This window comes from Callospermophilus lateralis, chromosome 4 (genome assembly GCF_048772815.1).
Source record: "Callospermophilus lateralis isolate mCalLat2 chromosome 4, mCalLat2.hap1, whole genome shotgun sequence".
Taxonomy (NCBI): Eukaryota; Metazoa; Chordata; class Mammalia; order Rodentia; family Sciuridae; genus Callospermophilus; species Callospermophilus lateralis.
Genome location: NC_135308.1, coordinates 15,548,430 through 15,617,558, shown reverse-complemented (window position 1 = coordinate 15,617,558; position 69,129 = coordinate 15,548,430). Strand labels below are relative to the sequence as shown.

Below are 69,129 nucleotides of genomic sequence, written 5' to 3'. Positions count from 1 at the left end.
CCACCCAGTCCCGTTCTTAACACCACATGGTGGTGATTAAATTTCAACATGAGTTTTGGTGGGGATGTCTGAACCATAGCGACTGGTTTCTTGAAAACCCACAGAACTTCCACTTAAAAATGTGGGTGGCCCAGAGAGCACAACCGTTGATGAGGATCAGTGTGGGAGGCTGTTAGTTACCTACCTCTGTGGGGCTAGGTGTCTTGGGTCTTTCTGCATGAGGCCTTCACCAAGCTTCTGGCCTGGAGATTCATTCTACCACACAAAGGCTCTGGAAAGGAGGACTCAGGGTCCCCAGGATCCTGCTGTTCCTGATGGGAACAGGCATTTTCCCTAGGCAATCACAACCCATTTATATAGGAACTTATTGTCAAACCTTTGCATACTCAAATCAAGTTGCTACGCATGAGAATTAAAGCAGCTCTGATCAGTGAAAACAAATCTCTAAACCAAAAGAACATATTGGAAGCTGATAAAGTCAAAACAAAGAGGTCTTAGTAATCTTGCCATGTCTTCACCCCATCAAAAAGTTCATCTAAGGACGAGGAGGGGTGGTCTCTGTTCTTTCTGCCAGGGTGCAAGCTTTTCCAGGCTACTTCTGATGAATCTCAATTGGTCTAGGAATCAGAGGAAGAAAACCGAGGGTGGAAACTCTCTTAAATGAAAGGCCCCAAAGGACCTAATGATGCTGGGAGCCCACCCACCTGCTGCATGCCTGAAGCCTCCACCAAAGCCTTTGGCCAGCTCCTGAGTCTGCAGTAGACACCGACTGAAGACACCCTTGGCTGCATAACACAGCTTCCCGGTGGCCCCCACAGATTCAGCCACCAGCATTCAGCCCAACCCACAGAGCTGAGCTCAGAAATGCCTCGAGAAAAACAAGTCACCACACCAGAAATGAGGCACAATAGCTTTTTCACTTGGGTTACTACCATATTGCTCCATGCAACCTTTGCAAATGCCAAGTCAAAAGACAGCCAGAGGATGCCATCAGGATGCTATGATTTTCAAGACCAAGTTTGGAAGGCTGGGTTTACATGCCCCAGCAGAGCAAGCCCAATAGGTGGTTTTTCTAGCAGAGTACCCTATGTGTGTCTGCAAGCCAGAGACAGGCCCTGCTAGTCGTCTTTCTAGGAATGATGCGCTCCATGTTTCCAAATTTACTGTTCCTATGCCGTTGTGTCCATGGGCAGGGAGGAAAAGTGACAGGCATCTGGAAATCCATAAGGTTGAACCTGTTAACTTCCAAGCCTGATGAACTTTAGGTACACACCAAACACACAGGTGGGACCTTTTTCACCCTGCTCTATTCCCAACACTGTGGAGTTCCCGAACCTATTTTTCCATCGCCACTCCATATTCTTTGCCACTTAAATAAATAAGCCAAATCTATCCTAAGCTCATCCAGCTTTTTAAAAACACCTTCCATGTCCAAGGCACTGGCCACATGCTGTGTGGGGCTCAGAGATGATTCCTAGGGCAACAGAGAACTCTTCCAATTGCCACTGTCCCCTCCCTGTCACCCCATTTAGTACCCTGGGAGCTCAAATCTCTCCTTGCCTCAATCCCCACCCTCAATTTCCTGGATGACTCCAAGTCAGACTCTTTATTGGAAAAAAAATTTTGAGACATTATCCTTACAGAAAGGATAACATGAAGATTCCCAAACCCCTGCAGTATGATATCTCAATCGGGAAAATAAAAGTTCAGATCGGATCCATGTTGCTGAGCACCAAGGAACTGTGTGCGGGCTGAGGCATCATCTGCAGGAGCATGTGCCAGGGTCATCTGCTGCTTGGCTCCTGGTGGGAGCTTAGCCCCGGCCAAGGCACTGATATACCAGGAAGGGCTTTCTAAGAAAGATGGCAGGCAGCATCTTCTAATGGGAAATACACTGTTTTTTCCACGCCTGGTCTCCCACCCCCTGACTTCCCTCTCCACCAGCCTATAAATGAGAGAGTTCAGCAGGGATTCTGAGATCGGGGCTCTCTGGCGCTGTGCTAAATATCAAGCTAACTGCAGTGAAGGGAGCCTCCACTTCCCAGCGGGGAGGAGCCCAGACGTGGGTGAGCACAGGGAAGAGTCACGGGCACACAGAAACACAGATGCACAAGGCAATCGGGCTGCCAGCGGGCTAGCGCCGCCAGGGAAAGAAACCTTGCTAGAAGTCTCTTCAGGAACGTGTGCAAATTAGAAAACTGGAACTCACTTGCCACATCCGGGCAGCCTGGTGGGGGCTTTCCCATGTGTGATGCCATTGAGCCACCCCAGCCCTGGGAAGGTAGACCCTGTCACCCTCATTTTCCCCAGGAGGAAACTGAGGCTCCAGGGTGATTGCCTTTGCCTGGTGTGGCTACCAACAGGACAGGATTGCTACCCAGGACTGTCTACCTCCTCCTCTTGGGCTTCTGCCAGAAGTCATAGCCCTCCTTAGAGGCACACAAGAGCCCTGGGGTTCATCAGGCCAGGGGGAGACCTTGGCCCACCCAGCAGGATTTCCAGGGTCTGCTTTCTGCAGTTTTCCTTGGTAGCTCACCAGCTCTGCCTGGAATTCACTCCATAATCTCTCCTTTGGTTTCCACAATCCCAAAATAGCTGTCAAAGAGATCTTACAAAAGCACCAACTTAGCCGTATTGGGACATGAATAGAACCCTTAGCCACCGTCATGGGGAATTAGTTCCAGGACCCCTCAAGGATACCAACATCCACGCTTCAAGTCCTTACGTAAAGTGACCAAGTCTTTGCCTATAAACTGTGCACATTCTCCTGAGTCCTTTACATCATCTCTGATTGCTCATAACACCTGACACAATGTCAGTGCTGTGTGAACACTGGTTGCACTGCATGGTTCAGGGAACAATGACAAGAAACAAAAGTTCAGTAAACATTCAGTACAGACACAACCTTCCTTGACCCAACTACACACCACATTCTGCAGTTGGCTGAATTGACAGATGCGGAAGCCACAGGTTCTGAGAGTTGACTATAATCCCCTCTGGCCATGAAGTAAGTCTGAACTCCCTGGGGTGGCCTCGAAGCCTCTGTAGGAAAGAATCCTACCACACGTTGCCAGACCTGCCTCCTGCCTCTGCACTTGCTCTTGAGGGTCATTTGAGGACCTGCCGCACTGCCCTGTCCTTGCACTTGACTCCCCTTTGTGAGACACATGCTCTTCTCTCTACTTCAAGGTCAAATATCTCCTCTGGACAAGTTTCTCTCCCACCCCCTATGCCCCCTGCCACTGAGTTGCTACCAAGAGTGGCTAATGGCAGTAGGAAGGATCTGCTTTTGCTCCCAGACACTTTTAATCCTAACAGAATCCCCCTCCCAAGCCCCTTCTTGAACAATGATCGAGTTTCTAGAAAGACAGGATTCAATTTTGGGTTTTTTTTGGTATGATAACTGATATACCATAAGAGATTAATAAATGATAACAATGACCATACAAACACATGCATGCTTGAATGAACCAGAGGGAAAATGAGAGGGGAGATAGACAGGAGGGAAAGCAGAGAAAGAGCCCAGGGTGGGCATGCCAACTTCGTGGGTCACCTGCTGAATCTACATAGAGGGAGCAGGCAGGCTCTGTTTGGCAGGAAGCTGGCTGGTGGTTTAGCCCTGGGGAGCTGCCTTGGGAGTCCCAGGAGACCTTAGGGAACTGCCAGGAGTACACCACAGACCCACAGTGAGAGGGCTGCTGGACCTTGGGGTGACCTGCAAGGTCCAAACTGAAAGAGAATAGCTAAATGACCAACCGCTTCTCAAGTTTACCTTGAGCCTTTCTGTAGAGGAAGGGTTTTCTATGCTGGGAGAAAAACCCCTTGAAACCCAGAAAGCTGGAAGTTCCCCTGACTAAGGAGTCAACAGTGTGGCGAGGTCTCCTCCTGGTGGATCTGCATGTGATCAGTAAAGGATCTTTCCTAATTCTCTCCCTCTGTCCATTTATTCAATTTTATCTCTCTCTATGTATGTATATATGTATTTTTTTTGTATCTGTATTTGTTTTCTATCACTACTAGCAAATTGCCACAAACTTATTGACTTAGAATAAGTCCATTTTTAACCTTACTCTTCTACAGGTTAAACGTTCAAAATGAGTCTCACTGGGTGGACACCAAGGAGCTGGTAGGGACGTCTCTTCCTGCAGTTTGAGGTCTGGAGAGGCATGTCGTCTCCTTTGTCATCTGCTTGACACCACTCATGACCCATGGCTCATAGCCCCTTCCATCTTCAGAATCTCTCTCTTTTTTTGGTGGGGGGTAGTAGGGCTTGAACTCAGAGGGATTCTACCACCAAACTACATTCTTAGTTCTTTTATTTTTTTGTTTTGAGCCTGGGTCTCACAACGTTACTGAGGGTCTCACTAAATTGCTGAGGCTGGCCTGGTACTTTGGATCCTCCTGCCTCAGCTTTCCAAGTCACTGGAATTCCAGGTGTGCCAAATCTTTCTGACCCTTCTGTTGTCACATCTCCTGACTCTGACCTCAGCCAGGACCAGCCCTCCGTTAAGGATCTATTTGAATTTATTTATTAGGAGTGAAATGGTTTTCTGCTAGTGTTAAAAAAAATGGATACTAAAGTTTTTTTTTATTAGTTGCTCATGACAATACAATGATCTTGACATATCATAGATTTGAATCAAATGGGCTATAAATTTAGAAACTTTAAAAAAAATGGATCTATTGATAAGATTGAACCTCTCCCAGAAATCAAGGATAATTTTCCCATATCAAGACTCTAAATCACATTGACAGAATCTCTTTGGCCATTATACTCACAGGTTCCAGGAATTGGGATATTGTTAAGGCAAAAAAAAAAAAAAAAAAAAAATCCCAAGGATAGGTGTTTTTTCATAATGTGAGGCCTGAGAAGCTGCCTCCAGGTCCTTTGGACCTAGTCAGGTTTCTCCCCAGAGGGTGGAGAGAGAACTTATCTGATTAAGGAAAAGAATGCAACTAAATTTAACCTCCTCCCTCAGAATACCATCAAATCACCAGGGAAGATAATCACTGGGGAAAGAGGTGAAAGTCTCCACATGTAGGACACCTTCCCAGACAGACATTTCCAGGTTTTTATCATAGCACTAGGCAAGTGCCCAACCCTGAGCTATATCCTAGCCCCTCCCCCTCCGCAGACCCCTCATCTATTCTTCTGAGGGGGATTCCAAGAGGTCACCTAAGAGACCTTGTTCAGTGCACTCATCCTTACCCCTCCCGTAACTTTTCCTCATCACCCTCCGGGATGCTCCAAGCCTCTTCCTATCCTAGTCTCTATTCCTCTCTGTAATTTAGGAAGCTATTTGAGCCTCAACCATCTGGACCTTTGGGGAGACTCATACTTTATGTATGATAACTTTCTCTGATTTTTCCTTGTGTGCACACTTTCTTTCATCTGATCCTTGCAGTAATTCTGGGGCAGGCAGGGGAGCTAAGGGTACTGAATCTTAGTGCTTGTAAGAATGGGAAGAAGGCACCCACCCCGAGTCTCCCAGGCAGGAAGCATCCAGATCAAACCTTTAATTTTGAACCCCGGGCGCCTTTTCACTATGCCGTAGTTATCTTAGGAAATGAACATGGCAGAACTAATCATTTATGAGGTTCTTAATACCTACAAAATGTGCCCAGTGCTTTTAATGAATAAGCCCTGTCTCTTACATCTCTAATGATCTCCTATGCCCCAGAACTGAACACCATTTCAAGTCTGATCAACAGTGAAAAATGAAGTTTTATAATGGAACAAAAATGCTGTGAAGCAATTTAATCAAGTGTAAGATAACATTCCGTGTAGGATTTATAGGACATAATTATAGCTCATAAATAGAGCTATTCAATGAAGCATGCATTTGAATGTAGAATTTCCTCAAAGCCAGTCCTCATAAGGTAAACTCTCCTGGTGCCTGGCTCCCGTGGGACACAGGACCTTGAGGAGCCTCTCAGGCCTCACAGTATGTCAAAGTACCTATCCTTGCCGCCCCGAACCCTTTCAGTTATGATATTTGCAATGCTTCTTTTGTTTTTGAAGAGGGAAACTGAAGCCAAAATCTGGTGCCATAATGAACTCGACAGGTTCTTCTGTGGTGCACGCCTGTAATCCCAGGCAGGAGGATGGCAAGTTCAAAGCCAGCCTCAGCAATTTAGTGAGGCCCTAAGCAACTGAGCGAGATCCTGTCTCAATTAAATTAATTAATTAATTAAAAGGTCTGGGAATGGGGGATGTGGATCAATGGTTAGTGCCTCTGAGTTCAATCTTAAGTACCAAAAAAAAAAAAAAAAAGGTTTCATCTGACGCGTGTAAACCCTAAGGATTTTCCCCAACCAAAACTCCTTGTCTCCCTCTGGTTGCTAAGAGCTAATCTGAGGAGCCACATGAAAAATGTCAATATTCAAAAGATTCAAAAAAACAAAGAGATAAACAGGCTCTCCAGTCTCAGATCTGTGAAACATTTCATGGGACCACCCAAGTAATTTTGACCAAGTTTAGTTGCTCAGAATTTCTCCACACACATCCTAAAAAGAGATGAAAGCAGAATACACAGGATCCTAAAATGGTAGGATTGGTAAGGACCAACCTCCCAACTTCATAGATGAGGACACCAAAACCCAGACTAGGAAATGACAGGTAGTGAGCAGTACCAGAGGAACTTCCACTCCAAGTTCCAATCAATCAAGATCGTCCAAGCTCAGGCACCATGGAAAGTTAGGAAGAGGGTGAGAGAATGACCCACCAACCCAAAAGCACCCTTCAGGAGCCCCAGGGGTGGCTTGGGGAGGTCCCACGCATACTCTGAATTGGAAGGATAAATTCAGTAATGTGCATGAGCAGCAGGTAAGTGACGGACTCTGGGGTATTTTCTGCACGCCAACAGTTCTCTCATTCTCCAACACCAACTTGGTGTTCACAACACATACAACTCAATTTTACCCTCACACCCAGAGTTGGTGCAGACCCCACAGATTAAGGGCTCAGTCCATGAGACTATCCCCACTTCGGAGGCCAATCACAAGTCCTAAGCCACCCTCATTTCTGATTGACTGGCTGTCAGCCAGGTTGCTCACAGCCCGTCCGCAGGTTCCATTATTGTCTAGACAAGCTCACAGAATTCAGGAGCATACTTGTATCAGCTTATCATATAGGACACAGCTCAGGAATGGCTGATGGGGGAGATGCACAGGGGGATGTATTGTGGGGAAGCGGGAAGTGGAGCTTCTGTCCCTCTCTGGGTACACTACCCTTACAGCACCTCCAGATATTCACCCACCTACAAACTCTCCGAACGCCATCTTTTAGGGGTGTTTGTGGAGGTTTCATTGCATAGGTGTGATTGGTTAAACCATTCACCTCTGACCATTGAACCTCAGCTCCAGCTCCTTTCCTCCGCAGGGGTGGAGCCCAAAGTCTTAAGCTACTCCAAGCCCAGTCTTTCCACCTACCAGGCTCTACCTAAAGCCACTTGGGGCCTGACAAGAATCACCTCATTAAGACAGGACACTCCCATCTTCCTTATCATTTAGGAAATTCCAAGGGTTGGGAGCTCTGTGTCAGGAACCAGGGATAATGACATCTGTCTTTCTATGATACCACGTGACATAACCATGAAGGTCCCAAGATTTCTGAGGGGAAAAAGGTCAATCGCCCTCACAGAAGGGTGCAGGGAGGCTCTGCCCACCCCCAGGTTGACAGCAAGGTTGGCACTGAAGTGACCTGTTAAGATGCAGAAATCAGGGGCTGGAGTTGAAGCTCAGTGGTAGAGCACTTGCCTGGCACATGTGAGGCACTGGGTTCAATCCTAAGCACCACATAAAATTAAGTAAAATAAAGTTATTATGCAGAAATCAATGGGCTAGGATATATCTAGCTCAGTGGTAGAGCACTTGCCAAGTATGTGTGAGGCCCTATAATAATAATAACAAAAGCATAAATTGGCCCCTGCAGTAGTTTTGCTGAGTCTGAGATTCCCACCTCCTTTGGACTGTCTGGTTGTCAATTTGGAATTTTCCTGCATGTGGCACACATAAACCACCACTGCCTCGGTGGGTAGCTGTATTGGAAAAGTGTCGGGCACAGAAAGTGTTTGCTTTTATTATTTTAAATTTTAATTGTTTCTTTAAATATTCTTTTATAGATTCACCCAGTGATGACCAGATGGCAGGCGAAGCTTTCTGTTCTCAAGTCAGCCACCAGCTGTCACTTTGAGGTAAGTTGTCAGCACATCCGTCAGCCCCTCTTTAGGATCATCCTTTGGAAAATAGAGTCCAAAGAAACAGAATCCTTACTCACTTAAGAGTTAGAAGGAGGCTCAAGCTGGAGTTCAAAGGAACATAGGACAGAGGTAAATGGAGGACAGAATGCAGAAAGTAATCTTTACTCAACATTATTATGTATGTAAGGGCCACATGAATTAATAAGTATTCAACTCACAGTAAGTCAACAACATCTTGTTTCAAGTCACACAAGTTGGTCTGGTCCGTGCATTCAGCTGACTAGGTCAGCAACCAAGCAATTTTGTTGTGGACTGTACTGCCCTCTTCTGGAAACAATGGAAATTGACCCTTACTTGGGGTGCAAGTGCTCATGAACACTGAACTCCAAGGCCAATTTCACTATAAGTTGAGACAGAATTTGGAACATCATTCAAGAGGAAGAAAAGCAACAAGAACAGATGAAAGTAACATCCTATTTCTTAAAGTGTGCAGAAAGGTTTCTACAGACCAGTCAGGCTTTGAATTTTTTCACTGCTGAAAAAACGTAAATGGAAAGCCCTGTATGAAATATTGTTCATGAGCAAAAGGTATTTGTTTTGAGATACTCATTTATAGAAGAAGGAGCCCAGGCTTTGGAGTCATATCAACCCAAGTTCAAAGCAGGCCTCTGGTGCTTGTTGTGTGAGTAGATGATGGTGTGAGTGAAAACTGGTCATTGGACTCTCCAGCAAAATTGGAAGCATGATGAATAGCCCAGGGAGATGCAGTGAGATGACATTTAAAGACATTGTAGATTTCCCTTCAAGAAATGTAATAGTGAAAAATTACAAAATCCTAATGAGAAAAATGAAGAGAGACCTGAGTAAGAAGAGAAGTGCTTAAGAAGTTCAAGTATAGACAACATTCACTGACAGAGGTAGAAGTGTTCCCTGTAGGAGTGGGAGTGGGTTTACACTGGCTGAGAGGCACACAGGGGCCTTCTTGGAATGATTAGAAGTGTTGTTGATTTTCATCTCAGTGATATACACAAACCCACAAATTCCTAAAGCATGCACCTAAAAAGTGTACTCTTCTCTAATGTATTACACACACAGTTTTTCAGAAGATGGGAGGGGAGGGAGAGAAGGTGTAACAGTGGTTTACGCTATGCTTTGAATACAGCCCTTGCTGCTCTGCCACTCAACTTATTTTTAAGATGGACATGTTTCTTTCTCTTCCTCTCTCTCTGCTCCTCCCTAATCTCTCCCCATCCCTAATCTCAGGGGAAACAGTATCACCTTTTTTCCCATCCTAGGCATAGGTATCTGTCCTTGAGCACACACCCAGAACAGGAACAAAATAATTCAGACTGGATGGCTAATTCTGGATGGCTCCAGAAGATCTCAAAAATGACTATCTCCCAAATTAACAAGTGAATTACAACTTCCATAAAGAATGCATGGAATGTAGCCTTTGAGTCACCTCTTTAAAAGCCCCCTGATCCTGCTGGTGGGCAGAATCTCCTCTCAGAGGAGTCCCCTGTGTTTCTCCTTTGCTAGCAATGCAACAAATCTTTTTTTCTCTCTCTCAAAAACTGCGTCCTCCTTATGGGATTGGCTTTGGAACAAGGACCCAGTTCTCAGCAACAGGAGAAGAAGGAAGAAAATAAGGAGAAAAGAAAGAAAAGAAAAACACTTTGGAAAGTAGGGGAGGGGTGGGGGAAATCTCAGCTTGAGATAATGATCTCAGCAATTTTAACCCTACCCAGCACGCCCCTTCTTAGTGCATTCCATGACCTGTGTTCTGCAAAGTACGGGAAGAGACATCTGGCTAGGAAGACTTTCTGCTGGAGCTAATGTGAGCCCATAGAGTAAAGGTGGACGAACCAGCGACTCAGCCCAGGTGAAGGGGCAGCCTGTGGGGAGCCGGGGAGTTACACCAGAAACAAGCAAAGCAGTTCCAGAAACTAAGCAACTAAGCGTGGCCCAGAGAGGAAATGAAATTGGATGCCATCCCTAGCCCAGTAGCCAGCAAGGCTGCTTTGTTCATGATAATGCAAATGCTTATTATTAATTTAGTAAGTTGTGATGTAACCATATCTGCAAGTTGAAGGAGAAAGAAGGGACCAATAAAAATACTCAATCCGTATTCATGATAAAGACGGTAGATTATGTCAAAGGATGTCAAGCTAAGGAAGAACTTGAGTAGTTTCTTGATATTAAAATAAATAAATAATAAAATAGATAAAAATGTGAATGTGGAAGATAGACTTTAAGAGTGAGAAGGGATGACACAAAGATGGCTGGTTTTTTGGTCCTATTTCAGGCATTTGTTTGGTTCTAGGAATTAAACCCAGGGATGCTTAACCACATCCCCAGCTCTTTTTTATATTTTACTTAGAGACAAGATCTCACTGAGTTGCTTAGGTCCTCACTAAGTTACTGAGGCTGGGTTTGAACTTGTGATCCTCCTGCTTCAGCCTCCTGAGCCACTGGGATTGCAGGTGTGCACCACCATGCCCCACATATTTCAGGCATTATTATTGTTTGACATAGTGGTGAATCCTCTGACCATGGAGATGCTCTGACAGACGCATCCCTAGGTGTTTCCACCGTGTGAACATCATAGAGAGTACTTACACACACTGAGCAGGTGTGGCCTACTGCACACCTGGGCTGTGTGGCACAGTCCACTGCTCCTTGGCTCCAAGCTTGCGCAGCATGTCACTATACTGAATATCACAGGCGATCACAGTACCATGTAGGCTCTCGAAACACAGTAGGGAGTGTGTGTGTATTAAACCTGTCTAAACATAGAAAGGGCACAGTGCGGGTCTGGCACGTCTGTGAAGGACCCTCAGTGAATGAAGCCTGCAGGACTGGGACTTGCTCCAGGTGAGGCCACAGGTGAGCAGAGAGTGAATGGAGTGGAGGCCCAGGACTTTGATGTGCAGCCTGTAGCCCATAAACACAGTACACGGAGGCTATCCTACATTTATAAAATTTTTTTCTTTAATAATAAATAACTATAAAACTTTTAATTTTTCAAAACTTTTTTACTTTGGAAATAACACAGCTTAAGACATAAGCATAGTACACAGTGCTATAAAAATATTTTATCCTTAAATATTTATTGTATAAGCTTTTTCTGTTTACCAGGTTTCAATTTTATTTATTTTACTTTCTAGACTTTCTTTTTATTAAAATAAAGACACAAACACACACGTGAGCCTAGGCCTCACAAGGTGAAGATCCTCAGTGTCACTGTCTCCTGTCGCTGCCTTTGGTCCCCTTGCAAGGGGCAGTGGCATCTCCTGTGACATCATGGCCTCTGTTCTTCTGGAATTACCTCCTGAGGAACCTGTCTGAAGTTGTTTTACAGTTAACTTTTTAAATATATGAGTACTGTCTAAAATAATGATTTAAAAGTATAGTAAATTGAAAAGCCAGTAACAGCTGTTCACAAAGGTGTCCTGTGCTGGACATATTGCTCAGGCTCTACTTTTATATGACAGGCAGCTCAGGGTTGTCCACACCAGCATTGCCACATACATTTGGGTGATTGCTGCTATAGGACCTTGGGACGGCCACAGTGTCACTGGGCACTCGGAATTTCTCAGCTCCATTAGCGTCTCACAGGTCCACTGTCATGTGTTCAATCCATCCCGATTGAACCCTCTTCCTGCACTGCCCCCCACCCTCTGACTTCAGGGGAAGGCCCAATGATTGGTTTGGAGGCCAAATCCAGACACCTTGACCATTTCTCATACCTCCTCATTCTCCAGAAAAGCAAAAGGGAGGGAGAAGAGAGTGGGTGTGGGAGGAGCACAGGGAGGAGGAGGGGGAGGAGGAAGGGGAGGAGGGGAGGGGAGGAAGGGGAGGAGGGAGGAGGAGGAAGGGGAGGAGGGGGGAGGAGGGGGGAGGAGGGGGGAGGAGGGGGAGGAGGGAAAGGAGGAAGGGGAGGAGGGGGGAGGAGGAAGGGGAGGAGGGAGAGGAGGAGGGGGAGGAGGAAGGGGAGGAGGGGAGGGGAGGAAGGGGAGGAGGGAGGAGGAGGAAGGGGAGGAGGGGGGAGGAGGAGGAAGAGGAGGAAGGGGAGGAGGGGGAGGAGGGAAAGGAGGAAGGGGAGGAGGGGGGAGGAGGAAGGGGAGGAGGGAGAGGAGGAGGGGGAGGAGGAAGGGGAGGAGGAAGGGGAGGAGGGGGGAGGAGGAGGAAGGGGAAGAAACAGGCTTCATTTCTCTTGGTTTCCTGAGACAGGAACTCAGACCCTGCTTCCCAGGTGTGTGTCTGAGGTAAGGTGGGGTGCTGACTTCCTAGGCTTGTCCTGGGCTCCTCACACAGGCCTTGCCCCTGGAGCTCAGTGAAGGCCACCCCAAAATGAGCCATATGGATGCAGAGAAGGCCAGATCTACAGAAGGTGGTGCCATAGCCCAGAGAGGAGAGGACTTGTCCCGTGTCACTCAGCCAGCTGGTGTCAGAGCTAGACCAGGACATGAGGACTGGGTCTGTTTGCTCCAGACTCAGCCCTCCAGCTCCCACCCTATGGCCTCCCACCATTCCTTGGTGGAGCCACAACCAGCCTGCTCCCTTCTATTGATCCTGAGAAAGCCTTTCTCCTGTGCCCGAGCTGGGGGAGAGCTCAGCAGGACCGAGTTGTCCTGGCACAGGCCCTGGTGCAATGCCCACGAAGCTCAGCCAAACAAGTGCTGGGGACCCAGAGACCCTTGGCCATCTCGTGCAAGGACATGCAGGGATGCCAGGTGAGAGGGCTGCCCTCCTTCATGTGGACCTCAGAGAACCCACTCACACTCCCCACAGGGCTGCCTCCAGGAACACAGCCCGATCTGCTCAGAACATTTGCTTTTTTCAGCTTGGGCTTTATCTTGGAATAATGAACTCCATAATAATGAGCTCCATAGCTAAGACAGCACAGCGGGAGGTGACATCTTCCAACATCCACCCTCTTCTCAGCTCACTTGTGGTACGGAAGTGCCAACCTGCAGAAGCGTTCTGGGGTTCTGAGGCCGCCATGACTGCGCCTTCTGGAAGTGGTCAGCTATGTCCATCCCATCTCCCTGTGTGCCCCTCCTGATAGGAAATCTGGCTCCTCCCCATCACTCTCCCTGCTGCCCACTCATCCTCCCACGTGTCTTCTCTGCGTTTTTTCCAGCTATTCAGTTGCCACACAAGTGTGAGGTGCTGCAGCTTCCACAGCAGATGTAGACGGGCCCCACTGAAAAGACTCCGTCCTTTGGTTTGTGTCCAGTGTTTTCTGGCTTCTTGAAGTTCCACTGTCACCTTCACTGAAATACCAGCCTCTACCTCAGAGCAAAGCCTGTCCAAGGAAGGGGGCGTGACCCTGTCCTTGGAAAGACCCACCAAGCACTCCTAGGCCCATACCCACCCTGCTGAGTTGTTTGTCTACAAATAACTGAGAGATCTTCTGTGGAGCCAGGTGTCCCTGACTCAGTCAGGCTAGGTGGGGACCCATAGCAACCCTGAAGCAACCACCAATCAGCATGAGACAGGGAAATACCTGGGATGCCAGATGACCCTCCCAGTAGTTTATGGTGGTCGATAACATTTTGGGAAACATTTTGAAGTTTTGCACGTACTCCCCTCTGGCTTAAATCAATCAGTTCAAACGAATTCCCCTCTTGTACTGACCAATGACCCTTATTCAACTTGTTCCCACCAGTGAATGTGCTAATCATGTTTTAGAGTTGTTTTATGATTTTCCCGCGGTGTGTGATGATTTGCTAAGAGATGCTAGGATGTATGTGAAGTCCCTGCCTTCCCCAAAGAGTGTATAAAACTGCTGCAAACCCTGGGCTCGGGGCCTTTCAGCGTCACCAGTTGCTGTGTGCACGCAGAGACAGAACTAGCTAGCAATAAACACCTCTTTGCTGCTTACATCAATCTGGTCTCTGGTGGTCTTTTGGGGGGTCTCAAATTTGAGCATAACACACTCTATTGCGATTGGTACTTTCAAACCCATCACCCCAGAGGTAGGTTTATGATGGCTGCGCCTCCTTCCTGTCATGAGGGGACCTCTCTACCTGCCCCACAATGCAGACCATCTGATATGTTGCTCCACTTTTATAGAAAACTTCCTGTGGCTGATTCCCACCAGGCTTGGCATCTTCAATTTTAGGAGAACTTTGTGTGCCCTGTCAATGTGGGAAGTTTCCCTTGCATCCTTTTATTCATATTATTTATAAGGCCATCAATAAAGGCTTATTTACTTATTTATTTTTGTGATGGGGATTGAACCCAGGGTCACTTGACCACTGAGCCCAACCAATTTTTATATTTTATTTATAAACAGGGTCTTGCTGAGTTGCTTAGGGCCTTGCTAAATTGCTGAGGCTGGCTTTGAACTCTCAATCTTCCTGCCTCAGCCTCTGGAGCTGCTGGGAATATAGGCGTATGCCACTGACCCTGGCATAAAGACTAATTTTATATTTTCTCTTTTTTATACTCTTTCCTACATAGGCCCGATCTCTGGTCCTTATCTTACTTCTGATCCACAATTAAAAGGAGCCTTGACTTACTTTGTAGTGTTTGGGGTTGACTCTTGTCAAGAGACTCTTGACATACTTAAGAAATGGCATCCGTTGGTTTCCCCTTATCCCTATTTTTGCCTGTTGCTCAAGCAATGTTAACTGGCAAGTCAGGGTGAGTTTCCCTTAAAAATCCCCCTTATTTTTTTGAACGCATTAGTAATTTCTGTAACAAGCCCAACATTTATTACAAATCCCACCCACACAGATGTGGGCTGGCAGCAGTCCTGCGCAGCCGGTGCCCCTCCCCCGCCTCACTCCAGCTTTGCGTAGGAGCCTTGGTGGACAGTGGACGCTCACCCAGCCTGCCTTGGTAGCTACAGTTTATATGTTTGGAGAGTTTTCCACCTTTACCTTTGGGCTCCTTCACACTCTGAGACATATGGCATCCTTACTAAATGATGAAAGTCCACCTGGTTTTGCAAATCAGGGGGTCGAATTAAGGCCAAAGCCCTAGAACATGTCCATCAATCAGGTATTTGCTGTTGCAGTGATAAGGTTGATTGAGAAGCTCAGCACCAATGTGCTCTGGTGATTCAAGGTTCCTCCTGAACCCATCAAAGTCCTACGGGGGAATCAGAAGTCGGAGCCAGGTATCATCCTGAGAAATCTGAATGCCCTGTGTCACGTCATTCTTCCCCTCTCCCTACCCCTGGTGGACCTCTCCATCCTGTCTCTGCTCCATCTCTACCAGTATCCCCCACCCAGACCTGGAGCATCCGGGCCTCTTTGGACTTGAACCTAGGAATACTAACTTGCACTATGGTTTTTAGACCATGTATTTCTTGTTTGTCCAAATAGTTGAGAAGCAACTTAGGATGGATGCCACGTCTCCCATCTCTTTGAAACTTCATCCCCCAATAACCACTTCAAAACGATAGCCAAATGTTGTAATACTTATGGCACCTACTGCATTTGCCCACACACTCTCTTGCTACAGAACAGCCTCTGCTTGGCCGTGTCTGAATTAGGTAATCACTTATTCATGCCCAGGTGTGGACAAGGCCTTACTCTACTTCTCGTATGAGGAAATCCACACTGAGAGAGATTTCAAGGCAATTTCTGTTCACTTCTTCCCATGAGATCTTGGTTCCAGTAGAATGTCTGATCTATCCTTTACCGACTTTTATTTCTAAGACTCTAAGAGGTTGAGGAAAGATAGGAATACACACGGGTGATTATGAGACTGTCAGCGACTGAAGCACAAGAGAAACTCTCTTCCCTCCATTAGATAAGAATAAAATAGGGAGCCCTCGTTAGTCACTGAGGATAAAGTCCTTCTAGCAGTGTGTAGGTTTAGCTACAGAAAAAAACACTCCATTTATTAAAAAAAAAAAAAGCAGAGTACAATATTGAGGATAGCTTCTCAGTCAGCACGGGGAAACTCAGAGGAGTGTATCCAGGAACAGAGGCCAAAACTCTTTTAATTTGTTGGGAATATGCCAGAGAAAATCAGAGAACAGATACAACAGGGCTTGTCAGTCACCCCTCTGGATTCAGGAGCACAGGGCTCGCTGCTGCCTCCAGGAAATGAGTCAATCCCACGGATGCTCTGTCCTCCCACAAGAGCTGGACACCTGTGGCACTGAAGCACAGAGGGAGAGTTATGCATGGCACCCAGGGGAGGGGAGGAAAGGAAACACCCAGGGGAGAGAAAGAGAAGCCCAAGGAGTAGCACATCGCCATCAGGCTCCAGGGGAAAAGGCGGTTCCTGAAGCCCAAGCCTCCTGGATTCACCTGTGACAGGGCCCAGGGACACTTCTGCTGCTACTCCTCACTGTCAGGCTCCTCATCGCTGTTCTCCCCCAGGGGAAATTCCTTGGTGGGCTTCTGGGTTGCATAGGTCCGGGTCTCCATGGGACAGTCCTGGCTCAGAATAGCCTGTAGCAAGTGACAAGAGGAATGACTGCATATCTTTGAAGATCTCCCCTTTCCAGTTCCCCCATTAGATCACCCAAGTCTAGGGCTGCTTAGGAAAGCCACAACACCCTCTGTCTGCTTCACCAACGTGCAGAGGCCTCACAGGGTAGCTAGGCACATCGACCGCAGTCAGGAAAAGCATCGGAGAGTCTTTTAACTGAATCCTAACATCATTAATGCAAGATACAGCAGGAAATTGGCTGAAGTTGGCAGCACCCTCCAGCAAACCTTCCTGTTTACTTTTGTTGGCCTCCAAAAGTATCTCCTCCCACACAGACCCCAGGGTGCTCATGCTGCCCTGAGAGGAAAGGACCTTATTGACTAAGATCATATGGTGTGGACCTTTCTGTACTTTAAAAGCGATGACTTGATAATGATAATAGCAGACTAAAATGAATGCATGTGCTGGGTAGAATTCTGCCCAATGAGGGCAGAGATAACATGGTAATTGTTACGGTTTGGATATAAAGGGTCCCCCCAAAGCTCATGTGTGAGTCAATGCAAGAAGGTTCAGAGGAGAAATGATCGGGTTGCAAGAGTCTTAATCCAATCAGTGAATTAATCTCCTGTTGGGGTTAACTGGGTGGTAACTGAAGGTGGATGGGGTGTGGCTGGAGGAGTTGGATTCCTGGGGGCATGCCTCTGGGGTATATATTTTGTTTCTGGTGAGTGGAGTCTCTCTCTGCTTCCTGATGACCACGTAAGCCACTTCCTGCTGCCATACTCTTCCGCCATAATGTCCTGCCTCACCTTGAGCCCCAAGGAATGGAGCCAGCTGTCTATGGACGGAGACCTCTGAAACTGTGAGCCCCCAGATGAACTATTTCCAAGTTTTTCTTGTCAGGTCTTTCAGTCACAGCATCGAAAAAGCTGACTGAAACAGACATGGACATCTTGCTAGTAACTACCCTAACTACAGGATGCCACCGAAGGTCCCCTGCTCCCAGCTCTTTGTGAGACTCTTTGTGAGTTTGCCATTTTAGGTCTTTTACTTAACATCTTTCTTGACAGCCAGATAGGATGCTTAAGAGAAGGGACAAAGAAGGACACAAAGGAAAGATGGACATGAAGGAGGAACAAGAAAATGTGGCAAAGCGGAGAGATGATCAACAGAGGGAGGAAGGGGCAAGAGATGGAAAAGGACAGGAGAGACTTTAGGGAGACACACACGCGCTTTTTTTGTTTTGTTCACAAAGCCTTACAAGCTTCTCCTCCTTGGCTGGGGGGCTCCGCAGGAAGTAGCAGAGCGGAGCATAGCTGATGTTGATGACCCCAATGATGACCATGAGCCAGGGGAAACCGATGGCCCTCACGATGGCACCCCCGGTGGACGGGCCTGCAAAGAAGAACTCAAATTCACAAGGGTCACGGAGCCTTTCTCGCCCGTGGGACGCTGTGCTGGGTGCAGTGGGGGACCCAAGGACATCACAGTATCAAATAGCCTCGCACCAGCTGGACATCAGCCAGCTGGCTCCACCTCTAGTGCATGTGTGGGAGAAAAAGGAGAGGGGGACACCCACATCTGGACGCTGCCCTCTCCCCCATGCTACGCACCTATGGCAAAGCCCACACAAAAGGCCACGTCGGCGATAGCGTAGACGCTCCCGTACACTGAGGTGTGGCGCAGGTCCACCAAGTGCCCCATGATGGGCATCAGAGAGGAATCCACCATGCCTGTGGCCAGGGCAACAGGACACTGTGGGTCAGCAACACCCTCAGTTTTACATCCCCTCCTCTCCTCCTGCCCTAGTCCACCCCTGGGCCTGTTGAGGTGCCCATGGTGGGAATTATGAACCCATCTCTGGGTCCCGGCAGCTCTTCTCCTGCTCCGTCTGCCTTTCCACCTACCACCTCTGGTGAGACAAGGAGGAGGAGGAGCAGCCACCAAAGCCAACATCAGGGGCATCTTGCCTTTGAGGGCACTTACCTATGGCAAAGCCAAGGCCTGCGTTGGGGCCAATGAGACCAAAAATACTGTGGGCCAGAGGAACCTGCAAGAGGAAGGAGGGGGACGTCATCAGCACCCCAGCCAGGTTGGCGGGGAGGGTGCAAAGGGTCTTCACCTGAAATGCACTTATCAAGCGTGTGCTTGTGCCACGTGTGTTAGGAGAATTTTCACCTCCCTTTTAAAGACACAAAAATGGGCCTGGTACTATTTGGGTCAAAACCCTACCCAAAGTTACAGAGCTAGTAATAGCCACGATCAAGGTGGTCCTCCGACTCGGCTCTTTAGACCACCACAGTGGTCCTTTTCTGTTGAGGGACTGTCCCTCCTCACCCTTTGACCTTCTCTGCCCAAACACACACTCCTGTCCTCATTCTCCACTGAACTCTCTTTTCATGACAGACCCATCCACAGGTGCTATTTAAGTATGTAACTAGGTGGCCCCTGGAGCAAGAAGAATCCAAAAGCCCATTAGTGGAAGGGACAGGTGGCATGGCTTGGGTACCACATCAGCAAGCTGGGAAACTCACCCTCACCACCCGCTCAGCACCCCTGAACTCCCTTCTTTCCCTCTTTTGAAGGTTCCTGACACCTTCCCTAGGCACCCAAACCCACCATCTCAGCACACTCACCCTCCAAAGGCTTAGTGTATCATTTAGACATTCGCAGCTGGTAACATCCGTAGGGGTGACACCCCAAGAGGTGTCATATTCACCAAGAGTATTGGTTAAGATTCACGGGGTGGGCGGGGGGGCTCCATGCTTTACAAGGATCACCTCCACCACCTGTGAGATGCTCTCAGAATCCTCTTGGGACCGACGGGAATACGGAGCAGACAGAGGTGATGCAAGTAGCTCAAAGCCAGTTGGGCAGCGAGGTGGAGATGGAGCCTGAGCTCACCATCAGGACCACCAGCCCATCCTGAGTGCAGTTCTGTTCTCATCTCCCTCGAGCCCAGAGGCCAGTGTACTTATGATCTCCATTGGGGACAGGAGAAAATGTGGACTGAGAGTGCCTGACAGGAACTACTGAATCTGAAAAAGCCCTTCTTCCTTCCGTCAGATGATATTCTGGTGCAGAGTCTGAGGCACAGGCAATGGTTCGCTGTGACTTCGGGGCACCCGTCAGGGTGGGCTGAGTGCAGGAAGTCATGAAATGCACCGTTTGGCTGGCTCCAGATGTAGATACCGGCATGCTTCACTTCCCTTGCTCTCTCCCAGAGCCGTGGCCTCCTGCTGCCCACTGCCCTGGCCTCCTTCCCGCCTCCCTTCAATGGCATGCCACTTCAGATGGTGGCATCGCCCCCAGGGCTAACTCCTGCCTACTCAAGAAACAGCTTTTTTGACAGCCTTTGCCAGTCATTTTGAAGGAAATGGTCTTGAAATATCTGGCTCTCCCGCCCTCAACAGGGCCTCCTTATACTTACACACAGCAAGCTGGCACCCACGACCACCATTCCCACCAGGGAGCACAGCCACCTGGGAGGAAAGAGCCGTCATCAACGGTGCTCAGGGGAGGGGTCCCTTCCACCTGCCACCCCAGCCCTGCATACCGGCCACCCCTACCCTCCCCTAACCCAGCAGCCCCTTGGGACATGAGAAGGCAGGTGCGTCTATATGACCCGGGTCTCTCCCTGTCCTTTCCTTGCTGTGTCTCCTCCCTGGCTCAAACCCCTTTCTACAGTAGAGGCCGGGGCAGGTGGGGACCTGCTGACTTAGGAGGCCTCAGCAGGCAGCCCTGGTCTCATGCTGTGTACAGTTCACAATGCCTCCTGCTCTTTCTGTTTCATTTGGCCTTACAGATCCATCTCGAAAATCATAAATCTCTTCCTATCCTATTTTGTTTGGTCTCAAAGATCCATCTCAAAAACAAAAAAAAAAACCCAACAAACACAAAAATATCAATTTCTTTTCATCTCTAATTTCCTGTGTCAGTGCTTTTGAATTTATTTCAAAAGCCTGAACTCCAAAGATAACCTAAAGCTGTAACTGTTTTCCTCATAGTAGAGAAACAGAATTGGGGTTTCTACTTCTCCGCTCCCAATCCCATTCCCTTGGTGGCTTCTGAGGATTCTCTGTAGAATTCCCTGGGGTTCCCTGGAGCACCTTTTGACAACCAATGCAATGCCCCAGCTGCCCAGTGGAGAGTAAGGGCTCCCTGTGTGCCCGCTGTCTCTTCTAGTGAGAGTTCAGGATCGTCCTCCCTCCATGTTGCCCCCTCTGCCACCCACCCCCCACCCTCCCTGGGTAGTTTTTATCACTCTGTGCTTATCCTAATTTTCAATCTCAGAGAAGCCATGCCTCCTCCCAAGCACAGGGACAGCCATCCCATCTCACATTCCTATCATTCTTCCCAGATCCCCGGGCTACATACCGACCCATCTTGTTGGCCAACACACCAAAGAGGTTGGTGCCGATGAGGTAGGACACGCTGGCAGGCAAGAAAGCTAGACCTGCAGAAGGACACAGAGCCTCACCTTGGAATGTGCTCAATTCATCGAAAACATCTTCTATCCTACAAGACACCCACGTCCCCCCTGGTGCCTTCCAGGATTCCCAGACCACTTTGTTTTATGGTTGGAGATCCATAGACAAACCCAGAGTAGAAGTTGTAGAACCCACATCACTGCCCTCCTCATGAGCAGGGCTTCCTGTTTGATATGATACTTGGCTCCTGCATGGGCTCCTGCCATCTGCCATGGAACCCCTGGAGAGCCTGCACCATGCTGTTCAGACTCAGCTTCCAAAACTGTGAGCTAAATAAGTCTCTAATCTATAAAGTCAGCCTGCCTCAGGCAGTGTGTCACTGTAACAAAACAATTCACTAATACAGGAGATAATAATTCTTACTGGACGGGCTGGTTTTGAAGTATAAGGGAGATATTTAAGGGAGATTAAGCACTTTACACAGTGCCTGGAATGGACAAAGTGCCTTATGAGCACCAGCCTTAATTATTATCAAAAAGTCCGTGACAGGGTCAGGACCTAATCCATGCTTCTCGCTCCAATGTTGGATGTTCGCATTCTCCCACCCTACCCATGTGGCAGCAAAGATGACTCTGGTGTAAGGGTCTGCTTAGAATCAGCAGTGTGAGTTTCCTTGAGTTCCACCAACCCTCTCTGCACGTGGGCCTGGAGGAAACACACACAGCCCAGTAGAACACATTCATTACAGCTAAACCCAAAGTCAACAATCCACCAGGTCCTAGCCGACAGCTTGTTTGCTTTTTTTTTTTGTTTTCCAGTGGTACTAGGTGCTGAGCCCAGGGGCACTCTACCACTGAACTACAGCCCAACCCAGCTGCTTGTTTGCTTTTAATATTCTCTTCTGTGGAGTAGCAGTGAAGCACACCTTAGTGTATTTGCTTACTCTATCTGCACAGAGTGGCAATCTCTTTAAACTGTGCCTCTGTGTTTATATTTAATTGCCTTAAAAAAAAAGTTTAGAGGTTATAGCTACTCAACAGTTTATCTGATTGTTGAAACAGGCACTTCTGGGAAGCTCTCTGGCCTAGAAATAACCGCTTGGCATCATTGTAGATGGTGTGAAATCTGCTAAATGAGATTTTCCCCAATCTGTGGGGCTTGCTTATTAGGACCGGCCATATCTCGCTTTGAGATGCAGACGAAGTGCCTATCAACACAAGCTTTTCACAGCATGCCTTCAAGGGATAGCAGATTACACACAGCTGTGACTATCAAGATGGTTTCAACCAAACAATGATGAAAATAATAGCAATTATTATTGACTGAGTATATTCCATGTTCCATAAAGTGTACTTATCCTTAAAATGATCACACACCTCAAAACAACTCTAAAAATTATTTCCACCTTTGCAAATGAGAAAAGCGGAGATCAAAGTGTTGAAATAACTTATCCAACATGACAATTAATAAGTGGTCAGATCAGAATTCAAACGCAAGTGGACATGTTTTAAAGCCTGGGTTATTTCCTGCACTTGGGGACAGTTGCTAGCACCCAATGGATCCCAAGGCAAAGGCTGTGTCACATCATGATCAACAAAGTTGTCCCCTTTGCTCCTCCCAGAAACCTGGAGAGCTGATCTTCATGTAGAACAGAGGTTTTGAAAGTGTGGTCACTGAGCAGTTCACTAGGAACCCAGACTCGTTTTTCCTGACCTGCTGGCCAGCACCCAGCAAGCACTCCAGGTACCTCCAATGTCATCATTGGAGAACTTTGATGCGAGACTTTACAGATGCAGAGAGCACTAGGAAAAGCTGTGGGAGATGCTGGTAAATGGTGCCTGAGTCACTGATAACTGGGACTGGTAAGTGGGTTGCTGAGGAAGGACTTCCTCATTCCGTAGTTGCTCCTGGGTATCAGTAGCCTAAGTGGCCAGACCCTCAGGCTAGGGGGGCATTATCTGCACTGAACACTGACTAACTCAATTAATTGTCATGGTCAGAAGCAGTTTCAGCCCAGAAAAATTCAATTTGGGCTTAGGAGTGCAGCTGGGAACCCTGCTTAGAACTGTCCCCTTAAAAATTAGATTTAGTGCTTTCTGTTGCATGTTGAGCTATATCAGGCTCTTATCAGCTTCCCCTCGGGCCCCATAAGCCTCTCTTCCCTGCAGTGACTGAGTCATCTGCACGTAGCAGTCTCTGTCCCCTTTCCTTAGGCTTTCCAGAAAGGGCTGGAGCCTTAGAGGAGTCACAGAGTCTGGCCCCAGAGCTTTCCACGGGGATCCAGAGCTGAGTACCTTCCCCAGGGGACAGCTATAGGGCATCCTTCTTGAGCATCATTTTAGAGATGGAAAAAAAAAAAAAAAACAGCAAAGAGGGATGGGGAGTGGAAGAGAGGAGAGTGTGGGTGGACGTGGTATCATGTGTCGTGTACAGGATAAGACAGTCCCACACCTGTCATTTATTCCTACAGTCGGTATGATTGGCAGTGGTGGTGCATATTAAAATTGCACATGGGACAAAGTATTTCTACCCCTGAATCACTTATTCCTCTAATTCCCTCTAAACTAGATAGTTACTTTCCCTTTCAACTGGAGAGTTATTTGACACTTCAGAGGTGAAAAAGGTGGTTTGCACAGTTTATACAGCTAATCAATGGAGCTGAACAAAAACCTAAGTCTTTTGACTCCATTAATATTTATTCATTCCAGCGCAGAGCTAGGTATGTGGTCTCTCAAGCATCTCCTTGGTCCCTTCCCCCATGTCCTTTCTTAGGCTACTTTTCTTAAGAATTTCCCACCCACAGAGGCCGATTCGTGGATGTGGACATGGAAGGTAATTCTGTGAAGGAAGCTCATTGTCCCCCTGAGATGTTAATGGCCTGGACTTGATGATGCCTTTTGATTACCTGGGAAAGGGCCCACAGCACTCACCTTCTGCCCAAGCCCAAGGCGGGGACCAGGTCACTTACCCAACTGCCACTCAGGGGAGCACATGGTCTGCATCATCCAGATGGGCAGGGTGGGCTCCAGCATGGCCACTCCCATGTTGGCAAAGCAGATGGAACCTGGCAAGGCGGGCGGTTCTGTGGGCCACCGTGCCTGAAGCCCAAACCCTCCCGGCTCCAAGCCACTGCCGCCTTACCTGCCGCCACCAGGATATAAGGGTCCTTGAGAAGCATAAGCAGTGGGGTCCCTTGGGCACTCTGAGGACAAGGACAACAAGAACTTCCATTCGGACAGTGTTCACATCCCTCTCATTTTCACAGAAGCTGAGAATGTGCACCCAGGACCTCAGAGACCATCTATCTCGACCCCTTCACCGTGGAGATCTGGAGACCCAAGTCCAGGGAGGGAAAGTGACCTGCCCAATGTCACACCGTGAGCTGGAGGCAGAGCCTGTACTGTCCCACGAGCAGGGCGGGGCTTGAGGGGAGTCACAGAGAGTGGGGCAACCCACCCTAGATGTGATCCCTGCCTCCAGATGACTGTCAGGCAGGGCAGGGTAAGCGGTGGCAGGGGCGGGGTTAGACAACAGGGGTTCCAGGGATTTTCCACTAGATCCCCCTGGCACCAGTATTTGCCCAGAACCACAGGCAGAGTGCTCCATCCCACTCTGCATAAAAAACACTACCTTGGGGGACTGGGGATATAGCTCAGTTGGTTGAGTGCTGGCCTAACATGCACAAGGCCCTGGGTTCAATCCCCAGCACCACCAAAAACAAAACAAACCCAAAACACTACCTTGACTCCTCCAGCTGTCTGAATTATTCCTTTCCACCATTTTGAGCCACACTGGACTAGACGCCTAAACACTGGGGTTAAAACACCAGCCCAAATGACCAGTTCTAACTTCTCTTTCCCTCAAGGTGTACCTTGTCCCTGCCACACTTGGCCACCCCACTCTCCTTCCTGCATCCCAGCTGCCCGCCACCATCACTGCTGTCTTTGCTTCAACTACCTGGTTCCTCGTCCTACCCACTCTTCAAAGTCAAGCTCAACTGGCTCTTCCTTTTCCACAATGTCCTCTGACTCAGTAGCTGAAACTTCTCCCTTTTCCAAGCTTCCGGAGCATTCTGTCCTAATCTCCTATGGTGCATACTGTAGTCAATCTTGTAAGAGATCTGAGAGTTTTGATATGATACACACAAGGAAAACTAAATATAGAGACCCTAAAGTAAAAAGAGCATGCCCTCATCCCAAACATAGTTCAAAGAAACTGATGTAAATCATAAAAATACACATAAAAAGTCCAATAAACTCTTTTTTTTTGGCAACCACCCCATTTCTAGGAATTTAAAGATCACTGCCAACTTTCTAAAATGCATGCGTATAGAGTTATTCATTGTAGCATCATCTATAACTGCAAACTACTGAAACCTACCTAAATGTTCCAAAAAGAGACAGAATACACTGAGTGGTGGACCATACAGCCTCAGAAGCAATGCAGAACTCTATGTACAGATGAGGAGTGGTTTTCAGAATACATTGTTAAGTGTGAAAGAGAAAGGAGAATGCAAAGACTGTAGAGTATTGTTAATTTTTGTGTAAGGAAAATTGGAGAAATAAGAGAACACATGTGAACTATGTATTTTTGGGGAAAGTGCAAAAATGCATAGGAAAGATAAACTGAAAAACCAAGTGGTTGCTCATGAGCAACAGGGTTAAAGAAGGGGAAGGGTAGAAAGCTCATGCAGAGATTTGACAGTAGAATACCTTTTTGAATCATTTTAACTTTTAGATGATAGTGTTCTTTATATTCAAAATATGAAATTGTGTTCATGTTATGGATGGAATTGTACCCTCCACCAACTCACAGGTTGAGCATAATTCCTTAATGTCCTATTCTAACATGAGGACTTGGGGGAAATAATTAAAACTAAATGAGGTTTACATGAGTGAAGTGCTGATCTGACAGGAGCAGTATCTGTGTAAGAGGAGGAAGGGACACCAGTGATCTCTGTCTCTGTGCACAGACATCAAGGAAAGACCACGTGGGGCCACAGTGAGAGAAGGTGGCCACCTGCAAGCCAGGAAGAGAGCCCTCACCAGAAACTAACACATTGATCCACACGTTGATCTTGGACTTTAGCCTCCAGAGCTCTGAGAGACTAAATGTCTGTTGTTTCAGTCACTGAGCCCATAGCATTTGTTATGGGCAACTCAAGTAAACTAACAAATTTACAAGAATGGAAAAAAAAAAAAGACTAAAATCAAATGCAAAGAAAAACAAGTGGACACAACTGAATTTGAAGTGCACCATGCATCATATAATCACACTAAGGGTGAAAAAAACTAACATAAAAAATTTCTAATTGCAGTACTTTGGTCGTATTCCCCACATCCGAGGAAAAATAACTGAATGATATCTTGAATGCTCTCTAGCAAGCTTGCTTTGGGGTGTGTGGGTGTACAAACCACAAGCATTGTAGGACTGCATAAAATGGTAAATGTCTGGATTTAGGGGGGGGGCACCAGGATTCTCTCTATGAAGAAGATTGAGGAAAGCAATAAAAAGTAGAGTTGCTCTGGAGGCAGAGGTCTCAGTGTGAACTCCCACGGATATACCGGCTCTGTCACTGAGATGGCATAAAAACAAGGACACCCCCACAGCAGTGGGACACCAAGTGCCCATGTTTTGGTTTCTAAACACCATCCCCCATTAAAAGGAACCTGAGATTCCTGGAGAAATAGCTGATCCCAGGGCTAGGGGGCGGGGTAGGTACAAGATGAGCATGTGACATATATTTGTATTGCAAAGCAAAAAAATTACTCAAAAAAAGCCTGTGGGCATGTTAAAATGACTTTGAAGCCAGTTTGAAAGTGTCTAAACCTGCTAAATCTGTAACAATTTGAGCATCAAAATAAACAGAGATGGTTATGAACTACAAGCCACGGAATAAAATAAAAATCCATGAGTTCAAACTGCAAATAAGCAAAGAAATGAATTATATATATATTGACATATAATGTGTATAAATACGTAGCTGTGCATAAAGAGAAGAAGAGAAAAAAATGGCTATTTCTTACAGAAAAAAAAAAATGCCAACTGATGATACGGGGGAATCAGTAAAATAGAAATTGCTACATTTTGCAAACATCATAGTAAACATTGGTTCAGGCAAGGATCATTGATGGATAATAAATCTAGGGGGAGGTGATTTTTTGAGGGAGATGAGAGATTTAGATGCTCTTACAGTGTTTCCCACAGATTGTCAGTACAATGTGAAAGAGACCAGCTACACATGGAAGAGACCAGTCAGCTCCCTGACCCAGGGATGAGAGACCAGGATGAGAGATGAATAGGTGCCATATGACACTCTAGAGGAGACGGGATCACTCAGATGATGTGACAACAGAGGCTGCAGAGCCTACAGTGGATCATGAGGAAACAAAAGGCAAACCAAATTTAGAAAGATTCTAGAAAATAATGGTTGGTGTTCTTCAGAAATGTCAGTGTCCTTCCTCAGTCTATACCCAAAGGACTTAAAAACAGCCTACTACAGGGACACAGCCACATCAATGTTTATAGCAGCTCAATTCACAATAGCTAAACTGTGTTCATGTTATGGATGGAATTGTACCCTCCACCAACTCACGGGTTGAGCATAATGCCCTTCAGTGGATGAATGGATAAAGAAACTGTGGTATATATACACCATGGTATATTACTCAGCATCAAAGAGAATAAAATGGAGAATATAATGCTAAGTGAAGTAAGCCAATCCCTAAACACCAAATGCTGAATGTTTTCTCTGATATAGATGATATGGATGCTGATTCATAGTGGGGTTGGGGGGCATAGGAGGATTAGATGAACTCTAGATAGGGCAGAGGGGAGGGAGAGGAAGGGAGGAGGCTTGGGGTAGGAAAGACGGTGGAATGAGATGGACTTCATGTATGAAGTACATGTATGAAGATACAAATGATGTGACTCTGTGTACAACCAAAGATAGGAAAAATTGTACTCTATATGTGTAATATGAATTGTAATGCATCCTCCTGTCATATATAAGAAGTTAGAATTAAAAACTAATTTTAAAAAGTATAAATAGAGTCAAAATATTGCAAATAAGAAAAAAAATGCCAATGTCTTGAAAGACTGAGACTAAAAAACTTTTCTGGATTGTGACATAGGAATAATTCTGAGTCCTAACTGGAGGGGAAAAAACCTGGTAAGAATAATGATAAATCAAAGCTGGACTGTAGATTAGATTAAAGTGCTATAGCCACATGAAATCAATGGGATCCAGAACTCTACTGTCACTACACAGGAAATATCCTTGTTCTCAGAGAAAACTCTGAAATATTAAGGGGTAAGGAATCAGATAAGCAATGTACTCTCAAATCACTCAGGAAAAGATCAGGAATAAGAACAACAATAATAAGAGTGGAGAGAGAGAATGATTAATAGCTATGGTAAAGTGTGAAGAACCTGGGGATATGGGAGTTCTCTGCATTATGTTTACAACTATTCTGTAAATTTAAATTCATTTCAAAATGAAAGATTTTTGGAAGTCTAATGAAACTCTGGTAATTTTTTTGCCCCCCATCAAGATATTCCTAAAAATGTCCTGATGCCCTTCTTCCCTGGTATCCCACGCCTGGTTACTTGTTTCAGGATTCATCAGTCCTGGCCCCAGGTCCTCGTGGCAGTGGCAGAACCCTCTGGACACGTGTCCCTGGGCCCAGGCAGGGCTAGAGCTGCATTAGGACCAAGCACATTCCAGGCCTGGGAGTCCCGGCAGAAGGTATTTGGTGCTTCTTGCTCTGAAGAGTTTCCCTCCCCAGTACCCAGACATTCTATCCCTACAGCCAGTTCCCAAAGGGTGACGCCAAATCTCCAGGTCACGGTGGGGAACTCTCAAGGTGCCAATTGTACCACAGTTCCAGATTTTTCCAGATGCTTCTCTGGTTACCTTCACTTTCTCTATCTATATAGAATGAGGCTAAAAACAGTCCATTATTTCTTGGACTTTATAAGATAAAGCATAGACAGAGATCCTGGGACACAAAGATCATCAAGAACTTTTATGTATAATTATATTACTTCCAGATTAGCTTGATGGACCATAGTTTGCAAGATCAGGTCTTTAGATCAGACTTTCTCATGCGCTTCCACACTTTGTTATTTTTCCTCCTGCATATTGAGTAATTCATCACAATATGATTTGATATTGATTTCCCAGACCATTTTTGGTTTGAAATCAGACAAATATCAACTCTGATATTTACTAACCGTGAAAGAATGAAAGTCTGTTAGGGATGCTCTTAGAGGAAGTCTTTTATTGGGGAAAGGTTGTCTGAAGGCCTCATCTTCCCTATCTCTAAAAAAAGATTTCTTTGACTTTTTTTTTTTTTTTTGGCACCAGGGATTGAACCCAGTGATGTTTAACCACTGAGCCACATCGCCAGCTCTTTTTATATTTTTATTTAGAGACAGGGTCTCACTGGGTTGCTTAGAGCCTTTACTAAATTGCTGAGGCTGGCTTTGAACTTGTGATCCTCCTGCCTCAGCCTCCCGAGCTGCTGAGATTATAGGCATTATCTTTCTTTGGTCTTTTATGGGTCCTTTCTCCATCCTTGTCCAATTTTTAGCCAGACTCTTTCGCCATTGCCCATACTCCCCCAAATGTAACCCAGCCTGGGAGCCCAAGTACAGATCTCATTTTTCCTGACTCTGTTCCCCTTCATCTTCCAGTGGTTTGACAGCTTGTCTGGGTCCCTGCCCCTGGCCATTCTGTCTGCCTCTATGCAATGGAAGTCCGTGTCTACTTACTTCAGGAGAGACTTTGGAAGGCTTCAGGATGCAAAGTTGAAGCGCTAAGAAAGAAGAGGAAGAGAGACAGTAAATTCCATTCGTTCACTCATTAGCTGGGGCTCCAGTAAGAGCCACGTTGCTGCCACCCTCTAACTCCCTGAGTTTCTTCCCTCTTTTCTAGGATGGGGGTGCCCTTGATCCATGTAAACACGTGCACACTGACCCCACAGCCTAAAGCACTCCCGTCCTGACCTGGGCTACCACTGACCAGGTTCTAGTGCTGACTTACCTCCATCCAACAGCGCCAGGAAGGCCAAGATGAGGAAGGGAGCAGACTTCCCAACAAACTCGTACATCACACTTCCAAAGGGAGCGCCCACTGGGAAGGCAAAGCAGCACAGACCCCGGGAGTGAGCAGCCCCAGCCGCAGAGGCTCATCTGCGTTACCCCCCAGGGGCCAAACATCACCTGGCTTCGGGAGATTCAGACCTGGAGAAGACCCTGTCCCTGTCCCCCAAGGAGCTCACTTTAGAGTGAAGAAAATATGAAGAGCAGGTTCAAGTAATTGTCACTGTCAAGTTTGACAGTAAAATCAGACGCACAAAGTGCTGTGCCAACACAGGGAGGTGGGTCAGAAAGTCCAGGCGGCCACAAGGCCTTTGCCAAGTGCAGAGTGCCTCATGGGAAAAAAGAAAAAGTATGCAAGAAGACCACAGAGGCGTCAGAAAAGAGCGTGTTGCTACAGAAGAGAGGGGAGAGAGTCATTGTTGGTGTATGAGTGTTTGGGGACAGGGCGGGGGGCGGAGCAGAAGTGGAGAAGGTTGAGGTCACTTAGTCAAGGGCCCCCGTGGTCAGATGCTGTGTCTACTGAGCTTTTTGATCTGGGGCTAAGCATCAGTTCCTTTCAACGGAAGAGAAACACACCACCGGCTCTGGGCTCAGGAAGGAGGGAACAGGAAAGAGATCAGGCAGGAGGCTGGTGCCATGTTCCAACCCAGAAAGGGTGAGGAGCGGCCCTTGAAGTGGCAGCAGATGGTGAAATGGGCCTGTTCATGTGACTGTGAGGAACGAGTCCAGGGCGCACCAAGTTTAAGGTTGAGTTTGGGGGAAGATGAATGCTAACAAAGAGCAGGGCTTTGTTCCCTCTGTAGTTGGACAGGATGGGGACAGGCTGGGAGGGAGACTTTTGGCATCTTGTCCTCAGTGGGCTTGTAGCCTCGTGGAGGGCAGGACTACGTCCGGGGTTCTTATCTATTGCCCACTGTTAGCGTTGGGCTTGGCATGTAGTATACACTCAGCAAAAGTAAGTGGCTTTTGGACTAGCAGATTAAAACACGTGAAGGATGGGCCTCGAGGAACGCACAACCTTATGGCCGAGAGCTCGGGATTTGAAGTGCACAAGATCTGAGGTTCTATCCTGGCTCTGTTGTTGCCTGACTCTATGACCTTGGATGGCTACTTAATCTTTCTTATCCTCAACTCTAACCTGGGGACCATTATTCGTCCTTCGGGTGGCAAAGAGGAATAAAGGAAATTATATCTGTGACGAATTCAGCAGAGAATCTGGGTGGGGAGAGCACATTGTCATGTTGAAAGCATGGAGATTCCAACATGGAGAAGACCATGCCTGGAAGTAGAGATACGGCAGGCAGAGGAGGTCACTAACACGGGGAGGTTCGTTCCCTTGGACAGGCTGGCTTTCTGGATCTCTCTGAGGTCCTTATGAACGGCACAGCTTCTTAAAGAAATGAAATTTTCCCTTGGGGATATGGGTTTTTGGAGGGTGGTACCGGGGATTGAATTTAGAGGCCCTTGATCACTGAGCCACATTCCCAGCTGTATTTTGTGTTTTATTTAGAGACAGGGTCTCACTGAGTTGCTTAGTGCCTTGCTTTTGCTGAGGCTGGCTTTGAACTCTCCATCCTCCTGCCTCAGCCTCCTGAGCTGCTCAGATTACAGATGTGCACCACCACGCCTGGCCCTAGGTGATTTTTCTAAAGGAGTCCACCCGTGATTGAGCCAGGAAGAGAAAGGAAATACTTGCTCATCTTCCACAACCCAGGACACCTGCCTCCCAGGGTCCGCAGCGCTCCCAACCCTCCCAAACCTAGAGTTGCAGCAAGGTGCCACTTACCCAGCACTCCCAAAGCCAGGCCCCCCAGGGCAATTCCCATGGCTCGCCCTCTCTCATAGTCATCAGTGTAGACACTGGCCAGCATCCCCAGACCTGAACAGAGAATGACAGAGGGAGTTGGCACCTGGGAGGGTTCTGTCTGCCTCTCTCAGAGTCCCTGGTCTCTGCTCTATCATGTAGTGACTGATGATCTTAGATAGAGTTTCAGTTTGAGGGGTGTTACAAAACTTATCCCATAGCATATTGCCAATACTGTCCCCCACTGGTCCCTCAAATGTCCACACTACTCATTTCTTCTGGGCATTAATAGAAATGCAGAGGCTTGTGGGAAGGGTGACGCAGATGACCACTCTCTAATTGTGCCATATTTCACAGTGTTTGATCATTTCCTGGCCCATTTCCCTGCATGAGGGGGCTCTGGAGCAGGTGAGGGGAAGGAGCACCTATGAGCAGAGACTGTTCCACTCAACATGATGCCCAAAGGGGGGGGGGGCAGGAAAACACGGAGCACCTGGAGCATGGCCTGAGCTGGCAGGGCACAGCACTCACAGAACAGCATAAAATACCAACCTCACAGGACGCCATGAAATATTTGACAATACTTAGCAAACTCTGATGGGGTATACATGTTCATTATTATTTTTTATTATTATGTTTATGACAGTTCCTATAAAATAAGAGAGAGAAAGGAAAAGAAGGGCACTAAGTAAAAACCTGGCCTGTTTATGGTTTTACTTGGGCTTATTCTGAACGGAGCTAGCAGCATTGTTATTGTATTATTCCAGGATGTTATGCCAGATTTAGGGATCCATGGCACTGCCAGCCACTCTGCAGCTACCTTGTTCCTGAATCACAATTTCTACCTACCAGGATGAGGTTTTCCTTAATTAATTTTCTCATATAAGTCTTATAGAGATATTATAGTGTCTGAGTAAGAGGTGGTAGGAGATGTGTGAGTGTGTGTGTGTGTGTGTGTGTGTGTGTGTACACGTGCATGCGTACTAAAGATGTCAGCATTACCTGCAACAGATGAAAATGAAGATCCGATGCCTTGAAGGGTTCGGGCCACAAACAGCAGGGTATAAGTGGCAGAAAAAGCAAACACTGGGGAGAGAATATCAAGAATGCTCCAGTTAGCAAATTGTGTTTGATTCCCCAGCCATCAGACAACCTGCCCTTGACAAGCAGAGATGAGTCATTATGCAAACGTTTCGAGAAAGCACGATGATTTGGGCTTTCTGTTCTTGAAGTTGTCCTTCTAATCTCCCCAGCCTTCACTCAGGACTGATTTTTATTTTTAGGACTGATTTTTTAATTGGCAAGAAGACTGAGAAACCGCAGACGCATACCAAGTCACCACACAGAGCAGATGGAAGGCCTGTCTCCACATTTCTTGCTGAGAGCTGCATATCTAAGTCACTGGAATTAGGGATGTTTGTGAAGCCCAATGGCCTGGTCGAGGAATTGGTTCCTAGCTCCTACTTCAAAAGATGTTGCCTCCTCCATAACACCCAGATTTGGCCTTTGTCATTACTGAGCCACATTGGGTCATCCGGAGTACTGTGACAGGAACTTGTGGACACATCGTAGACCACAGGATAGAAAATACCTTGTGATCCAATCATATCCTTCCCCCTACTTTATGTCAGAAGATCTTTTAACCAAATCAAATTAGTCTGTATTAAATATTAATAAATGCACAGCTCTGCTAGACTCTGCGAGCAAACATGAAAATAAAGAGAACATCCAGTTCACGGAAACTGAACCAAAGAGCAATAAGTTATCCAAAACTAAATCACAGGGTGTTTTAGGTGGTCAGGTTGGTAGATGCAGACGTGCCTCACCCTCGATTCCAGAACAGTGTCTCCTAAGGAGAGAAGAATCCCTCCCAAAGTGTCTGAATCAGAGAATGTTAATCCTCTTGCCCATTCATTATAGGTGTCTCTGGTTGGGCTTGTAATCTTCCTCAATTACTCCCCGACATGATCACACATTGTCTAGCAAACGCGCACATTCCTGGTGTCTCCCTTGCTGGCCTCCGGTGCCCTTTCTCAGACTTTCTGATTTCCAGTCCACCGTTCCTGTGTCATTTGAGAGCAGAGTGGCCAACTGATTTTGATGTGCCCAGGACTTTCTTAGTTTTAAAACTGAAATTCACACTTCTGGGAAATCCTTCGATCCTGGGCAAAACAGGATGGTTGCTTACCCCATTTAGGAGGATCAGAGTAATTTCCTTTCCCCTTTGCACACGGGCCCCTGTTTAGTTACCAACAATTTTAAGCCTAGTTCCCTGACAGGGAGCTTGATGGGTAGTAATGGGCATCAGAAACCTCTTTTTAGCATGTTTGAAGACCCTAAATGAGGCTACATAGGATATCCTAAACACCAAATATATTTTCTTTTGGCTAGAATTAGGCCAACTTAATTTAGCAACACTGGCGATCGCATGGAAATACTCATTTCTATTTAATACGTATAGTTTGGTAGATAAGAAAAACTTTAAAAATATGAGGGCTTATCAGAGAACGAGGAAAGGACCTTATGCTAAAGAGTCTGGTTCCACTAATACACGACATTATATTATTTTGCTGGTGTTTGTCATGTCTCCCAGGCAACCACCATCTGCCCCTGGGGCTGGAACCACGTCTGTCATTCTTTAAGTTCCATAATACGTATGCTCCATAAGGTTTTATGAAATGAATTCGAAGTCTTATTGGATGACATCGTTTTTTAATTTGCTGTCCAGCAAGGACCAAGCTTTAGAAGTTCACTGGACACTATGAACTGTAATTTCCTCATTTTCTTTGATTTAGAACAGCTTGAGGAAGTTGTAGTTCTCAGGTGAAACTGTGTTTCTTAAGTTCCTGTATTTTGCAGTCTTCCTGCCCTGAATGCAACAAATTCTCATCAAACCTTGGTTTGGTAGGAGTCCAGTCCTATCCTGGGAGGGAAGAAAAGATGAGAAGGAGGAATAGAGAAAGCAACAGAAAGATAAGAAAATCAAGAGAGAGAAAATGTTACATTGCTGGAGAGCAGGGAATTAGTAGAGGTAGCAGGAGCTACCAGTGTGCGCACAGGCTCCTCTCCATCTATTAATCCCCAAACGAGGATCCCCCATTTACTCCTTTTTATTTTTCATTCTCAGAATCAACTACTTTTCTCGCTTACTGTTTTTATTCCATCTGCATTCTATTTGGAATATTTAGCTGATACAGGATAGGCTCTCTAGTCTTCTCATTTATTTAACAAATTTACTCTGCTAAACTATAATCTTTATTGGAAAGTTGAAGACTTTCTGGAATTTTCCAGTTACCACTGTCCAACTTTTTTTTCCTTTCAGTTAGCTGTGGCATGTTTTTCTTTACCATGGCATATTAGAATAATTTGATCTTTGCCCAAGGCTGGGAGGTTTGCATGAAATTCACTGAAATTCACATGCATATGTGAATGCTCATGTACACACACACACACACACACGCGCGCGCGCACACACATTAATATATATTATACAAACAGCCTTTATGATTTCCACTGATAAATGAAATATCTGTTCTCCTTCAGCAGAATAGACAAATTCCAGCTAGACTAAGTTGTCACCACTATCCTAGTTCCCATTCCAAAAATTGCAAAGCATTCAAATCAATGTCCCAGTCCAATTAGATGGCTAATTACCAGATGGGCTAACCTGACCTTGATCTCTACGCTGCACTCACATGATAAAATCAGAGGTTTCAGTGAAGGGGAGAACAGGGGAAGCATATTACTTACTAACAGTGGAGAGAAACATGATAACAAAGCCAGCGAACATGGGGATGTGATATCCAATCCTAAAAGGGAATCAACAAAAGAAGATACGTTTCCAATGGGCACTCATACACACATATTTTTTTAAATGCTAATGGAAACAGAAATGCGGTTAATTTAAGTTCATGGTAAAACATGTCTCTGAATGCAAGAGTGGAGGTGGAATACAGCATGCGAATGACTCCATGTAAATAAACAAACATGCAAATTGACCTGCAGACTGAGGCCAAATCCTCTTCCAGAAAGATATACATTCTATAGAATGTAATAGAATGTATATCTCCTCAAAACATTGGGATCGTCCCTCAAGAGACTAGGAAGCCATACTTTAGAGGGCATTAGGACTGTCCCATTCCCACCTGGGTCCTGTTCAAGCTATGTTCCAGAGAACGAAGGAACATGAGCTCTAATCGCTGCTCACTGGTTCTCTTCTTGGCCCTCAATATTAATTACATCACTAGGGAAATCAGAAGTTTACAATGTCTCACCAAAAACATGTCATCCTTTGAGGCTTTGGGTAAGTAGCTTTCCAAGGAGCTGATCCCCTGGGTCCCACAGTGTTCCTTCTTTTCTCCTAATCACCCATATGAAACCTCTGCTCAGCCTGCTATTCCTGAGCCCAGGGGTACCCTGTGGGGTATGGCACTGACTGAGATACCTGTTGGTGAGAGGTCCCACGAATGGGTTGACCAGAAGTTGCATCAAAGCCTTTGAAGCAAACAAAACCCCAACCCGGATGTTCTCTTCCTCCAAGAACTCTGCGCCCTGCAGGCAGTTGTTTCTATGAGCTGCGCTGGCTTCGGTGACTGGAGGAGGGACAGTGCCAGAAGAGCCATTTGTCCAAGCCGTGCCCCTGGGTGCACTTTGTTCCACAGCTATGGTGACATTGTCAAAGAAGGAGAAGATGGTGGCGAAAGCAGGAAAGGTGAGGGCTGGCTGAGAACTCACAGAGAGGCTGGCGTGCCCAGAAGAGTTGACTTCTTTGAACTCTGTGGCATACAGGAAGGTGGGCACAATGGGCACTGAAAGTCAATGAAGACCAATCGTAAGGGTTAGGGACAGATTATATTTTGCCACTACTAGGTTCGGGGATTACTTTAAGGTTCCATTTTATGCCAAAGGAAGACATTTGTTAAGTGACATCCTTTAAGGTGAGCTAAAGACTGTGCCTGCCCAAACTGTGCTGTTAGCTAAGGGACCTGCATTCCAACCATCACGTCGCTGGTCCTCCCAGATTCATGGATTCTGCATGGGCCAATTTTCCTACTCACTGAGATTTATTTACAACCTGAAAATCAATACTAATTGAGCTATAATGATACTTTGCAAACCGATATAGATCATTGAGGCACCCAATGTGCACGTTCCCACTTCAGTGAGATCTGGGACAGTTCCCTGGTACTTGAATCCCAGCTCTGGCACCTGTTAGCAGGCAGCCTCAGGCATATCACTTTATGCTTTGTTAAAAAAAAAAAATCTATCAGGATGCTTTGTTTTTAGGATTTAAGATTATAATCTATGTGGTGGGGGAGGGGCTTGTGTGCTCATATTTCCTCCTAGGAGCAATGATTCATTATTTGCTAATCCAGCACTTGTGACAGCTTTACAGAACACAATTATCACCACAGAACCACAAATAATGAGAATTGACTGCATTGGATTAGCCACTTGTCTCAGGAAGACTCTTATTTAAAATAGTATATTTTACCCAGGGGCAACAAGTTAGTAACGTTTATACCCTGGTACAATATAACATAAAGATTAAGGGAGTATCATCTAGAAAAAGCAAAACTCTGAGGAAATGAACTGCAAGAAGGGTAGGGCTTGATAGAAGTTGAATGTCCAAATGTCGTGTGCCATTTTTAAAGGACAGAGCCTAGGGAGGCATGGCTCCCAGAGACAGGATGGGGAAGCAGAGGGAGGCCACTCTGGTTCCAGAACTTCCTCCTTTCTGGCCAGACACTCTCTGAACCTCCTTCTCTTTGAACCTATGGAGTCATTAGAAATGGCAGGAAGGCTTGGTTACTGTAGGCAGTTTCCCCCGGCCCCTAGCAACCTCTATATGTTTTCCACCAGAAAAATAAGTCCACTCACTGCTGAAATGGAGCAGGGTGTGTTGCCTAGTGGGGTCCAAAGCAAATTAACTCTCAGCAGGGAGACCCCCAAACGTACCCACCACAGTAAGCAGCATGTTGTCCAGAAGCAGGGCAACAAACACCACCACAAGCACCAGCTGCCGGGACCCTCTGCCTTCCTCCAGCAACCGCTGAGGAGCATCCAGGACTGTGCGAAGCATGGTGGGGCGGGGCTCAGGGCTGGGGATGGCTTCTCCTCCAGCTGCTCAGAGGCACCTGCTGCAGCCCTGCAGCCGCCCTATACAAGAGGAGGAAATCTGTCCCTGTGAGCGAAACTCATCGTTAAAAAAGATAAGTGCAAAGGGTTATAAGTAGAAGGAGTGTTTAAAATTTTTCCATCTTTGTCCCTCCCTTTATTTATTTATTTTTCTTTTTTTTTTTGCAGTGCTGGGGTTTGAACCCAGGGCCTCATGCACAGTAGGCAGGTGCTCTGCTAATGAGCTACACCTTCATTCCTTTTAAAATTTTATTTTGACACAGGGTCTCACTAACTTGCCCAGGCTGGACTCAGCCTCCAGAGCAGTTGGGGTTACAGGCATGCGCCACTATGCCTGGCTCTGATCATTTCTCACACATATCAATAATGCTATTGATTCCCAGATTGCCTTCCAGGTAAGCGCTGCTTACCGGTGATTTATATTTGGAATTTAACCTAATGCATGACCCATATGCTTCTCAAACGTCAGACATTTGCCCCTCACCTTGATAACTTATATCTGAGAAGTATCTGGACAATTACTAATTTACTCTTTTCCCTTAAGTCCATGTTTTTAAAATATTGCTATACTATTTTAAAAAGCAACTTGATATACCATACAAAAAAAAATTATGTTGTATGCCTAGTTACCATCCCCAAATTATGGTCTAGGTTATTTGAACCACCCAAAAATATCTCATGTGGCCAAACATCACTCATGCTGCCCACGGAGACACATTAGTCTGGGCCAACTTTCATTTCACAGTTACAAAATCAGACTCAGGAGCTTAGGAAGTTTGCCCTTGATCAAATTAATTATTGTCAAACAGGGATGATATCTCAAGCTTTTTAACTTGCAATTTTCACTCCACCTTTTGCATGAGCTCTGGGCACTAGAAGTGCTTATAACCTTTTATTTATCTTATAAACCCCTGCTCAGAAAGCTGTGTCACTGTATATAAGTAAGGTAATAACTTTCATGACTAGTTTCCCATGTAGGATTTCATATCATTTGTTAGCCTTAAGTCACAGTTCCTTGTCAAAATTTCAAGTAATCCCACTTTCTGGAAGATTTCATTTTCTTTTATATGATTTCTATTGTGGTATCAACAACAACAATCACGTACATTTTTAAAAGAGATAATTGTCATGAAATGTGTAAGGTCCTTCCTAGAAATATATGCCCCTTGATTTGATAACTCCATTTCAATTAACCTGTTCTAAAGAAAGGCCCAGAATGCAACTAAAGATTTATGTTTGAAGATACATGGCTGAATTATTTTTATAAGTGAAAAATGAAATACTTTAAAATCATATTTTCAAATAATTTCAATGACTTAGAAAATACTCTTAAGATAATGGTAAGCCAAAAAAATAATATCAAGCTGTATTTACAGCTTGATCTCACTCAGGTAAAAAAATTAATACATGTGTATGTTTTTAAAAGACAGGAAAATGTGCACTCAAATGCTGGTTATGTATAAGCAATGATTTAAATTATCTTATTTTTCATTTTCAATCATTTCCAAATATTCTGTAGTTAACAACTTTCATAACACAAGAAGAAAACAATTGTAAATGATTATCACTGAGTTCAATCATTAGCCTCAGCATTGGAAGAATCCTAAGCACTCATCTGCTGTGCGCTAAACCCAGGGCTGAAGAACTCCTCCTGCAGTTCAAGCCATCAAGATAAATTTTAACCAGATAAATTAACCAGAAAATGCATGCAATTATTAAGACCTTTCATTTCAGCTACTTCCAAATACAAACTGACATAGGATACACAAGGTTGAAAATTAGAAGAGATTAAAAGAAAAGCAATGAAAACTACATGATTTCAATAGAATGCAATACTATAAGGAGAGAACACACAATAAAAACAAAAAGCTGCCCCCAAACAATAATTTGCCAACAAATCAGTAGTAAATTTTATAATGAAAATCCTCTGATGAGAAATACAAATTATACGGAAGAATTAAATTTATCCAGAGAGAGAAAATCCTACCTTTCAGTCTGGCTTGGTGTGTGCCACTCAGCGAGGGACCAGCAGGTGTTTGCAAGACAGCCGGACTCTGTTCTCTGAACGTGGATGTGCTGATGGATTTATTGCCACCTGTTATCTGAGGATGCTCTGTGTGCCCTTTGTCCACAAAGATTTAATTGGAAACTCCAACAGGTTCCACTCAGAGCCTTAGCTCCCTGCGTCAAAGGCAGGTAGGCCGGGCTGGAGAGGGCAGAGAGAGGAATAGCTTGCTGAGCGAAGAGGCAGGAGGCTGTGCTGTTTTACATCTGTGCTTATCTATCATCAAACCCTTTTAATTCTTGCCAGGATCGGAATACAAACTGGAACACAAGATGGAAGCAGGATGCAATTCCTGTCCCTGCCCAGTTAGTCAAAGGGGCTCCTTGAACCCCACTTTGCTTCCTGGAAAGAAACAAATCTTAGAAAAGTTACAGGGGACAGGGGAAATGTGCACTTGCCATTCTAAAGCCATAAAAATTCTACATCTCTGGTCTGTGGAAAGGCACATGTTTTATACTACATCTTTGTATCCCAACACCAGCTTAGAGCCTGGCACATAGTGACCCCAGCACACCTTTCTTTCTTGTGTGGATGATTGGATGGACAGAGTGAGGTCGTGAAAGAGTGAAATCCATGGCAGCATAAGCTCACTGTGGGATCTTGGGGAAGCCCCATGGACCCATATTATTCTAACGTTAGGAGTCCTAGTTGGGCAAGGAGCATAATCAATTCAAAAGAGCAAACACAACTAATGAGCAAGGGTGGAAGCAGAGGTTTCCACTTGTGGACCTGGTAGGTCCTTCCTAAGTGTAGGAGTTAATTCAGAGACTTTCCATTTAGGGCTGAAAAAAAAAAAAAAAAAGAAGAAGGCAATTATCTTAAAATGGAAATCTGCAGAGAAATAGGGAGAGGAGAAAAGAGCTTTAGGGGAATGCATTACTCCTCTTGCTACTGTAACAAGGTACTGCAAACTTGGGGACACAAAACAACATACATTTATTTTCTTGTAGTTCTGGAGGTCAGAAATCCAAAATAGCTGTTACTGGGTTAAAATCAAGGTCTCGGCAGGACTGGATTCCTTCAGGAGACTCCAGGAGACAACAGTTTCCTTGCCTCTTCCAGTTCCTAGAGGCCATATGCTTTTCTTGCCTCATGGGTTCCACCTTCAAGGCCAGCTGCGTGCCATGTTTAACTCTCTCCCTCCTTCACTACCAAGGACCCAGGTGACACTTCTTTCATCAGGCCCTCTCCACTCCAAGTACAGGACCTCTGGGGGCTTGGGGCAACCCCCAGCAGAGTGGAGCTGTGTCTAGTGGAGAAAAGCACCACGCGGGGGCTTGGCGTAGAGACCTCTAGTGAGGGAAAGCTGCTCTGAAACACCACCACACTGGGGGTGCCCCCAAATAATTGGGAAACCATGGTTTGGGAAACCGAAGACCTGAGTAAGAAGGTATAGGCAGAGAATTGTCATACTTTAGCATTAATAGAAACCACAGCAACAATGACAATGACAATAGCTATCACTTATGGAGTGCCTATGCCACTTCAGGCATGTTGCTGACATGTAACTCATCTCTTATAGGTATATGTGTATATTATATGTTATTTCATATATATTATAGGTTTTACACACACACACACATACACACACATTTGTTAACTGTGCTCATGTTTGTTCACAGGCAGGACAAACCTGGGGTGTCCTTACAAAATATTCATCTCTGTAAATAATCAAAGCATTGTCTACTCAACAGGAATAAGCTCCCATCTTTGGTTAATTTTTTCCTGTAAAAAATGAAACCAAAAGGCTGGGGAAGTGAAAATTAATATAGACTATTAGTAGCTAAGTAACATCTCAAGTGTCCAATTACAAAAAATAATTTAAGTATGTGGACTTGAAAGATGATCGTGTTGCTGTTAAAACAGAGAAAAAAGGATTATTATGAAGGCTATAGATAAATCTGGAAAAATTCACACATAAACAATACACATATTATAATTGGAAGTGAAAAAGTAGAATATCAAACTTTATATACTTTTATAATAGAATACACAATAGTCAGAAGGTGGAAGCAATTCAGATTTCCCCCAAAAGATGGGTAGATAAGCAAAATGTGGGATGAATATATATATATATATATAATATAATATATATATTCACACACACACACACACACATACATACATATGTGTGTGTTTGTATACATACACACACACATATATATATGTATATATATGGGATGGATATATATATATATACACATGTATATATATGTATATATGTGTGTGTATATATGTATATATATGTATATGTACATATATATATATCTCCATACACACCCACACACACACACACACACACACACACAGAATGGAATATTAACCAGCCTTAAAAAGAAAGGACATTGTGACACATGCTACAATCTGGATTAGTGTTGAGGACATTATGCTAAGAGAAATGTCATTCACCAAAGAGCATATTCTGTTATGTTCCACTTAAGAGAGGAAACTGGATTAGTCAAATTCATAGAAATACAAAATAGAATGGTGGTCTCCAGGGTCTGGGCAAAAGGGAAATGAGGATTTTTTTTCAATACTGGGGGTTGACCCCAGGGCATTCTCCACTGAGCCACATCCCCAACCTTTTCTATTTTTCATTTGGAGATAGGGTCTCCCTAAATTGCTGAGGCTGGCCTTGAACTTGTGAATCTCCTGCCTCAGACTCCTGAGGCATATACCACCATGGCCCCCTGGAGGTCGTTTCTTTATTGAGTATAAAGTTTCAGTTTTAAAAGATGAAAATTTCTTTGCACAACATTGTCAATATGCTTAGTGTACTGAAATGTGCATTTAAAAATGGTTAAGATGGTAAATCTTATGCTTATTGTGCTACAATTAAAAAATTTTAAAACTTGATGTATATTGTGATTATATATCATAATTTTATTAGCCAAACAATAAAGGAAAATTTAAAAACTAAAAATTTTACCAGTAAATAGCAATAACTTGATCTATACATAGTTATACTCGTGGATTCTGAGTCCTTGACTCATGATTTCCAGCCAGCAAAACCAGATTTGAAATGTGAGTCTCTTTCCAGTCAAAGTGACTGGCGTTGAACATCCTCAGACAAGAAGCTTTTTCTCCAGGCCAAATTGCATCTAATCCAATTACATTTCCCTTGAGCTGTGGCTGACATGGCCTGCCAGAGTCAACGGTCCTGTGGCTCTGATCTGGAGCGTGCTTTTGTTTCTCATTGCTTCCTGTTTCCCTCACTGTTCAAATATTTAACAATCAGTCCTGACTTCCTCATATTTAGCAGATGTCAGTGTTCAGACTGGAGAGGTTTGGTTCCCAAACCTTTGACTGTGGCTTGGAAGTCCCAGGCTTCTGAAAAGAAGGTCAGGGCCAGGGGCAATATTTCCTTATATGGGCATAATCTACTTGGCATTAAGGAACCTGTAGGAGTAGAGATCTGTCCACAAAGAAAAAAAAAAAATTGTTATATCTGTGAAAGAAAGAAAGTGTTGGTTTCGGATTTAAGAGAACAAGGTGTTTTAAAACTCCAAAATCAGAGTTAAGGATATAGCACAGGGGTAGAGTACTTGCCGGAATGCTGAGGTCCATCCCCAGTACTGATAGAGAAAGAAGGAAGGAAGGGAAGGAGGGAGAGAGGGAGGGAGGGAGGGAGGGAGGGAAGGAAGGAAGGAAGGAAGGAAGGAAGGAAGGAAGGAAGGAAGGAAGGAAGGAAGGAAAAACTTAAAAAAAAAACAACTACCAAAATCAACGTAAGTTGGAAATCCATGAAATAGGTACCAGTAGCAAACTCAGGAAAATATAAGTCGAGCAAAGACAGGAAAATTCAGCAACCCCCAACCCTGACCCAGCATCCCTTCACCCCAGCCCTCTTGAGGAGAGAGCCTCTATATTTGGAGAGAACAGATCTGGGAAGGTTTAAAGCCAAAGAAGACATGGAAGCTAACCCCGTGAAACCAGCTTCCTTTCACATAGCCAGGTCCCTTCAAACTCAGTCTGGGTTTCCTCTGCCAGGGTTCCTGGGGAAGAAGCCTGCAGCTGCCCTGGTACAATGCAGAACTTGGCGGCGGGTTGCCTGGTAGGACTTCCCTGGGAGGCTCCCGGGGCTCTTGCCTCTTTCCTGCAACCTCAACCATTTCCTTTGTTTCTTCAATACAGACTTAACCTCATGCCCAAATCCATGTCCCCCTTGTGCTCACTCCTGTTCTCAACCTCCCTTTGACTCTTCTGCACCAGAGGTGGGGGGGGGGGTCCTCCCTTTGCCTCTCAGTGAATCATCTCAAGGACCTTTACTGTCAAGTGACTTCCCCAGGTCACCAGGGCGTATCATCTCTGCCCCATTTGACTCCAGCCTGCTCTGCTTGGAAAAGGTAACCAAGCGACATCTACTAGTCGGTGCTTCCACCTCCTTCCCCTTAGTGCCCACCTGGGAGCTGTGTTGGAATTGGTCAAGAACAAACTGACCAAATCCAGAAGAGATCTCATACTTCATGATGCATGTGGCATTTTTTTTTTTTCTGGCACAACAGTTTTCTACTTCTAGACTGCATGCTCCCTGTTATAGTTTGGATATAAAGTGTCCCCCCAAACCCCTGTGCTAATGCTGGAATAGTCGGAGGAGAAAAGATTGGGTCATGGGAGCTGTGATCTAATCAGTCCGCCCTACTTTAAATGGGTTGACTGTGTGGTGATGGCAGGCAGGTGGGACTTGGCTGCAGGAGGTGGTCACTGGGGCCTGCCCTGGAAAGGCGCATCTTCCCTGTGGTCCCTCATTCCGCTGCTTCCTAGTTGCCATGTCCCAAGCAGTTTTCCTCTGCTGTGATGTTCTGTTTCACCTCCAGCCCAGAGCAATGGAGTTGGCCCACCATGGACTAAATCTTTAAAATCGTGAGCCCGAATAAATTTTCCCTCTTCTAAATTGTTCTTGTGAGGTATTTTGGTCACAGTGATGCAAAGCTGACTAACACACTTCTCAAAGGCAGAGATTTTTTTTTAATCTTCCTCATGTTTGTGTACCACACAGCACCTGGCATCTTGCCTAGTGGAGGTGCTCTGTAACTGTGTTATCAGGCTTTCCGTTACTATGACAAAATCCATGAGATGGGTTTATTTCAACAGTTTCTGAAGTTCAGTGCACAGTCACTTGGCCCTGTTGTTTTCAGCCTGCAGCGACTCAGTACATCATCATGGCAGGAGTGCATGGTTATGGAGGCCAGCTTACCTCAGGACAGCTGGAAAAAGGAGAGAGAGACAGGAAGGAGCCAGGATTCCAATCACCCCTTCAAGGGCACAGCCCCAGTGAACCAACTTTCTTCCACTAGATCTCAGTTCCGAAAGTTCCATCACCTCCTAGTAGTGCCACAGGCTGGTTACCAAGTTTTTAACTAATGGACCTTTGAGAGACACTTGCATATCATATCACAGCAATAGCCATTTGTAGCAGTTGTTGCTAACAGTGACAATGAGAAATCATTCTTGCCTGTGGGCTTCACATGAGACAAGAAGAGGTACTAGAAGCTCTGAAGGAGGTGTGCACATTCCTGGAGCTTCCAGGATGGGAATAAAGAAATTCCACCTTCCTTTTGGAATTCAGTCTCCAAACCCTCCCATTTGTGTGAGCAAATTTCCATGAGCAGAGCTGAGGGTTTTGAAACCCACCTCTAATTCTTAGACTCTTAACCTCAGCAATGGCTCCTTATTAACTTCCATTCATTTACCAGATAAGGAAAATCTACCATCCCCTAAGACCTTTGCATTGGACCAGAGAACTGGTGGAAATAACCTAGACTTCAGTGGGGCAGGAAAGGCAATGTCTCTTAGAGACAAAAGTCGTGTTTTTTTAAAAAATATTTTTCTATATATATAAATATCCTGGAGAGTAATGCTCTATCTAAGGTGCAGGTGGCAAAGATCTTCTCCCATTCTGTAGGGTCTCTCATTACATTCTTGGTTGTTTCCTGCTGTGAAGAAGCATTTTAGTTTGATACCATCCCATTTATGGATCATTTTTTTTTTTCGGAGGGGGTACAGGGGATTGAACCCAGGGGCGCTTGCTTAACCACTGAGCCACATCCCCAGCCCTATTTTGTATTTTATTTAGAGACAGGGTCTCACTGAGTTGCTTAGCACCTTGCTTTTGTGGAGGCTGGCTTTGAACTCGATCCTCCTGTCTCAGCCTCCCAAGCCACTGGGATTACATACAGGTCCATTTATGGATTCTTGATTTTATTTTTTGCACTTTAGAGCTCTTGCTGAGGAATTTATTTCCTAAGCCAACATGATCATGCTAAGTGAAATAAGTCCATCCCCCAAAACCAAAGGCTGAATGTTCTCTCTGAAACACAGATACTCACACACAATAAAGGGATGGGGAGAGAACTGGATTAGATGAAGGGCAACGGGTTAGACAATGGATTCATTGGGTTAGAAAAAGGGGAATGAAGGGAAAGGAGGGGAACAGGAATAGGAAAGAAAGCAGAATGACTCAGACTTAACTTTTCTGTGTGCACATATGAATACATGACCAGTGTAACTCCACATCATGTACAATCACAAGAATGGGAAGTTAAAAAAAAAAAGACGAATGGGAAGTTACACTCCATGTATGAATAATATGTCAAAATACACTCTACTGTTATGTACACATAAAAGTAACAAATTTTTTAAATGAGAAAAAAATATTTCTATACATAACAGGAAATAGAAAAAAAAATGCCCTTCGAGGTTATTAAAGTTTGGTTCCTGCTTCTCCCATTTGCCATCTGTGAGAATTTGAACAAACTACTTGAGTTCTTTGTGCCTGGTTTGCTAACTTTCAGAATCTAGTGAAGATTTAATAAGTAAAGGCACTTAGAAGAGTGTCTGGCCCACAGCACACAGTGTTGTATCCTAAGAACTTATCTATCATAAAAGCAGGAAGATACTGATTCTGCTCTGCTGAACTCTTTTATTTGTTTGAGGAGTTTCCAAACACTAAGTTCCTTAAAATAAATTCCTCCTAGAAACGCAGAATCTATGCTCATCTACTTTCAGTGCTATTAGTTCTTGCTAACCAGGAAAATTTACACAGATTGCTCAAGACTTACTTGGGACAGTTAACAGTGTTCCTCTAACTCACGGCTTGTCCAAAGTCTTTTCTGAGTGAAAGTCTACCTTCTCTCTCCTCCCACCGAGGAGAAGCCCCTGACCAAAACCAATCCTAGCTGACCATTCTCTTACCAGTTACACAGTCCAGCACCTCATTCTATATTGTTTTTCACGTTCTCTCTGTTGACTAATATGTGTAATCTTGTCTCCACAATTTAGCTTTTAGCTCCTTAGAATATAATAATGTATTGCACCATAATGTCATCATTGCTTTAGAGATATGATGTGGGCTCCAAGACACAGAGCTAGGTAGCTAGGCTGCTACCCCGAGCTCAATGTATGGCTGAGATTATGAAAGTATCTGATAGTTATTTTGAGGTTTTCCCATGCCCAACATCATGTTGAATCCATTGATAGTGCCACTGAATAGGTACTTGCTGATAAAAGGCATCATTCAAGTGCTTTGGCTTCTCCAGTGCGTACATCATAAGCAAGCCACGAAATAAGGCATTTTTCTGGCAATGAGACTCAGACAATGAGACAGTGAAGGCACAATGCCATGACAACTGGTGGAAAAATAGAGATGATCCAAATTAGAATATTCCTAGAATTGTTCCTGAGAATTCCAGATGTTGTAAGTCCAGCTTGTCCACAGTTCATCTTTGATGTCATCTTTCACACAGATGTCAGATCAGAGCCTGGATCTTGAATTCTTATTTCAGAGGACTAGAATTAGCCAGCAGTCTTAGAAATAATTTGGTTTTCCAAAGTTACCCTAGATGGGAGTAGAACAGACCATTAATAACCACCCCATATCAGAGGGCAGGTGTCTCCTAGATTTATCCAAATTTGAACAGAGAAGGCAGAGACAGAACTAGGTAACTACAGAGGCTATAGAGTTTAAAAAAAAAATCCACAATCTGTGGTCTAGGAAGCACAGATTGCCAGTCTCTCAGTCCAGAACTTAGGAAAATCACTTTGCTTTGTTGGGCTTCAATTTCCTTATCTGTAAATTGAAGACATTGGTCTAGTTGATTCTTGCAGCCCATTTCAGGCTTAATAATCATAAACTAATCTTAGAAGCAAAGCAGTGAGCACTCTTTTAATGTTGATTTTGTCATCTGCTACCATCCTCTGCCACCTGATTCCTTCCAGGTCTCTGTAATGCAGAACTTTTCATGTACCTGATTGCAGGCTGTAGTATCACTGTTCACAGGACCCGCTGCCTATTAAAACAAACAGCAACAACAACAAAAAACTATATACCATTTTAAACAGAAGCACCTTCATATTCCTGATTTTAATTCTAATTAAAAGTATGATGCTCATACCAAAAAAAAAAGGAAAAATATAAAGAAGAAACAACAATCTCATCATTCAGATAGTCACTGTTAACATCAGTACTTATTCTTTGATGAAGTTTTCTGAGCGTGTGTGTGTGTGTGTGTGCACCCATCAGTAATGGAAATCATTTTGTATATACCATTTCATATAAAACTTTCTACTTAATACTATTTTGTGAAGATTTTCCCATGCATAAAATATTTTCCTATCAGGCTTAGTGTCTGAATAATATTCCATTGAATAGATATATTAGTATGTATCCCACAAATTCCCTTTTGTTAGAGCACTTGGATGTGAAAGAACCACCCTGATCTGGCAATCAAAGGAAGTCTCTGACAAATGGCACTTGGAGTTCCAAGGATGTGTTCCCCCTTCAGACCATCAGCAATGCCACAGTGGCATCTGGTAAGGGAAGTCCAGCCATCAGTCTTCTCTTGGTTATTATATTTAAACATTTACTCTGCTCTCTTAAGTTGCCACTGTTCCTATCATAGAGGGCCCTCTACTGTTTCCTCTCTTTTTCATATCACATTTGTGACCCTAGGGACAATGAAAGAAATATGGAATATGGAATAGAAGCAGAGATCTGTTTTCAGGAGGTCAGAGTAGTTTTTCACCTATAAATATCACTCTGATTCTGATGCTCAGAATTAAAAAAAAAAAATCCAACACAACAACAAAGAAAATGAAACATTAGCTGCTTCTTCCATCTTATGCTGAAATTTTTATATTAATGATTTTATTAGTTCACTCCTTCTTAATGGAAATGGACAGAACTCTTTAATCTGCTGTGGTTTATCTTCATAATATTTTCCTCTATCAGGATTTTCCAACAAATGAAGAAAGATACATATTATATGGGGAAACTCTGGGTCACCAGGGTGAGCTTTTCTGACCCGTCCCTTCCCTATTTTCCTTCTCCAATAAATATTTGTAATAAAAGAGTAAGAATTCACATTTCTATATATGGTGTGGATTTCTGTGAACCTTCTTTTAAATCCCTGAGAAACATAAATGATGTGAAACCTTTCCTGCTCACAAATGGAGACTTGGAGATGGAAGGAACTGAGGTCTGACCCCAGGTCACACTGTGCATATAAAGAAACAGTCAGCCTTGAAATCAGACTGGTGACTCTGAGTCTCATGTTCTGACCACATTTCCTACTTCCGGGGCCAACTAGATTTTTTTATTCCTTGGGAGTAGAGTAAGGATAGGATTTCAACAAATAAGAAAACAATGACCACTATACATTCTGAGTAGGGCCACTATTTCTTAGGAAAATACCCTCCACATATAAAATTAAGGTTGGGAGAAAGAAAAGGAGCAACATATTTTAATCTTTCTAGCAGATACTTATTAAGCACTATGTGCAAGTTGTCTTTAGATAGAAGATATAAGAAAATTATAAGATGTACTACCTGATAATTAAAAGGGCATGCTATTTAGAACTTAGAAAAAGAGCCTGACATGCTATTGTGTAAATGTTTTGTCAATCAATAAATGTATGATTAATGTTAGCTAAGAACTTTTTAGCTATTTTCCAAAAGTTGCATTTCTTATCTCTTTTAATGCTTCCAACAATTGCATGGAGAAAGTATTACTATCCTTATTTTATAATGGAGAAAAAAATAAAAATCTAGAGAGAATAAATTTTTGTTCAAGTTCACAGAACTATTAAAATCAGGGCTTTAAATCTGTCTAGCTCCAGAGTACATCCCTCTTAACCACAATACTGTGCTATCCCCTGTCCCTGAGTGCTACTCTCTGAGCATATGTGACTATCAAATTGCTCTTCTGAATGTCATACTAATTATATTCCTACCAATAAAACATGAAAATTCCTGTTTCATTTTACTTTTGCTTGCACATTAGTTAAAATTAAAGATTGAGGTCTATCTCATAAATTAAAACATAATGTTTTGCTCTTAATTATAAGATATAGTAAATGATGCTCAATCTCATTCATCATTAATGAAGACTTTAGTAACTAAGTAATGTTTACTTCACTTATTACACCCGTTGATTATCTCTTATTTTAAATGCTGAGACTAAAAGAGTTTTGGATTTCAATTGAGTTTTTCTTGGTGAGGGTGAGGGTGAGAGTGGGATGGAATATTCGCATATACTTCATGAGATATCTTGGGAATGGGACCCATCTCTAAACACAAAATTCATTATGTTTCGTATACCTCTGATACACGTAGCCTGAAGGTAATTTTATGCAATATTTATAATAATTTTGTGCATGAAACAAAATTTCATAGTGTGGAATTTTTCACTTGCAGCATCATGCTGACAATCAAAATGTTTGCATTTTGGAGTATAAAATACTCCCAAAATTTGGACTTTTGGATAGGGATGTTCAACTTGCATACCACCATTACATACAATTCATCCCCCAAATCTTCCTCCCATGGAAAAAAGTTTGATTTTCTTCATCAGTTATCACCATGATCTTCTCATGGTCAAACACAATGAATACTTACAGTCCTTCCATTACTTGCTTTCTCTTCTGTTTGGGGTAATAACAAATTAAATTTTTGTCTTCTTTTGGCTTGTGGAACATGTGCTCTGGGTCCTTTCCATCTCTTATAACATTTCAAGTTTGATTGCAGGATACTTTTCCTTTGTCCATCCACTCATCTTAGTGATCCCCCTAAAAGTGGACCTTGAACAGCTTCCCACTCTATACACAATCTTTGCTTTGTCTTTTTCAGGTCCTCATCATCAATTTGTTTATACGTCACAAATCTTAGTTCATCCCAGATGTCTTCTTGGTTATTTACAAAAAATCCAAGGAAACCTAACAGATTCCCAAACAGAATAGTTTCCCTCTTTCATCAGCAGCAAAATTTCTCTCTCCTTCTCTGTGCCAGTCCTGTAAACAGCGCCAGAATCTATTCAAGCTCCATCAAACCTGGACTGTCATCTTCTGCAACCTGTCATCCTATTTAAGTTCGGACCCTTGTGTAGCTTTCAAATCTGTTCCTGGGTGTCTTTCACACCAATGCCCACACCTTAAAACAAACAACAGATGTTTGTTGAATGGATACAGGAGTTAAAGAATTGGGTAGGGAGATAGTAAAGGGAAACAAATAATGGCTCATAGTACCCTGGTCATAGAGTCTCACATTTCCCCTTTTTTTCAAGGTGCGTTTGATAGTTTAAGTTCTCTTCATTCATGCAATAAAAGGCAATTCTAAAATGGACATCAATTGGCCTTTTCTTGGACGTGTTCCCCTCTCGCTCAATCTGGCCCCTCTTTTGCTCCCTTTTCCCTCTCCCTGGCGAGCGCCGGCCCTCCCAGCACGCTGGTCAGCTCCTCTCCTCTGCGCGCTCTCAGCCCCGCCCACGCGGAGCCCGAGTCACGAGGCTGGGGGCGGAGAGCCGCGAAGGGGGCGGAGCCAAGATGGGTCTCCGCAGCGCGCCTGGGCGGAGCCTGGTGCGCGGGCCGCCCTAGTATATCTGCGCCTGCGCGGCGCTGCTGTGGGGCCAGTCGGGACGGAGGAGACAAGATGGCGCTGCGGGCGGTGCGGGGGATTGTGAACGGGGCCGCACCCGAGCTACCCGTGTCCGCCAGTGGGCCTATGGCGGGATCTCGGGAGCAAGCGCTGGCAGTCAGTCGGAACTACCTCTCCCAGCCTCGCCTCAGTGAGTATATGAAAGCAGCGGAGAAACAGTCTTCGCTTCTTCGCCTAGCCCTTTGCTCCCGCTCACCTGCTTAGCCAGCGGGCGGGGTGAATTTTTTCCCCTCTCCGGAGACCCACAAGTGTGTCTCTAGGAGATTTGCGTGTGCTTGACATTTCCACGACTTACGCGGGCAGAGCGCAAGAGCACCAGCGGGAACTTTCCTGGGGTTGGTGGGCTCGTGGCTACTGCCCTTCCCTCTCCAGCCTGCCTGGGCTGGAGCATTCACGGGCACTTGCCTGTCCCTGAGGAGCCCTCGTCTCTCCGATCTTAGTCTTCTCCTGACCTGGTTTGAAGGTCTAGGGGTCGAGGGAACGCCCCTTCCCATCTCCTCCCCCTGGTGAGGACCTCAGGGCAGGTCGTAAGCTTCTGGGAAGGCGGACTGTGTAGTGCCTTCGCTGACGTGGTCAGGCCTTTGGTGGATGGAGGTCAGGCCCACAGCCAGAGGGAGATGTGTCTTGTTGGGTGGAGGGGCTGCTTCGCGGGAGAACACCTAGATACCAGAGAACCTTAGAGCTGAAAAGTACCCTGCAAGTCATCCAGTCCAGCCCTCTCATTTTACAGGTGAGAAGCCAAAGGTTCTGGGAAGATAGGACTTGCCAGGCTTCAGACATCTCTAATTATTGACAGAGCAGGAAAATGAAAATCCAGGTTTCCTAATTCCCCTTGGGCTTTTTTTTTTCTTTTTTTCTTCTTCTGTCGTTGCCTCTTCAATTATTGACCAGTTAACCAAACTAGGTCGAGTGCAAGGTTCTTTGGGAAAGCCAAGCAGCTTTTCCCTTATCTAGCATATATGCATAGGCTTAAGTGTTGTGATTATAAAGGGCCTTAATAAATTAGGTTTAGGTAGATGGTTCAGCAGTTCCAAAAGAAATGGTTCTTGATTATTAAAGATAATAGTTGTTAACATCAGACCTCTTCAACAGCTTCCTTAGGAAAAGTACATGATGTTTCCCCAAATGACGAGACTGCATTTGTGCTGTTTAATTCCCAGCCTGTCTATTTGTGGGTGGCTCATTGGTTAAAAAGAATTTCAGAGGAAGGGTTTTAGTGAAGCACTCTCCAGCCTGACTAATCCCATCCTGATCTGTCACCGGGTCATGTGATAGCACTGCAGCCTAAGGAAGAAGGAAAACGTATTCGAATCTGTAGATTGCTGAGATAGGCTTTTTACAGTGGAAATTGTTTAAATCAGGAATGCCTGTGGGGGGTTATATGAGCTGAGGTAAATGTTTGAGAAATCGATAGGTGTTGCATTCTTAAATAAACCTTGGCAAAGTGTACCTAGGAACTACCAATTCTCTTATGAATTGCATTTGTATGCTTTGCTTTGGGCAGAACAGATAGACATTAATGGTGCCTCTAGAAAAAGGTCTTAAGGGTACAGTCTTCAATGTCAATTCAGAATATACCAATGTCAATTCAGAATATGAACAAAATAATAACATTGTTTAAAGAGTACTCTCACATAATTTCTTCACATTTTGTATGTCAACCAATGGCTGAAGAACTTCCCCACAAAACTGTTGCAGCATCTTGCTTAAAATGGGACCTTTATAGGTCAGGGATCCATTTTGTATCTCTAGTACCTTCTACATTGCCTGACATAGAAGGTATTCTATAAATTCTTGTATAACTTACATGTAAGCCCCTTGTTTTAATAATTTAATGGGTAAATTCTTAATATGGATGGAATCAGAGTAGGGAGTTACAATACCTAATTGTTCTGAACAGTTTCCCTTCCATATGTAAGTCATTCTAAACATAAGTAATATATATGGGCTTGGAACTTCATTTGAATTTTTTTCCTATTTTGCCACATCTTTTTTGGTTCTAATTAGTGGTTTTATATGCTTCTGAGTAAATATTGGTTAATATCTTTTTTTTTTTTTTTTTTTTTTGATGGTGGTGGTACTGGGAATTGAACCCATTTGTGCTCTGCCACTAAGTCATATCCCTTTTTGTTTTTTATTTTGAAACAGGACTTTACCAAATTGCTGAGGATTTCGCCAAGTAGCTAAGGGTCTCACATAGTTGCTAAGGCTAGCCTTGAACTTGTACTTGCAGTCCTGCTTAGCCTCCTGAGTTGCTGGGATTACAGGTCTACACCACCACACCCAGCTTAACGTCTTAATTTTTGTAATGAAAGATTGATGATGGTATCTAAGGTGGTTGTAGCTATTTAATATATGCTTTAATTTTTCTTTCTTTTTTTTTTTCTTTCTCATGCTAGAGATTGAACACAAGATCTTGTGCATGCTTGACAAGCTCTTTACCACTAAGCTACACACACAGCCCCTAATATATGCCTTTTGAATGAAAGAATGGAATAGTATTGGCAGTTTCACTGTACAAATTAGATCCTGTTAAGAAACAACTTCAGGATTACAGGACTGTCAAAAAGAAATGGAAATATCTATTTAGCTTTGAAATTAGTAAATAATTTTGAAAACTTCAGTTGAATTTCTTTTTTTTTTCAGTAGAATTTCTAAAGTCACAGGAAAAGAAGACTTTTCTGTTAATCCTTGAAAAATTCACTAATATACATAGAGCTTTTCAATGCTAAATATTTTTAATTTTGTGATCTCCATTTTTCTTGAGACCCTCAATCAACTAATCTTAAATTTCGTACATCATGAAGCAGAGCTTGCCCCAGCAAAAGTCATAAAAGAATGTTTTGCTTGCTTTTTCTAGAACTTCTCTCTCAGGTGCCTATTGCTCAGGGTTAGTTTTCTCTTCTTACACAATAGAAGATGATTGCTCTGAGTTTTTGTTTTGCTATTAAGGTGGAGCCTAAAAGACTAGGACTTATTATGCAATGGCTGTTGAGTTTTCTCTTTGAATGTGTGGCAATCATTAAAGGCATTCATAGTGTTGAACAATCTCTTATCAAGCAGAAGGAAGGGGATGTCATCTGAAATATATGTTCCTTAAAACCTTTGTGGATTTTGATTTTTCAATATTTATCATGTGTGTTTCAGAACCAAAGATGTGGCTTTTTGGCTGTAAAATGTGTTAAGTATGTAATATAAGCATGTTTCTACTATATCGTTAGCTTTCTGATCATCCACCACACACTCACCTATGGACTCAAGTTCTTAGAAAATTTCTAAGAGACGAGCGATTTTGATAAATAAAATAATTAAGAAGAGCAACTTAATGTTTTTGACAACTGTGCTTTGATATCTCTGCTTTGGACTATTTAATGGTAAAGGTGAGGAAGGCTGGATAATTGAGGGATAAAAGGTAGCAGCATCAGATGCATTTTCTGCTTAGTTTTCTTGTAGTCCAAATATTAGGAATGTGTGATCTCCATATTTTTAAATTATAGTGGGGACTAAGGTAAAAAAAAAATGCTATAGGGTCATAGAATACAAACTTTATAATTAATTAGTAAGCCTGGTTCCTCCATTTGGTAGCAGATTTCTTAGGGATTTTATTTCCTTAAGTGTAAAGTGAGATTGTGTCAGCCTTGCTTACTTCACAGTGTTTTGTGAAGGTAAAATCAGATAATCGATCTGAAAATGACACTCTCCAAATACAAATTTTGGTAGTTTTTTTTTTTTTTTTTTTACCTTGTTTGAGTTGTAGTATTTATTAGCTCAGTTTTCACATATCAATTTAAACAGGATTCACCTCTCGTTAGTACCAGAAGTGGCCTCCTCACATTTTTCATGATTTCTAGTGAGGGAAAACTGCTGCAGCACCTCCTGAGATATTCCATTCTCTGCTAGATTTCTTCCAGCAGCTGTGACTCCACTGGAGAAAGATTGTTTTGTAGTAATGACAGAATGTGGACAGAAGGGAAATAATGCCTGGGGCAAAATAGTAAAAAAAAAAAAAAATACTTACTTTTCTGAGCTAAAATTGCAGATTGGTGAAATTATTTGGGATGGTACTGGTATATAATTCTTGCAAATAAGTGCTAGGGAATATTTTTTATGCAGGAATAGTAGAACCTGATATCATTAAAGGGTAACTGTGACCATGAGGTAGAGAATGACCATGGAGAGACTTAGAAGAAGAAGTCCAGTTAGGCTACCTTTGTAGTATAGGTGGTTTCATTGAGAGTAATTCAAGAAGTAGTTGGATTTGAGATATATATTGAATAACTTAGGTGTGTGATGGAGGTTAAATGAGAATTCCTGACAGGCACTCATTAGATGTGGCTTGGTGTTGTTAATGTTCATCAAGTAACTTACAGGGTTTATTTGCACACTTTTTAAAGTCTAGATAATGTTGAAAATTTAGAAGACTCTTCTTTTGAGGAAGTAGAATCTCCTATAGTAGAAGTTAGCTCCATTCACTGTTTCCAGGAAAAGCCATGACTAATGTTTCTTTTTCTTGGTCATGCTTTTTGCTCCTGACTGGCAAATCTTCATAGTTTGGCATAAATTTGAATTTTAAACACAAGATTCCAGTGCATAGTTGTTATAGAGTTTAGATTTTCAGAAAAGAGTCTGTTTTGATAAAAATTAAAGAGAATTTTAAGAACTTGAGGGATTTTAATGTTGTATTTTATTCAGGACAGAGCTTTATAAAGCTTATCTCAAAGCTTCATTCCCTTTCATTCCACACTGTTTAAATGAAGGTTTTTAGAAGGTCTGTGTTTTTGCATTTTTTTAAAAAATTTGGTTTCAAGAAGACATGTTTCTGATGTAGCTCACTTCCCATTTCTTTATAGTAATTTTAGAAATTCATTGAAAAACAATGTTTGGAGTCTTTTAAATGAGGAAGTGATAGAAAATGCCACAAAAGAAATCTTTCTAATAATTATAAGGGAAATGAGTGATCCTCTTACATTCTCATTCATTCAGGTATCTATTTTTCAACTTGTGATATGCAAGTTGAAAAAAACAATAAAAAAAAAAAAACTTCAATCAGGTTGGGGGCCTCTGTTGAGACCATTACGGTTAGAGGAATTGTGTGTTTGTAAATTTTAAAGCCCCTTGAGTGGACAGACTGGTTATAAAATGGTTTCCTCATTCTTGGGAGTTCATATTTGTGCCAGGAATCTCTGTCCAAGTTCATTTGAAGACCTCAAATCAAGCAAGTGAAAAAATTCCTAATTGCTTAACAGCTTCATATAAATTGTTTCAGACTTTGTAATAATTTTCTTCTAAAATTTATGTCATGTATTTTTTAACTGTTTTGATTATGAAACTTAGTGAATTCTGAAGTTTTCTGTTTGAGTTCCCTTGTCCTAAAGGTTCCTTTTTTTTTTTTCCCCTTTGGTGCTGGGGATTGAACCCAAGGACTTGAGCATGCGAGGCAAGCAAGCTACCAACTGAGCTATATTCCCAGCTCTCTAAATGTTCTTTTTTATACCTAATCTGTTTCGCTAGGAAGGATGACTACCTTCTTTCTAAAATGAAGGATATGGGTAATACCTTATAGAGTAACAGTTTATTTTTAGGGAATACTTGGCTGTGAATTATCAGTCTCCAACCTGGTGATAATATTTGACTTTTTTTTTTTTTTTAAGATTACTTATCTTAATTGACCCCTAGCATTTTATCCCATTGCCATTATCTGTTTCTCAGGCTCTTTTCAATATTTTTTATGATTTTACTTTACGGAATACATTTTCTCACTTTTGTGAGTTTTGTCGCTTCTGCTTTAGGTTAAGATTCCTTTTCCTTCCTGACCTCCTTAGTTAAGTGCCACCTCCTCTGTAAAGCTTTTCCTTTTCTCTCCAAGATAGGAACTTTATTATTCTGTTTTTGCTGTGCTCCCAGGAATCCTCTGCAAGCCTTAGTTAGTACCCTTATCTCATCACATTGAAATTCCCCCTCCCTGCATGAAAACTCAACTTCTAAAGGCAGTCAGCCTCTGTACCTGTTTTTGTATGGGGTGCTTAGAACAGTGGCTCAGCCAATAAGATTCAAAATATTTTTGATGAGGGTATATTATGAAAACTAGTAAGGCATATTTTACAAATTCATTTTGTTAAAAAAATTGTGTAGCTATTCAGTGTTCCATAATATAATAGATGGAATAAAGTAGAAGTTTTTTGGTAGTAATAGAGAAGGTAATTTAGGCTTCTATGCTCTTGACTAAAGTTGACTCTTCTGTGTTTCTTTTCAGCATACAAGACAGTTTCAGGAGTCAATGGTCCACTGGTGATCTTAGATCAAGTTAAGGTAATCCACTGTCTGTTATGATCAAATCATTTACGTAATTAAAAGTGTGGTGTTAAATACTATTCCATATACTTTAGTTTTTGTTATTATTTTAAAGCTATCCTGTGGTCTGAATGTCAGTATTATGTAGGAAACAAATTGGAGACCAAAAGTCAGAACACTGGATTTCAGTACTAGTTAGTATAGGTTCTATTTGTTTCTGTGAGTCCTTCATCTGCAAATTGGGGGGAGGAATCCCCAATCCTACTCAATAGTTTTATTAGATAGAAAGAAAACCAGCAATAATATTTATGAGTATGTTTTATAACCTTTAGGATATTATACAGATACACGGTATCTTATATTTTATAGTTATTTTTATAGTATTTATCTTATTTCTACTAAATTTTAAGCTGTTGAGTAAGCTTTGCTACTTTTAGAGCCTGACATTGGTTTTGAAGTAATGAGTATATAAGAAGAGATTTATCTCAGTAGTGACTATAACCTAAAACAAAGAATAGGGTATACTTATTCATTTTGTTGTAAAAATCTTTGGGTGTGTTGGATTTTTACCTATAAGTAAAAATTATAAACACTGTTAGCTTAGAAAGTGAGGCATGGACTACAGTTTAGTTGGATGTCTCAGGCTATGCTTCCTGCCTGACCTCTGTGATCAGAATGTTCTCAGAGAAAGTAATTTATATACCTGTTGTCTAGAAGAGTAATTCTACATTAGTTGTTCTTGGGGTGAGTCAGGGGAGAAGCACATGATTACCACTTTATTGACAGGGTAATGATGGTTGTATGTTTGGCCTGTGGTCCCCATGGAAGCAGAAAATTAAGTGAGAAGCATTTCTTATAAGAAAGGGCAAAGTTTGTGGTTTCTTAAGCTTATCATTAAAATAATATTTTTGTGTATGACAAGATATCTTTACAAATAAATCTTGAAATTAACCCTAGCAAGTTCACCTTCTGGCAACAGTTTCATATTAGTCTACAAATTAGGCAAAGTCTCAACATATTGATCTCAGGATGTATAAGACTTAGGCAAGTGCATGTTAATGTTTTATTAAAGAAAAAATAGAGGTTACACTTTTATTTTTGAGGAAAACATTAAGAAGCTTTATTTCTTTATCTTTTTTCCTACATTATTTGCTAAATAAATTTTGGCTAATATTTTTAATATATGTATTTTTATATTAGTTTATTGAAAAGCAACTCAACAAATATTTAGGTTTCAATTGTGTTAAGATCTGAGCTCAGCCTTCCCCTGGTGGAAAATAAGAATAGTGTAGTAGAGAAGCAGATGTAGCAGAAATACTAAGTGTGTGTTGGTAAGTGCTGTCAATGGTGATTGAGGAGGATGTGAGAATCAGTAATGGAAAGGACTTAGAAAACATCTCTTGTGAAGTAATTTTAAGAGAACTAAAAAGTTTGTTACTCTGAAGTATAGCTCTTATTGAGGAAAAACTGGTAAAGAATTTTTTTGTTTTAAAAGATAGTTCCATACCATAAAATTTGGAATGTTTTTTTTTTTTTTTCCTCTTGATTTGGTTTGGTTTTTAGTTTTTGGCTTTAATTGCATACACATATGCTTAAGGAGCAGATAATTATATGGATTCTGTCTGGATAGAAAATGGAGAGCTACTCTCCAATTTATTGTAGTATATATTAAATTCTAAAACCAGAGAACGGGTAGTGTTAGCACAGATTCTAGAATTCTTAATAAAATGTACTCCTGTCAGATAGTAGCAAAAATACCTATGTTTAAAAAAAGCAGTAAAATTATGACAAAGTAGTGTTGATCCCAGTAAACCAGATTGATTTCATATTAGAAAATATATCAGTTTAAAAGCAAACGTTTGACTAAACTAGAAAAAAATTATATTCTTCTCAATAAATACAGAAAAAGTATCTGGCAAAGTTAACTCATTTTATTATAAAAGGAAGCCTCTTAATAAATAAGGAATAGAACAAATTAGCCTCTTTCCAGGTATCCACCACCTAGCAGACAGCATCCTTAAGGAGACTAGAAACATTGCCAGTTAAATCAGTGAAAGGAACTCTTCTCTAACCCTGTTCTCGGTACTTCACTTCTGACACCAGATATGTGGGTTTTTACTCCACAACAGTTCATGTCAGTTTTCCAACGACACCTCCTGGGTGTCCTGTAATTTAACTCAGTTCTGACTCTAACTGCAGACCCACAAGTTAAGGGCTTAGTTTCACAAGACTGCCTCTCTTCAGATGCCAGTCACAAATATTTGGTACCTAGATTATCCACAGCTACCTTCTGATTTGACTGTAAATCAGAGGTTCTCTTGTCACATCTCAAAACAGTTTACTATTACTGAGCTATACAAAGGTTGCAAATGAACAACCAGATGAAGAGATACATAGGGTGAGGTCCCGAAGGGTCCTCAGCACAGGATCTTCTGTCCCTATGAAGCCGGGGTTGCTACCCTCTCTACACATAGATGCATTCTCCACCAACTCTGAAGCTCTTTAAACCCCTTCAGTTAGGATTTGTGTGGAGACTTTATTACATAGTGTGATTAATTGCGTGGTGATTACATCAGTCTCCAGTCTCTCTCCCCTGCTCAAAGGACAGAGGATGAGGTGAAAGAAAGTTAAAATCCTCTAATGATGAGCTTGGTTCTCCTGACAACCACCTCATCCCCTCATCCTCAGGGGCTTTCCAAAAGTCTTCACCCTAAGGTACATTTGAGTACGATTGAAAGAGGTGCTTTATGCATTCCTCATAGAAATAGAAAAAGCAGTCATGAAATTCATCTGGAAAAATATGAGACCCAGAATAGCTAAAGCAATCATTAGCAGAAAGAGTGAAGCAGGTGGCATCACTATACCAGACCTTAAACTATCCTACAGAGCAATAGTAACAAAAACAGCATGGTATTGGCACCAAAACAGACTGCTAGACCAATGGTACAGAATAAAGGATACGGATACTAACCCACAAAATTACAATTATCTTATATTAGACAAAGGTGCCAAAAACATGCATTGGAGAAAAGATAGCCTTTTCAATAAATGGTGCTGGAAAACTGGAAATCCATGTGCAACAAAATGAAATTAAACCACTATCTCTCACCATGCACAAAACTCAAAGTGGATCAAAGACCTAGGAATTAAACCAGAGACCCTGCGTCTAATAGAAGAAAAAAAGTAGACCCTAATCTTCATCATGTGGGATTAGGCCCCAACTTCCTTAATAAGACTCCTATAGCACAAGAATTAAAACCAATAATCAATAAATGGGATGGATTCAAACTAAAAAGTTTTTTTCTCAGCAAAAGAAACAATCTGTGAGGTGATCAGAGAGCCTACATCTTGGGAGCAAATTTTTACCCCTCACACATCAGATAGAGCACTAATCTGTAGGGTATATAAAGAACTCAAAAAGCTAAGCACCGAAAAAACTAATAACCCAATCAACAAATGGGCCAAGGACCTGAACAGACACTTCTCAGAAGAGGATCTACAATCAATCAACAAATATATGAAAAAATGCTCATCATTTCTAGCAATCAGAGAAATGCAAATCAAAACTACACTAAGATATCATCTCACTCCAGTCAGAATGGCAGCTATTATGAAGACAAACAACAATAAGTGTTGGCAAAGATGTGGGGAAAAGGTACACTCATACATTGTTGGTGGGACTGCAAATTGGTGTAGCCAATATGGAAAGCAGTATGGAGATTCCTTGGAAATCTGGGAATGGAACCACCATTTGATCCAGCTATCCCTCTCCTCAGTCTATACCCAAAGGACTTAAAAACAGGATAGTACAGGAACACAGCCACATCAATGTTTATAGCAGCACAATTCACATTAGCTAAACTGTGGTGCCAAACTAGATGCCCTTCAGTAGATGAATGGATGCTGTAGTCTGGCTGGGCACAAAATCAGGAGCCACTCAAGCAGGAACAAACTTTATTTTTTGAAACTGCCACCAATGATCCCTGGAACCCAAGAGGCGGTTCCTCCTCCGGAATTCCCTCCTACCGCACTTCCCCAACCAATGGGAACTCTCCAGGAGTCCCATAGCAGGCTGAGGTGGACAGCAGGAGTCCAATATCCATATGAATGCAAATCTTAACATAATCATCTCAATGGCTTGTTGACGTCACCTTTCAACCCAAAATGCCATGTATCATATTACTTGGCTGTGGCTCTTAGCAAATGGATAAAAAAAATCTTGGCATATATACACAATGGAATATTACTCAGCAATAAAAGAATAAAATCATGGCATTTGCAGGTAAATGGATGGAGTTGGAGAAGATAATGCTAAGTGAAGTTAGCCAACCTCAAAAGAACAAATGCTGAATGTTTTCTCTGATATAAGGAGGCTGACTCATAGTGGGGTAGGGAGAGGGATCATGGGAGGAAAAGACGAACCTTAGATAGGGCAGAGGGGTAGGAGGGGAAGGGATGGGGCAGGGGATTAGCAATGATAGTGGAATGTGATGGACATCATTATTCAAAGTACATATATGAAGACATGAATTGGTGTGAACATACTTTATATACAAAGATATGAAAAATTGTGTTCTATATGTGTAATAAGAATTGTGATGCATTCCACTGTCATATATTTAAAAAAAATAAAAGCAATTTAAAAAGGGGGTGCCAAATGCAAGATGTTCCTTTTACCTTTATTGCTCCTATCACTTAGGAAATTACAAGGGTTTTAGTAGCTCTGGCCAGGAATAGTACTAAGACCATATACATATATTTCTTTTTATGTCACAATATCAAGAGTCAGGAACTAGGTGAGGATGCATTGTCTCTATCACCATCCATCTTTTGTGCTTGACACTTAGTAATGCTGCAGGGCAGAGAAATTAGAATATAATAGGATTGGAAAGGCAACAACTATCACTATTTCTTGAAGTGATTAAACAGAAACCCCAAGTCACTAAGTGGCAAATGATTAGAAATGATGGTAAAGAATAGCTTTTGGATTCAGGAGCAGTCTTCACAAATCTGTAGTGTCCTGTAACTAATTATTTAGAGAAATAATTAGTTATTTAGTAACTAATTATTTAGAGAAAACTATAAAGCAGTTGAAAGACCATGAAAGTATACAGAATGGAATATTACTCATCCTTAAAGAAGAATGAAATTATGGCATTTGCAGGTAAATGAATGAAGCTGGAGAAAATTATGCTAAGCAAAATAAGCCAAACCCCAAAAAACAAAAGGTTGAATATTTTCTTAGATAAGTGGATGCTGATCCATGATGAGGGCTGGGGGTGCGAAGGCACTGTGGATTGTGCAGAGGGGAATGAGGGGAGGGGAGGACGTGTGGGGATGGAAGGATGATGGAGTGAGATGGACATTTTCACCCTATATAAATATACCAGTGTGACTCCACACCATGTTCAACCAGAGGAAGGAGAAATTGTGCTCCCATTTGTGTACCGTGTGTCAAAATGCATTCAACTGTAGTGTATAACTAATTAGAACAAATAAAAACATTAAAAGAAAGGGGAAAAGAACTCAGAATGCAAAGATGACGTTTTCTCTGTCCAACAACTGAAAGTTTTTTAGGGATTTCCTAGGAGGGAGGGGAGACCAGGAAAGAAATTAATATTCTGCTTATTTTGAATGATTCCATGTATTTTGAGTGAATGAACTCAAAATACTAAAGGTGTTGATGCTAGCCAGGTTGCACAATCAGAAGTAAACAATTGAGTGTAGGATTTGAAACAGGTATAAGCAAATCAGTCGGGAAAAAAATAAAGAGCCCCCAAACCAGCTGTCTTCACAGCTGAGATGTCAGCTTGGTAGATGAGATGTTGAGAGGCCATGGGAGACAACTTATGCTAGTTATAATATTGTTAAAGCATTCATTTCCCATATGAAAAATAAGAAAAATAAAGTAAAAATTCATGCCAAAAATAAACCTGCATCAATTAAAGGCTTAAAATGAAACAAGCCTATTAGAAAACAACATTGAGGCTGGGGATGTGGCCCAAGTGGTAGCATGCTCACCTAACATGCATGAGGAACTGGGTTTGATTCTCAGCACCACATAAAAATAAAATGAAGATATTGTGACTACCTAAGACTAAACAATAAATATTTTTTAAAAATCTTTAAAAGAAAAAGACAACCTTTTTTTTTTAATAGTTATAGATGGACAGTATGCCTTTCTATACTCTCAAAAGTGTACAGAAGAAAAGCAATACATTTAACTTGCATGTTTTCATGGGTATAAAACTCTTCTTTCTTTACCCTAAGTGTTTTTGCTGGCAGTTTTCAATGGTGTGTGTTATAAGGACTTAAACTCTGGAGGATGCTATGAATTCTTACAAAGCTAATGTGTTGGAGGATGGAAGGGTTGCACATGCTATGGTAGAGATGACATACAGAGTTATTTAGGGAGCTTTTAAAATGTTGGTTATTGGTCCTTTGTTTATTCCCATTTAGTTTCCCAGATATGCTGAGATTGTCCACTTGACATTACCCGATGGCACGAAGAGAAGTGGGCAGGTTCTAGAAGTTAGTGGTTCCAAAGCAGTGGTTCAGGTAAGCATCCTAATCAAAAACACATAGGGGTCAGGGGTGGATGTGCATGCCTGTAATCATAGCAATTTGGGAGGCTGAGATAGGAGGATAGTAAGTTCTAGATCAACCTCAACGATTTAGCAAGACTCTGTCTCAAAATAAAAAGAGCTGGGGGGTGTAGCTCAGCATTAGAGTGCCTCTGGTTTAGTCTCCAGTACCAAAAACAGAAAACACAAAGGAAATACAACTTGTTTTTTTTCTTTAGAGAGTATCTTTAGAGATCCATTACTGGCTGCAGGAGAAGAATATTCATGTTTTATTGATTTTTAAATGGAAAAAATAAAAATCATCACACCAAAGGAGAGAGAGAAAAAGTAGGATTCACTGATGATGATATGAAATCAAATGATGTCTGAGTCAGTTTCTTTAAATTATCTCTAGTTTTAGTATTAAAACTAGATAATAAACAGTTTTCTCAAATAAAATGCTCCCCTAAAATATGTAGGGGTTGGCAAAATTTCTGTAAGGAGTACAGAGTCAGAAAATTTTTGAGGCTTTATGGACACCAGAAGTTCTTTAATTTTCTTTCTTTTGTTCTTTTATTCCTTCTTTCAACAACTTCTTTTTTTAAAAAAAAAAATGTTACAAATAAACAAACAATACTAGCTTGCTTGTGGCATTTGATTTGCAAGACTCTTGGTCTAGTAAGTACCCATGATCCAAGTTGCTTTTACCCTTCTGATTAATTCTCTTTCTTGATAGGTATTTGAAGGGACTTCAGGTATAGATGCCAAGAAAACGTCCTGTGAGTTTACTGGGGATATTCTCCGAACACCAGTGTCTGAGGATATGCTTGGTAAATGGACATTGTTATCATTCTGAGCAGAGATCTGTTTCTTTTAAACATATTTCCTAAAACTCTTAAAAAAATACTATTTGGAAGTCAAGGTGTTTTCTGCATTGCCTCACTATGTTTTGCAGGCCGGGTGTTCAATGGGTCAGGAAAACCCATCGACAGAGGTCCTTCTGTACTGGCTGAAGACTTCCTCGACATCATGGGTAGGGGCACTAAATGGATTCTTGTTTGGGGGAAATAACCTCTGTCTGTCTGGTACCTGAGAGTGGTTTTGGTATATTTTGAGGTAGTAACCAATGATATAAATTATGCAGATATTTTATTTATTAATAAATTGATTTTTCATAGAAATTGTCTTCAAATTTTTAATGTAGTATCAGTATCATAAGATATTATAAAAATCTTATTAGGGCGGGTCTGAATGTTCATAATAAAATCATGGCTGTGAAATTAGGACTTCTTTCTTGTTTACTATACTTTTATTTCACTTTAGGAACCTCACTATTGTATGTTTTGTGAGTATCTACAGAGGACTAAAGGAAAAAATTATTTCAGATTTCAAAAATAACATTGTTTTAAGAGTAGGAGTAAATGCTTTCTGGGTTTTTTTGAGTTTTTTATTTTAGTTCAATTTGATATATACTTCCATTTATGAATAATTTGTAGACATACTAAAATTTCCCCTTTTGGAATATATCAGGTCAGCCCATCAATCCTCAGTGTCGAATCTACCCAGAAGAGATGATTCAGACTGGTATTTCTGCCATAGATGGCATGAACAGTATAGCTCGGGGCCAGAAAATTCCAATCTTCTCTGCTGCTGGGTTACCACACAATGAGGTGAGAATTAGGGTCTGTTTGGTGTGAAATTTATAGGGAAGAATTTCCAAATGTATCATTTATTGAGAAACCTAATAAATACACACAATACTGTTGTTTATGTAGTCCATTTACATCAACTGATCCACTTGTGGATCTTTGCAACAATTACAAAATAGTTTTGTTGAGTAAAACCACTAAAATATTTCCAGTTTCATTAATAATCACAGTTGTTAGGATAATAATTATTTTGCTGTAGAAATTTTATTTTAGAATTCAACTTGGTTCTTTTAATCTTCATCAGATTGCAGCTCAAATCTGTCGCCAGGCTGGTTTGGTAAAGAAATCCAAAGATGTGGTGGATTACTGTGAGGAAAATTTTGCCATTGTATTTGCTGCTATGGGTGTAAGTATGAAGTTTTTCTGCATTAGTATAACATGTGGAGTTAACTGCTTGTTTTGCTAGATCAGTGTTGTAAACTACACATATAGCTGACTTTATCTCTGAGTAGAGAACTTAAACAACTTGTTACTGTGGCCAAATTGAGAATTAAAGTTTAGCATTTGACTTGAAACTTAAAAGACTATTTTTCCTGCACAAAGCTGCTCTTGGTTGACTTTTGGGAAAATTTTTTGGGTACCTTAAATTACAAGAGAAGAAACAATTCAGATCTATAGCTTGGCCTTCATCAGTAATAAATGTTGAGAGTCTTTATCTTCCCAGCACTGATGAAGTCATTGCTATTTAGGTAAACATGGAAACTGCCCGGTTCTTCAAATCTGACTTTGAAGAAAATGGCTCAATGGACAATGTCTGCCTCTTTTTGAACTTGGCTAATGACCCAACGTAAGTAAATGGAGCTATTTCTTTCTGTTTGCCCAGACTGAGGGTCAGAATGTTACCAGGAAAGCGTATGAATATAGGAATGAAGTAACCCTATATTCAGATACCAGCCGTGCTTCTTGGGAGTTATTTGGCTTTGGGCAAATTACCTAGACCCTGAAGTTCATAAAAATGTGATAAATAATATTACTCACACAGTGTGTACATGTTAAATGGGGTCATATTTTTTTATATTATCTAGCACATAATTGATACTCAAGTGACTTGTTCTTGGGAAATTTATCTTCCATTTTTTTTCCTTTGTTTTTTTTCTTACCACTCCCTCTTAATTTTGAGAATCCATGTATCTCTGAGAAATTATGGGGCATTTATAAAATGATCAACTTAACTTTGTAGCACTAAGTAGTTCTTATATTTTAAATACACAGAACAGCCTTAAGAATTTTTAAAGTCACCATTGCTTTATTGCCCTTGATTTATTGAACACTTTAGAAGGGAAACATACTGTTGTGTCTAGAATTGTTTTGGTTTTTCTGGCCTTTTATTTTGAGTGAACTGTGGATTATTTTTCCTTTTAGTATTGAACGAATTATCACTCCTCGCCTGGCCCTGACCACAGCCGAGTTCCTGGCGTACCAGTGTGAGAAGCATGTGTTGGTTATCCTTACAGACATGAGCTCTTATGCTGAGGCCCTTCGAGAGGTAACTTTTTCTTTTTCTTCTTATTTCCTCTATTAAACAAAATGGGTTAATTTTCAGGGTTGTCTTAACTCTATAGGCTTCTATAGATTAATTTTCTTAATCATATTTTAAGCTCATTGCTTATTTATTAATAGAATAAAATACTTAGGAAAATACAACTTCTTTTCTGTCAGTGTGGTAGAAATGTTATAGGGCGAGATTAAATTATTAGCCTGCTTAACACAGTCATCTCTGTGAGCTAAGAACTGTCTGTAAAACAGTAAATAAGCTCTTCATTCAGTTATTCTCCCGGAAGTTCCATTTATCTACACTGTCAGGTTTTAGCTCTTTTCAGAATTCTATTTTTAATGATAGTAGTATTTATTTAAATAAGTAGTTTAGCAACACTTTCTTTGAAACTTTTTCCCTTTAGAAAATCAAATGCCGAGCATGGTGGCACACACCTGTAATCCCAGCAGCTCGGGAGGCTGAGGCAAGAGGATCGATAGAGTTCAAAGCCAGCCTCAGCAAAAGTGAGGGCTAAGCAACTCTGTGAGACCCTGTCTCTAAATAAAATACAAAAATAGGGCTGGGGATGTGGTTCAGTGGTCGAGTGCCTCTGAGTTCAATCCCAGGGTACCAAAAATGTTTAATTTGGGATGATATTAAGATTCTTATTACCCAGAAATTTTGGGGTATCCTAATTCAAGTTACTGAAATTTTTGGTAAGCATTCTTGCTGCAGAATAATTTGATTGATGATCTTAGTAGATTTTTCCAACTCATCACTTTAAGAGATAGTATTTTAAAAAAATAGGGTGAGATTTTTGAATTTTAATTTTGGCATATTCAAACAAACATGTTCTAACCAAGCTTTGCTTTTTATATTCTGGTATGTGATATTTTCCTTAACTGCCTGTCAGGTTTCAGCAGCCAGGGAAGAGGTCCCTGGTCGACGAGGTTTCCCAGGCTACATGTACACAGATTTAGCCACAATATATGAGCGCGCTGGTCGAGTGGAAGGTCGAAAT

General features: G+C 42.8%; 2 protein-coding genes across 5 annotated transcripts in view; one reads left to right on the top strand and one right to left on the bottom strand.

Annotated features, from left to right (window-relative positions):
- Positions 1 to 16,507: 16,507 nt before the first annotated feature.
- On the bottom strand, positions 16,508 to 38,022 carry Slc18a1 (solute carrier family 18 member A1). Of its 4 annotated transcripts, XM_076852323.1 has the most exons (15): positions 37,899 to 38,022; positions 36,385 to 36,748; positions 35,691 to 35,749; positions 32,943 to 33,026; positions 31,923 to 32,015; positions 30,078 to 30,167; positions 29,807 to 29,850; positions 24,173 to 24,233; positions 24,000 to 24,095; positions 20,979 to 21,057; positions 20,032 to 20,083; positions 18,588 to 18,651; positions 18,215 to 18,334; positions 17,863 to 17,996; positions 16,508 to 16,621 (listed from the first exon to the last, which is right to left on the bottom strand). In XM_076852323.1, exons 1-15 carry the CDS (start codon positions 38,020 to 38,022, stop codon positions 16,508 to 16,510), a joined length of 1,578 nt encoding a protein of 525 aa, XP_076708438.1. The 4 variants fall into 4 exon arrangements, with proteins under 4 accessions (XP_076708438.1, XP_076708440.1, XP_076708439.1 ...); XM_076852325.1 differs by lacking the exon at positions 24,000 to 24,095; XM_076852324.1 differs by lacking the exon at positions 32,943 to 33,026.
- A 14,024-nt stretch (positions 38,023 to 52,046) lies between these two features.
- Atp6v1b2 (ATPase H+ transporting V1 subunit B2) overlaps positions 52,047 to 69,129 on the top strand; it is a 23,672-nt gene continuing 6,589 nt past the window's right edge. The window contains exons 1-10 of the mRNA XM_076853617.1: positions 52,047 to 52,201; positions 58,325 to 58,380; positions 64,822 to 64,920; positions 65,662 to 65,755; positions 65,881 to 65,958; positions 66,456 to 66,595; positions 66,879 to 66,980; positions 67,324 to 67,421; positions 67,997 to 68,120; positions 69,022 to 69,129. The exon at positions 69,022 to 69,129 is cut by the window's right edge and continues 43 nt beyond it. Coding sequence (XP_076709732.1) covers positions 52,066 to 52,201; positions 58,325 to 58,380; positions 64,822 to 64,920; positions 65,662 to 65,755; positions 65,881 to 65,958; positions 66,456 to 66,595; positions 66,879 to 66,980; positions 67,324 to 67,421; positions 67,997 to 68,120; positions 69,022 to 69,129 — 1,035 coding nt within the window. The 5' untranslated portion in view covers positions 52,047 to 52,065. The remainder of the gene's footprint in view (positions 52,202 to 58,324; positions 58,381 to 64,821; positions 64,921 to 65,661; positions 65,756 to 65,880; positions 65,959 to 66,455; positions 66,596 to 66,878; positions 66,981 to 67,323; positions 67,422 to 67,996; positions 68,121 to 69,021) is intronic.

What these genes read in the sequence shown, in the direction of transcription:
- Slc18a1 (XM_076852323.1), bottom strand. Translation starts at nt 38,022, where the DNA reads ATGCTTCGCACAGTCCTGGATGCTCCTCAGCGGTTGCTGGAGGAAGGC. An exon ending in TTCATTTTCATCTGTTGCAG is followed by an intron (nt 32,016 to 32,942) that starts GTAATGCTGACA and finishes TTCTCTGTTCAG; the next exon opens with GTCTGGGGATGCTGGCCAGT. An exon ending in CCTGGCTTTGGGAGTGCTGG is followed by an intron (nt 30,168 to 31,922) that starts GTAAGTGGCACC and finishes TTGCCTTCCCAG; the next exon opens with TGGGCGCTCCCTTTGGAAGT.